Source organism: Amblyraja radiata, chromosome 1 (assembly GCF_010909765.2).
Source record: "Amblyraja radiata isolate CabotCenter1 chromosome 1, sAmbRad1.1.pri, whole genome shotgun sequence".
NCBI classification, from domain to species: domain Eukaryota; kingdom Metazoa; phylum Chordata; class Chondrichthyes; order Rajiformes; family Rajidae; genus Amblyraja; species Amblyraja radiata.
This window is the reverse complement of record NC_045956.1, coordinates 175329994-175402082: the sequence shown is the minus strand read 5'-3', so window position 1 is coordinate 175402082 and position 72089 is coordinate 175329994. Positions and strand designations below refer to the sequence as shown.

At 47.4% G+C, this 72089-nt stretch overlaps 1 protein-coding gene across 1 annotated transcript; it reads right to left on the bottom strand.

Annotated features, from left to right (window-relative positions):
• Window positions 1-27151: 27151 nt before the first annotated feature.
• Window positions 27152-70352, bottom strand: LOC116982198 (UDP-glucuronosyltransferase 3A1-like). The gene is made up of 8 exons (XM_033035499.1): window positions 70100-70352; window positions 69847-70062; window positions 54960-55058; window positions 43471-43585; window positions 35577-36108; window positions 32710-32935; window positions 30084-30303; window positions 27152-27685 (listed from the first exon to the last, which is right to left on the bottom strand). Exons 2-8 carry the CDS (start codon window positions 69926-69928, stop codon window positions 27388-27390), a joined length of 1572 nt encoding a protein of 523 aa, XP_032891390.1. The 5' UTR covers window positions 69929-70062; window positions 70100-70352; the 3' UTR covers window positions 27152-27387.
• Between the last annotated feature and the right edge of the window lie 1737 nt (window positions 70353-72089).

Below are 72089 nucleotides of genomic sequence, written 5' to 3'. Positions count from 1 at the left end.
CTTCCTGGAAGATGCGCCAACCCTGCACTCGAGCTCCTCTACCTCCCAGGAGCAGCTGCAAAATCATGCACACATGTTTGAGGCAGCTCCTGGGTCGGGTTACATAAGTCCTCCCATTCGGATAAAGGTATGGAACCACATCGATGATGTCTCCTGTCACGGATACAAGTTGGTAATATTAAACTGGTTTGAATATTTACACTGGTTTGGGATAACATAAGATTAGTTTATACTGCACACAGGTATGGTTGGAGTTGCCTTTCAAGACAAGGCTCACAAGAATGGGATGTGGACTGATCATTGTCAACAGCCTCAACCCACATGTGCAGTATAGACTTTTCTGAATAACTTCCATGTGATCATTTCCGCTCACAGGGTTGAAGATATTTGAAATTTAACTGGATGAGGCAACGATTCACTCAGTAGCGTTACAAAATGGGCTAACTCCAGTTCCCAGATTATTTACCAAATCACTACTATCAGTGCTTCGGCTGCACAGAGCTAACAAATAAGTAGCATGGCCAATCTGGATGATATTGAACATACTGTATTTTACTAAATTAGCCTTATCAGCCACATAGCTATATTTGAGGAATTGGTTCTCACCCGTCCAGTTAAATTTAAATTAAGTTGATACCAACTGAAACTATTGATTGTTGGGACACAATCATCCATTTATTGGTCTGGGATCAGCTCTGAGACAAAAAATTAGACCTCTGCTATTTTTAGCTGAAACAATCAAAGTCACAATGATGGACAGCTTTGCTCCACTAAAACCTCTTATCCGTAAATCTTCAGTCATTTCCAAACTGATGCTATTGCCCAAAGATGGGTAATTTACTAATACCATCTCTAGTTACGGAGGCAGATGGGATTAGCATGAGTTATCAAGTGTTCAGTCATGGTATCAACTGCCAATGGACACCAGGTGCATTCTGTGCATTAAAGAGTGTGTGGATATGCATAAACTGCATGCACAAGTCCAAGGTGATACACTTGGTGGTGGTATATGTTAATCACAAAGGTGCAATCAAATCAAAGTGATAGTTTTACCAAACCGCATTTAGCACTGGTGTATTATTATGCAAAATCAATGACAACACAGAATTAATGTGTGATCACAAAGTATTTAATGACATTGTGGATCGATGGAACACTAACTATTGAGATGCTTGCATCCAGGCTCAATCAACAGTGAACGAGGCATATAGTGGCGAAGGGTGCATTCTCGCTACACTAGGGAGGAATGTTCTTTTATGTCTTCCTCCATTTGGCCTCAATAGACGGGTCTTGCAAAATTCAGCAAGATTCCCGCTTCCGGGTTTTCATAGTGCCTGCCTGGGTTATATACATATGGGGCCCGCTGAGGCGAAGAATGAGCATTAAACCTTACATAGTTATTTCCGGATAAAAAAGATGCTGGTTCAGTTGTATATATGTGTGTGTGTGTGCGTTTGTGTGTATATATATCTATCCATCTATCTATATTACTAAAAGTCTGTTCTTGACCGGTTTTGGCCATCTGTGCTGCGATTTCCGAGAGAACGCCGCCACCTATGGCCATCATTTTTGGCCACCTTGCTCAGAGCCCCCCTCCGCCGCATGTGTCCCGAGGATTTTGCCCGTCGATTAAAATTGACAGAGATATTAATGTTTTTACAAAATTCCCCATTCTCTCTGCTGCCCCCGCTGGCGGCAGGGGAGAGGGACTATAAAACCAGGAAGTGGTGTGCCTCAATCAGTGTCTGCAAGCTGGAGGAAGGCAGCGGGTCACGTTTCTCTGAGCTGTGAATAACACTGAACACATGTATACTCAAATGTAAGTGCCCTTTAGTGGTTCTAAAATGCTTGCAGAATGTGTATATTGGTTCTAAACTTGCAAAAAAGTGTCTATTGGTTCCAATGCTTGCAAAAAAATGTCTATTGGTTCTAAAGCTTGCAACAAAATGTCTATTGGTTCTAAAGCTTGCAACAAAATGTCTATTGGTTCTAAAGCTTGCAAAAAATGTTTATTGGTTCTAAAGCTTGCAAAAAAATGTCCATTGGTTCTAAAGCTTGCAAAAAAAAAGTCTATTGGTTCTAAAGCTTGCAATAAAAATGTCTATTGGTTCTAAAGCTTGCAAAAAAAATGTCTATTGGTTCTAAAGCTTACAATAAAAATGTCTATTGGTTCTAAAGCTTGCAAAAAAAATGTCTATTGGTTCTAAAGCTTGCAAAAAAATGACTATTGGTTCTAAAGCTTGCAAAAAAATGTCTATTGGTTCTAAAGCTTGCAAAAAATGTCTATTGGTTCTAAAGCTTGCAAAAAGTGTCTCTATTGGTTCTAAAATGGTTCATACTAGCGCTCAAGAAAGCGCCCCCCCCCCCCTTGGTTGGCTTGGCTTGGGTGTGTCTTGCTATTAAAAGGCACTACTTACTGCAAATGGTGGCATGAAGTTGAAAGGCACTACTTACTGCAAATGGTGGTTTGGGAGCTTTGGCTTTAAGTTGAAAGGCACTACTTACTGCAAATGGTGGCCTGGTTGCTTTGGCTTGAAGTTGAAAGGCACTACTTACTGCAAATGGTGGCTTGGTTGCTTTGGCTTGAAGTTGAAAGGCGCTATTACTGCAAATGGTGGCTTGGGTGCGGCTTGAAGTTGAAAGACATCACTTACTGCAAATGGTGGCATGAAGTTGAAAGGCACTACTTACTGCAAATGGTGGATTGGTTGCTTTGGCTTGAAGTTGAAAGGCACTATTACTGCAAATGGTGGATTGGTTGCTTTGGCTTGAAGTTGAAAGGCACTATTACTGCAAATAGGGGGCGTGGGTGTGGCTTGAAGTTGAAAGGCACTACTTCCTGCAAATAGGGGGTGTGGGTGTGGCTTGAAGTTGAAAGGCACTACTTACTGCAAATGGGGTGCGTGGGTGCATTGGCTTGAAGTTGAAAGGCACTATTACTGCAAATGGTGGCATGAAGTTGAAAGGCACTACTTACTGCAAATGGAGGCTTGGGAGCTTTGGCTTGAAGTTGAAAGCACTACTTACTGCAAATGGTGGCTTGGTTGCTTTGGCTTGAAGTTGAAAGGCACTACTTACTGCAAATGGTGGCTTGGGTGTGGCTTGGGTGTGGCTTGAAGTTGAAAGACACCACTTACTGCAAATGGTGGCTTGGGAGCTTTGAAGTTGAAAGGCACTACTTACTGCAAATGATGGCTTGGGTGTGGCTTGAAGTTGAAAGACACCACTCACTGCAAATGGTGGCATGAGGTTGAAAGGCACTACTTACTGCAAATGGTGGCTTGGGAGCTTTGACTTGAAGTTGAAAGGCACTATTACAGCAAATGGTGGCTTGGTTGCTTTGGCTTGAAGTTGAAAGGTGCTACTTACTGCAAATGGTGGCTTGGGAGCTTTGACTTGAAGTTGAAAGGCACTACTTCCTGCAAATGGTGGCTTGGTTGCTTTGGCTTGAAGTTGAAAGGCACTATTACTGCAAATGGTGGCTTGGTTGCTTTGGCTTGAAGTTGGAAGGCACTACTTACTGCAAATGGTGGCTTGGGTGTGGCTTGAAGTTGAAAGACACCACACTGCAAATGGTGGCTTGGAAGCTTTGAAGTTGAAAGACACTACTTACTGCAAATGATGGCTTGGGTGTAGCTTGGGTGTGGCTTGAAGTTGAAAGACACCACTTACTGCAAATGGTGGCATGAAGTTGAAAGGCACTACTTACTGCAAATGGTGGCTTGGTTGCTTTGGCTTGAAGTTGAAAGGCACTATTACAGCAAATGGTGGCTTGGTTGCTTTGGCTTGAAGTTGAAAGGTGCTACTTACTGCAAATGGTGGCTTGGGAGCTTTGACTTGAAGTTGAAAGGCACTACTTCCTGCAAATGGTGGTTTGGTTGCTTTGGCTTGAAGTTGAAAGACACCACTGCAAATGGTGGCTTGGGAGCTTTGAAGTTGAAAGACACTACTTATTGCAAACGATGGCTTGGGTGTGGCTTGGGTGTGGCTTGAAGTTGAAAGACACCACTTACTGCAAATGGTGGCATGCAGTTGAAAGTCACTACTTACTGCAAATGTAGGCTTGGGAGCTTTGACTTGAAGTTGAAAGGCACTACTTACTGCAAATGGAGGCTTGGGAGCTTTGGCTTGAAGTTAAAAGGCACTACTGCAAATGCACTTACTTCCTGTTTGAACTGTATATTGATTTTAGATAAAACGCTACCACTTACGGCTGTGATTTTTGGACATCTTACTCAGTCCCCCCTCTGCTGAGCAGGTGCAGAGAATTCTTCCCATCAATGAAAAATAAAAGTGTTATTAGTTTTTTTTTAAATGTTGAGAATCTCTCCTGTCAATCACTCCATGCATGAAAGCCACACCTTTTCCGGTGGGGGGGGAGGGGTTATAAAACCCTTTTCCGGTGGGGGGGGAGGGGTTATAAAACCCGGAAATGTGGGTGTGGCTCAGTCTCTGCAAGATGGAGGAGCGAGAGGTCACGACTCGCTGTCTTTAGTGGCTTTGCACCCTACTTCAAATGGTATGAAACTGCACTTGAATTTGGTGGCCATGCACCCTGCTAGAAGTGGTAAGAAACTGCACTTGAATTTGGTGGCCTTATACCCTGCTTGAAATAGAATTTCAAGGATTAGCCGTGAGTCAACTACCAGCCCACCAGCCGTGAGTGAGTGAGTTGCCAGCACAACAGGCTTGATTGACTGAGACGCCAGCCCAAGAATCCATTTGGCGCACAATTTGCATACTAGCCCTCTGGAAACCAGTCCCTTCAGCCCACAACACCCATACTAGCGCTCCAGAATGCGCCCCCCCCCCCCCCCCCCCCCCCCCCCAACTGGCCACCAATATTAGAATTGGTGGAGAGGTGGAATATGTTGGATGACCAGCCCTCCTGTGTGATGCTGGGACCCAACGGGTCCCACTTAGTCTAGTATATATATATAAGTGTTCTAACACCCGTATTAATCAAGAGTCTATCTATCTCGGGAGAGTGTTGTAGAGCAGAGGGATATACGAGTGCAGGTGCATGGTTCATTTAAAGTGTTTTATTATCATCTGTAATGTATTATATTGTGTATAATTATTATATTTACCAATTGATTTAAATGTACTATCAAAGAGAGGGACTGAGGGGGGCTCTCTCGGGTGGGAGGAGATACAGATTTTCATTGTTCTGTTTGAGACAGATGATAATAAAACACTTATAAAACTCTTATCAGACTTTGTTGTCCGCAGCAGAACGATATGAGTTGTTCCTACAGATACCACAAGAGGGCAGAATAACACAAGTAGATATTGTCTACTGTTGTGGCAAAGTTAAAAACTCTCCCCTTTTAGGTTATTCCTACTAATCTCAATGAACTCCAGCACTGAAGCATGGCAGCTGCTCTAAGCAAGTGCTAAAGATTCACACGAGCTTTCTCCCACCCATCTTCATGGAATGGAAACCTTTCTGGAATATTAACCCAGAATCTCTGCCGTAGCACTCCTTGGCTGTGTGTTTCCCTGTAAATGTGTAGAAATTGAGTCACAGATGCTGGTATATCCCGATGATGCAGGAGTAACTCAGCGGGCCAGGAAGCATCTCTGGAGGGAAATGGGTGACGTTTTGGGCCGGATCCCTTCTTCAGGTGGGGGAGGGAGGGTCATATGGTCATAAATAATAGGAGCAGAATTAGGGCATTCGGCCCATGAAGTCTACTCCGCCATTCAATCATGGCTGATATATCTCTCCCTCTCAATCCCATTCTCCTGCCTTCTCCCCATAACCCCTAACACCCGTATTAATCAAGAGTCTATCTATCTCGCGAGAGTGTTGTAGAGCAGAGGGATATACGAGTGCAGGTGCATGGTTCATTTAAAGTGGCATCACGGGTAGATAGGGTGGACAAAAGGCTTTTGGCACATTGGCCCTCATCAGTCAGAATATTGAGTGTAGAAGTTGTGAGGTCATGTTGCAGTTGTATAATACATTGGTGAGGCCGCATTTAGAATATTGTGTTCGTATCTGGGCACCGTGTTATAGGAAATATGTTGTCAAGCTGGAAAGGGTGCAGAGTAGATTTATGAGGATGTTGCCAGGAATCGAAGGCATGAGCTCTAGGGAGAGGATGAACAGGGTAGGGCACTAAGACATTGGACCCGGAGTCACTAGACGCACAGAGTCTCTTGCCCAGAGTAGCGGAATCGAGAACCAGACGCATAGGTTTAAGGTGAGTGGGCAAAACTTTTACAGGAACCTGAGGGGTAACATTTTCATACAGTGTATGAAAGAAGCTGCCGGAGGAGGTAGTTCAGGCAGGTACGATTGCAACACCTAAGAAACATTGAGATAGGAACATTGATGGAAAGTTTTAGAGGGATTTTGGTCAAATACAGGAAGGTGGGACCAATGTAGATGGAACTTGGCGGTCTTTGTGGGCAAGTTGGGCGGAAAGGGCCTGTTTCCATGCTGTATGACTCTGACTCTATGATGGTGCAGAGAAGGCCCACAATGAATCGGCTAGGTTGAGGGGGTGGATGGATACTTGGCAGATGTACAACATCTGACTACAATGCCATGGTGAGATCTTGGTGAGTGATGCGCACAGTTTTGATCTCTCTATCTGAGGAAAGATGCTCTTACTTTGGAGAGAGGTCAACAAAAATTACCCACACCGATTTCACAGAAGGCAGAACTTTTAGACTTTACTTTAGACTTTAGAGTTACATTCGACCCAGCGAATCCGCGCCGACCAGCGATCCCCATACACTAGTACTATCCTGCACGCCAGGGACAATTTACGATCTTTAGCGAAGCCAATTAATCTACAGACCTGTACGTCTTTGAAGGGTGAGAGGAAACCGGAGCACCCGGAGGAAACCCACGCAATCACAGGGAGAACGTGAAAACTCCGTACAGACAGGACCCTTGGTCAGGATCGAACCTCGTGCCATCCCCCATGAAAGGAGATCCCAGAGTAATCTATAGACCCCAACAGGATGTTTGTTGATAGACACAAAATGCTGACGATCTGAGGGGTCAGGCAGCATCTCTGGAGATATGGTATAGGCGACGTTTCTAGTCGAAACACTTCTTTAGACCCAAAACACCACCTATTCCTTTTCTCCGGAGATGCTGTCTGGCCCGCTGAGTTACTCTAGAGCTTTATATCTATCTTTGGTGTAAACCAGCATCTGCAGTTCCTTCCCAGATAAGGATATTTGTTGGTTCGTTACCTAGAAAAGGAGAATTCAATGTTGATATCATTGGGTGTAAGCTACCCAAGCGGAATATGAACTTTTGTATGTAGCCTTATCCTGACAATGGTGGAGGCCCTGGACAGAAAAGTCAGTGTGGGTATGGGAAGGAGAGTTTAAATGATTAGTGATTGGGAGATCCAGCAGGTCTTGGCGGACCAAGCACGTGCTCGGCAAAAACCGCCGCCTCATCTATGTTTGGTCTTGCCAATGTAAAGGAGGCCACAATGGGGAGCACAGATTAGAGTAGCATGCTACTTGATGATTGGGATGTGTGCATTGATAGGATGGCCAGTGTTTACTGCCCATCCTTAATAGGCATTGAGAAGACATGGCACAGTAGCGCAGTAGAGCAGAGTTCGAGCCAGAGACCCGGGTTTGATCTTCAGACCATGAAGCGATTCGGAATCCACACTTGCCTGGGACCAAGTTCAAGTTCAAGTTCAAGTGAGTTTATTGTCATGTGTCCCTGTATAGGACAATGAAATTCTTGCTTTGCTTAAGCACACAGAAAATAGTAGGCATTTACTACAAAACAGATAAATATGTCCATATACCATGATATAAATATATACACACATGAATAAATAAACTGGTAGTGCAAATAACAGAAAGTGGTTGCTAATAATCAGAGTTTTGTCCGAGCCAGGTTTAATAGCCTGATGGCTGAGGGGAAGTAGCTATTCCTGAACCTGGTTGTTGCAGTCTTCAGGCTCCTGTACCTTCTACCTGAAGGTAGCAGGGAGATGAGTGTGTGGCCAGGATGGTGTGGGTCTTTGATGATACTGCCAGCCTTTTTGAGGCAGCGACTGCGATAAATCCCCTCGATGGAAGGAAGGTAAGAGCCGATGATGGACTGGGCAGTGTTTACTACTTTTTGTAGTGTTTTCCTCTCCAGGGCGCTCAAATTGCTGAACCAAGCCACGATGCAACCGGTCACCATGGCTGACGTTTGCTGTTTCTAATCTAGAGTGGAGTTTGGGTGGCAAGGTAGCGCACCTGGTAAAGCACCACAGCGCCAGAGACCCAGGTCCGATCCTGATATCAGGTGCTATCTGTGCAGAGTTAGAGACGTAGAAACAAAGAAAATAGGTGCAGGAATAGGACAGCAGGGAGGTTCTACTGCAGTTGTACAGGGTCTTGGTGAGACCACACCTGGAGTATTGCGTACAGTTTTGGTCTCCTAATCTGAGGAAGGACATTCTTGCCATAGAGGGAGTACAGAGAAGGTTCACCAGACTGATTCCTGGGATGTCAGGACTTTCATATGAAGAAAGACTGGATAGACTCGGCTTGTACTCGCTAGAATTTAGAAGATTGAGGGGCGATCTTATAGAAACTTACAAAATTCTTAATGGGTTGGACAGGCTAGATGCAGGAAGATTGTTCCCGATGTTGGGGAAGTCCAGAACAAGGGGTCACAGTTTAAGGATAAGGGGGAAATCTTTTAGGACCGAGATGAGGAAAACATTTTTCACACAGAGAGTGGTGAATCTCTGGAATTCTCTGCCACAGAAGGTAGTTGAGGTCAGTTCATTGGCTATATTTAAGAGGGAGTTAGATGTGGCCCTTGTGGCTAAAGGGATCAGGGGGTATGGAGAGAAGGCAGGTACAGGATACTGAGTTGGATGATCAGCCATGATCATATTGAATGGCGGTGCAGGCTCGAAGGGCCGAATGACCTACTCCTGCACCTATTTTCTATGTTTCTATGACATTCGGCCCTTTGAGCCAGCACCACCATTCAATATCATCATGGCTGATCATCCAAACTTAGTACCCCGTTCCTGCTTCTCTCAATATCCCTTGATTCCGTCAGCCCTAAGAGATTGTATGATCTACCTGTGACCACGTGAGTTTTCTCCAGATGCGCCAGTTTCCTCCCACATTCTAAAGACTTGTAGATTCTGTAAATTGTCCCTCGTGTGTAGGATAGAGCTAGTTTAGAAATGTTTTTAATTTAAAGATACCACGCGCAAACAGGCCCTTCAGCCCACCAGTTCGCGATGAACTGTGATCCCCATACACTAACATTACCCGACAGACAAGGGACAATTTACAATTTTACTGAAGCCAATTAGCCAACAAACCTGTACGTCTTTGGAGTGTGGGAGGAAAGCAGAGCTCCGCGAGAAAACCCATGCAGGTCAAGTGTAGAATGTACAAACACCCTACAGACAGCACCTGTCGGCAGGATCGAACCCTGGCAGCAACTCTACCACTGCGCCATCATGCCTGCACCATGTGTACGGGTGATTGCTGGATGGCATGAACTCACTGGGCCGAAGGGCCTATTTCCACCCTGTATCTCTAAACAAAAGTAAACTATAAAGAAGGGTTTCGACCCGAAATGTCACCCATTCCTTCTCTCCAGCGATGCTGCCTGCCCCACTGCGTTACTCCAGCATTTTGTGTCTATCTTCGGTTTAAACCAGCATCTGCAGTTCCTTCTACACTAAAAAAGATGGTGCTGATCCTCTCTCCCAAACAGCTACAGTTAGATTACAACTGCGTAACTTGCTAATATTTATTTTAAAATGACTAGATACTGTAAGGTTAAATATTGTTGTTGCTAGATACCCATTTAATTAAAGCAATTCAGTGCTAATTATATTGGCATTACTTCAATAATATTCTTAACTAAGGGCTACATCAACCCCTCACGTATGCAGATGACAATGGAGTTCACTTCACATTCTTCAGCTTTGTTTCACAGGCAACCACTTTGCATCAACTAATGTACCACATGAGTGAGATCAAACAGACAGTGAGGAGTAAATACGCATAAAATGATAGACGCAAAATGCTGGAGTAACTCAGGCAGCATCTCTGGAGGGATGGAATCGGTGACGTTTGAGTCTGAAGAAGGGTCCCAGCATTATGTGTCTATCTTCAGTTTAAACTAGTGTCTGTCACCGTGTCAACCTATTTGGTATTGGTTTATAACTATATATTTCTATAACTCTATTCATGCTTTCTATCCACTGGATAAGACGACACGGTGGAGCAGCGGTAGACTTGCTGCCGTACAGCGCCACTGACCCGGGTTTGATCCTGACTGTTTCTACGCTGTGTCTCTAAACTAAACTAAGCTAAATTTTTACGTGTAAAGAACTGTGTTTGGCTGCTCATTTTATAATGGGATCTTGCTATGTAAAATTGTCGGGACATTGAGAAGGCTGCTTCCAAAGGGCACCCAAGGTTAGACAGATACATGAATAGGACAAGTTTAGATGGATATGGGCCAAACGTGGGCAGGTGGGACTAGTGTAGCTGGGACATGCTGGTCGGCGTGTGCAAGTTGGGCCGAAGAGCCTGTTTCCATGTTGTATGACTCTCGGACTCGAAATTTGCTTCCATGCTAACTATTATATCTCCAGGTGAGTGTGAAACATTTTGAGACGTGAAGTACGGTGTTATAAGAAGCCATGCCTCGTACAAGAACAATAAAACGCCATTGTGTCAACGTGTTCTTCTTCATGTGTATAAATAGCCTGCCAGCTGGCTTCTACATTACTGCTTTCAGTCTGAAAATAATAAATCCATTCACAATTTACCAAGTACCCAATTTGTGAACTTTATTGAAATTAAAAGCTTAAATGATCTATCAGAGGAATAACTACATTTGCTTACCCAAGCAAAGCAATGGTATTCATATCGGTCAACTAAAGGTCATTTCTCTGACAATAGGCATTCGCAATAGCTTTAGAAAAAAAAATGTCTGTCAAATATGAGTCATTTTTGTTTCTCGTGGTCATAGTCATAGAGCCAGAGTCATATAGCTTTGAACCAAGTCCTTTTTACCAATTTACCGATCACCGACCATCATGTCCCATCTGCACTAGTCCCACTTGCCTGCGTTTGGCCCATATTCCTCTAAACATATCCTATCTATGTATTTAAGAAGTGTTTAAGAAGGAACTGCAGATGCTGGAAAATCAAAGGTACACAAAAATGCTGGAGAAACTCAGCAGCATCTATGGAATGAAGGAGATAGGCAACGTTTCGGGCCGAAACCCTTCTTCAGACTGATAGGGGGTGAGGGGAGGCGGGAAGAAGAAAGGAAAAAGGAGGAGGAGGAGCCCAAGGGCTGAGGTAGGAACAGGAGGAGACAGCAAGGGTTAACAGAATTGTGAGAATTCAATGTTCATGCCACCAGGATGCAGACTCCCCAAGCGGAATATGAGGTGTTGTAAAACCTCCGCTCTGTCCGCACTAACCAACCTGACCTCCCGGTGGCTCAGCACTTCAACTCCCCCTCCCATTCCGTATCCGACCTCTCTGTCCATGGCCTCATCCACGGCCAGAGTGAACAGATGTGAATTTAGTTTTGGGGGTACAAGTCTTCAGTGTGAACATTGGTGTGTCCCATACCTGTTGATTCTACAATAATACAATAGAAGTAGGAGCAGGCCACCTGAGAACTGATAGAAGAAGGGTCTCGACCCGAAACATCACCCATTCCTTCTCTCCAAAGTTGCTGCCTGACCCGCTGAGTTACTCCAGCATTTTGTGTCTATATCTGAGAACTGATAGAACTGTATAAATCTCTGAGAGTCATAGATAGGATATACATTCGGAACCTTTCTTCCAGGGTGGAAATGTCAAGGATAGAGAGTTTGTGATGGTGATGATGATACATTATTGCCCCAACCCCCTCCCCCACCCCCCATGCCGGGTCTCTATTTGTTCTGTCAAAAATAAATAGCAAATAACTTGTTTTAGAAACATAGAAAATAGGTGCAGGAGGAGGCCATTCGGCCCATCGAGCTAGCACCGCCATTCATTGTGATCATGGCTGATCGTCCCCAATTAATAACCCGTGCCTGCCTTCTCCTCATATCCCTTGATTCCACTAGCCCCTAGAGCTTTATCTAACTCTTGTACAGGTCTTCTTATCGAGTCTACATACAAGATTAGAAGTTGTTCAGCCAGAGCTGGACACACTTCTTGGCATCTGCACACAATGGTGTCTGTCTTGTCGCTTCTTGTGCGTGGTGGTGGAAAGATTGGTGGAAACAGGGCCACAACGTGAACGCTCTTTCCTTTACCCCATTAGTACGGGTGTCAGGGGTTATGGGGATAAGGCAGGAGAATGTGATTAGGAGGGAAAGATAGATCAGCCATGATTGAATGGCAGATGTAGACTTCAAAGGTTCAAAGGTTGTATTTATTGTCACATACACCTAGGTGTAGTGAAATTCTTTTTGCCAATGCAGCACATAAAAAAGAATACAAACATAGCAATAATAAATAGCTTCAACATAAAACATAAAAACATCCCCCCACAATGGTTCCCATTATGGGGGAAGGCACAAAGTCCAGTCCCCATCCCCAATGTTCACCCATAGTCGGGCCTATTGAGGCCTCCACAGTTGCCTCTACGGAGGCCCGATGTTCCAGGCCGTCCTCGCCGGGTGATGATGTTCCGGCGTCGGGAGAGTCCTCTCAGCGGCTTGGGAACCCTGGAACGGCCGCCTCCCTACTCGAGACCGTGGCTTCCGGAGCCGACAAGGCCGCGCCGAATGGAGCTCAACTGGCGATCTCGTCGCGAGATCCCAGGCTCCCGATGGAAAGTTTCAGTGCCGCCGCCCGCAGCTCCGACCGAATGGCCTAATTCTATTCCTACTCCTGATGAAAAGTTTCAAAAAGACAGCAAGAGATAGAGACAGGTAGAGAGCCCAAAAAATGCTTAAAGTCCCCTTCATGTGTTATAATAATTCTCTGCTTTAAAGAAGTTACTAAGACTCGAAACTGAGCATGTGTGACTGACACTGCAGTCTATTTTAGTCAGATTCTGTTCTCTGTTGTCAAAGGACAGATGGCAATCGTAAAATAAAATAATGTAGAAAGGGTAACAGGACATTTGCTTATCTGTAATGGGGTGAAATTGGGCTGTGTTTACTCTGCTGTGTCTTTCGGGGGGGTGCATGATGTATTTTTGTTATGAGATCATTCAGAAGAAGGAAAAGTGCTAAAGTGCCTCCTACAGTAAACGACACATCAAAGGGAAATTCCGCATATAAGGAGGAGCAGATGAATCTTTTTTCTTTAAGCGATCTTCTAGAATTCTCCCAGTGATCACTGCATTTGACGCTCTTAAATAGTCCCTCGAGGGTTGGAGCCTTGATGTCTTAAATAGCTCTTAAATAGTCCTGATTGTCCAGCCCGATCTTTGTGTTTTCTTCAACATTTCTTGGTGGTGGCCCCCCCCCACCAACACCGGTCCCCCCTTAGTTCTTGACCCCCTCTCCCAAACCTGGTCCCCCTTAGTTCTCCCCCCCCCCCCCCCCCCCAAACGCAGCCCCCCCCCCCCTAGTTCCTCGTATGTGAATATACTTGGCCAATAAACGCAATTAATTAATTAATTCATTCATTCATTCTTGGTCCCCTCCCCCACATCGAGCCCCCTTAGTTCTCAGTGGGCCCAACCACCAGGACTCTGACAACAAGGCTCCAGCCTCGTGGGGTTTTGATCCCCAGCCTGACCCCGGCCCAACCCACAGGCACTCCGACCGCTGGGGCTTCGACCCCGCTCCTCGCCAGTTCCTCCGTAGGCCGCGGCGCCCTGCCGCGTGCGGCGCCTGTCGTAGCAACGTGAGAGACAAAACATTTAAAAGAGACAATAGACAATAGGTGCAGGAGTAGGCCATTCGGCCTCTGAGGCACAGAATTCCACAGACTCACCACTCTCTGTGTGAACTCAGGTAGCGTTTATTCACGCAGAAGGAGATGCATGCCTGGTTTAGGATGCAGATACGATAGTGCCATTTAAAAGGCTTTTAATAATAATATCTTGTATTGTCATTGCACATAAGTGCAACGAGATGTGCACTTATGCACTTATATGCACTTATGCATATCCATGTGCACTTAGAGAGGCACATGGATATGCAGAGAATGGAGGGATGTGAATCATGCGCTGGTGGAGGCGATTAGAATCATACAGCACAGAAACAGGCCCTTCGGCCCATCATATTCATGCGTACCAAGATGCCCCATCTAAGCCATTCCCATTTGCCTGCATTTGCCCTTGTTCCTCTCAACCCTTTCTATCCATCTTCATTTCCAAGTGTCTATTAAATGCTGTCAACCAGGTTAGGTTAACCTGGCATCATGTTCGGCAGACATTGTGGGCTGAAGGGCCTGTTCCTGTGTTGTACTATTCCACATTCACCATGGAGTGGGAGTAAGGTTTAAGATCAGCTTCTGCGATCGTGTGATGATGGGCATGGACTCCATCTACACATCATGGTGTGACGGTAAGATTGGCAGCATAATCAAGGACCAGTCTCACCCCAGTCACTCCCTCCTCCCCCTTCTCCCATCGGGCAGGAAGTACAGAAGTTTGAAAACGCACAGCTCCAGATTCAGAGACAGTTTCTTCCCAGCTATTATCAGGCAACTAAATGGTCCTCTCTTCAGCCAGAGCGCAGTCCTGATCTCCCATCTACCTCGTGGAGATATTTGAACTTGAACCGGACTTTATTGGATTTCAATGTGATTGTAGTGAATGCTGTTCCCTTTATCTTTATCTGTGCACCGTGGACAACTTGATTGTATTTGTGTGCAGTCTTTTCTTTGACTGGATAGCTCACAAACAAAAGCTTTTCAGATGCTTTCACTGTGCACTGAGAATTGCAGAGAATAGAGCTGATCACAGCACCACCACTGCATTATGTTAATGTTCCTATTTACAGGAGCAGAAATAGGCCGTTCAGCCCATCAAGTCTACCCCGCCATTCAATCATGGCTGATCTAGCTTTTCCTCTCAACCCCATTCTCCTGCCTTCTCCCTATAACCCCTGACACCCGTACTCATCAAGAATCTATCTCTGCCTTAAAAATATCCATTGACTTGGCCTCCACAGCCATCTGTTGCAATGAATTCCACAGATTCACCACCCTCTGACTAAAGACATTTCGCCTCACCTTCTTTCTAAATGTGCGCCCTTTTATCCTGAGGCAATGACCTGTGGTCCCAGACTCTCCCACTAGTAGTAACATCCCCTCCACATCAACTCTATCCAAGCAAAGGGTATTTTTAAGGCACAGATGGACAGATTTAAGGATAAAGGGTAAATCTTTTGGGACTGAGATGAGAAGAACATTTTTTACACAGAGAGTGGTGAATCTCTGGCATTCTCTGCCACAGAAGGTAGTTGAGGCCAGTTCATTGGCTATATTTAAGAGGTAGTTAGATGTGGCCCTTGTGGCTAAAGGGATCAGGGGGTATGGAGAGAAGGCTGGTACAGGATACTGAGTTGGATGATCAGCCATGATCATATTGAATGGCGGTGCAGGCTCGAAGGGCCGAATGACCTACTCCTGCACCTATTTTCTATGTTTCTATGATTGAATGGTGGAGTAGACTTGATGGGTCTAATTCTGCTCCTATGACGTATGGACGTGTATGACTTATGTAATTGAAACGTGGAGACAGGGTAATCAAAGCTAAGAACTAAATGTTCCTGGTGCATAAATATACGTAGGAAGGACAGGCAAAACAGAAATGGAGATAGAATAAAGTTATGATTCAGGAATGGGATCGGTACAACGGCGTAAATGATCTTTGCTCAGCAGATCACTGCACAATTAGATTGACCCTTTGAGTGGAACTAAGAAACGCCAAAGAGTAGGAAACATCTGTAGGACTTTATAAGTTACCAAAGTTACAGTGGCACAGCTGGTAGTGCTGCTGCCTCACAGCATGAGACCCAGGTTCGATCCTGACTTCGGGTGCTGTCTGTGTGGAATTTCCACGTTCTCCCGGTGACCAGTTCAGTTCCATTTATTGTCGCGTGTACAGTGAAAAGCTTTTGTTGCGTGCCAACCAGTCAGCGGAAAGACAATACATGATTACAATCGAGCCAGATACATGATAAGGGAATAACATTTAGTGCAAGATATGTGGGTTTCTTCCAGACGCTCCTGTTTATTCCAACATTCTAAAGACGTGCGGGTTTGTAGGTCAATTGGCCTCTGTAAAGTTGCCTGAGTGTGTAGGGAGTGGATGAGAGAAGGTGATAACATAGAACGAGTGTGACATGGGTGATCCATGGTCGGCATGGACTCAATTACCATAGGGCCTGTTTCTGTGCATTATCTCTATTTTTAAACTAAATAGCAATGGCAATATTGAACATGGCTTAAATCAAGCCAATGGAGATGTGTGTAACAATTCTAATATTATAATCCTAGGGATTGTAATTCAGGTCTCGACTGGACAGTGCAAATTAGTGGTGATAAGGTGGAGAACAAATTCACATATTTAAGATCAATGCATTGAGGCTATTTTGGATTTTGTGCATGGTGCAATTAAAGAGAATTAATTGATAATCTTGCAAAGGGGCGCTTAGGGAAGCATAACTGTGATAAGGTAGTTTTACTCTGACTTTCAAAGTAATGTAGATTGATCCTAGTCGAGGTAATTAACTTTATCAACGGAAACGATGACGGCATGAAGAGACAGCTAGATGTGGTTGATTGAGAAAATAGATTGAAAGATATTACAGCGTTTAGTTTGGAGATATGGTGCGGAATCGAGTCAGCAATGACCAGCGATCCCCGCACATTAACACTACGCTACACACACTGGGGACAATTTTACATTTATACCAAGCCAATGAGCCTACAAACCTCTGCATCTTTGGAGTATGGGAGGAAACCAAGGATCTTGGAAAAAATCCATGCGGTCACAGGGAGAATGTACAAACTCCGTACAGGCAGCACCCGTAGTCGGGATCGAACCCAGGTCTCTGGCGCCGTAAGGCAGCAACTCTACCGCTGCGCCATCGTGCTGCCCCACTCCACGCCCAATGGTTTCTTTACATTTTCTATGAGTACAACATCAAAATATTCAACAGATTTGTCAAACAAGATATTCCTGTAATGAATCCATGACACTATATTTAATAAGAAACCAATTAGTGTGTCTCAAGATAGTAGAAATGGAGATTATATTCAAAAGTTAAAAGTTAGGTAGTTTACAAAATAGTCACAGTGGCGAAGCAATTCATTTAGACTGTCAAATCAAAACCACCTTTATGCTACTCAGCTTGCTTGTCATGTTTGCCAGCCCACTCGCTGTATTTTAAACCCTACAATTCAACAAGCTTCCACTACTACTCCCATTCTCTGCCACAGAAGGCAGTGGAGGCCAATTCACTGGATGTTTTCAAAGAGTTAGATTTAGCTCTTAGGGCTAACGGAATCAAGGGATATGGGGAAAGAGCAGGAACGAGGTAGTGATTTAGATGATCAGCCATGATCATATTGAATGGCAGTGCTGGCTCAAAGGGCTGAATGGCCTACTCCTGTACCCATTTTCTATGTTTCTATGTCTAGGCTTCCACTGCTACCCCTTGCTAGTTTGGTTTGGGAACAGCTCCATCCAAGAACGCAAGTAATTGCAGAGTATTGTGGACACAGCCCAGATCATCACACAAACCAACCTCTCTTCCATTGGCTCCATCCTCGGCAAGGCCAGCAGCATAATCAAGGACAACCTTGGCCACTCCCTCTTTTCCCCTCTCCCATTGGGCAAAAGGTATACAAGTGTGAAGATGTACACCACCAGATTCAGGAACTGTTTCTTCCCAGCTGTTATCAGGCAACTGAATCATCCTACCACAACCAGAGACCAGTGTTGAACTCCCATCTACCTCTTTGGTGACCCTTGGACTATCCTTGATCGGATTTTGTTGATTTACCTTGCACTAAATGTTATTCCCTTATCATGTGTCTATACACATTAAATGGCTTGATTGTAATCATGTATTGTCATTCTGCTGACTGAATAGCACACAACAAAAGCTTTCCACTGTGCACACGTAACAATAAACTAAACTGAGTACTGAGTGGTATAGTATTGAGTAATATATACTGCCAAAGGCAGTGGTTTTCTTCTTCCTTGGTTCTTGGCATTGTAAATGAGACCATTTTCTCACTATCTGCTGAGTTCAGTTTATGGATACAGCGTGGAAACAGGTCCTTTGGCCCACTAAATCCATGCCGTTCAGTGATTCCTGTGCACTAATCACTGGGGCCAATTTACAATTATACCAAGCCAATTAACATACAAACCTGTATGTCTTTGGAGTGTGGGAGGAAACTGGAAATCTTTGCTATTGAGGCAGTGCAGAGTAGGTTCACGAGGTTAATCCCCAGGATGGTGGGACTGTCATATGAGGAAAGATTGGAAAGACTGGGCTTGTATTCACTGGAATTTAGAAGGATGGGGGGGCATCTTATAGAAACGTATAAAATGATGAAAGGACTGGACAAGCTAGATGCAGGAAAAATGTTTCCAATGTTGGGGGAGACCAGAACCATGGGCCACAGTCCAAGAATAAAGGAGAGGCATTTAAAAATGAGATGAGAAAAACAATTTCACCCAGAGAGTTGAGAATTTGTGGAATTCTCTGCCACAGGAGGCAGTGGAGGCCAATTCACTGGATGAATTTAAAAGAGAGTTAGATAGAGCTCTAGGGGCTAGCGGAATCAAGGGGTACGGGGAGAAGGCAGGCACGGGTTGTTGATTGTGGATGATCAGCCATGATCACATTGAATGGCGGTGCAGGCTCGAAGGGCCAAATGGCCTCCTCCTGCACCTATTTTCTATGTATCTCGGAGAAAACCCACGCAGGTCACGGGGAGAACGTGCAGACTCCTATCTGCTTTGCCAAGATCCTTCATAGTTTGAAACTCAGTCATCAGATCTTCTTGTAACCTCCACTACTTTGAGGCAATCCTAGCTTCTTCTCCAGTTGCTTCACATTACTGCGTTCCTTCATCCATGTCCATTCTTCTGTAAAATCTCTATAGTATCCACCTCACTTTGAAAGATTAGTACCCAGAAACGGATGCAATCCATTTGTCATGGAGTTGCACAACACGAGAACAGGCCTGTCTGCCTACCATATCGAGAAATCGTGAGAACAGGTCATAAGTTCTAAGAGTAGAATTAGTCTATTCGGTCCATCAAGACTACTCTGCCATTCAATCATGGCTAATCTATCTCTCCCTCCTAACCCCATTCTCTGCCTTCTCCACAGAACCCCTGACACCCTTACTAATCAAGAATCTGTCAATCTCCGCCTTTCAAAAGATGGGGCAACACAGTGGGGCAGCGGTAGAGTTGCTGCCTTACAGCGCCAGAGACCAGGGTTCGATCCTGATTATGGATGCTGTTAATAGAAGTTTGCACCTTTTCCATGTGACCGCATGGGTTTTCTCAAGAGATTGTTGGTTTCCCTCCACACTCCAAAGACGTACAGGTTTGTAGGTTAATTGGCTTGATATGAATATAAAATTGTCCCTAGTGTGTGAAGGATAATGTTAATGTGCATTGATCGCTGGTCAGTGTGGATTTGGTGGATCGAAGGGCCAGTTTCTGCGCTGGATCTCTAAATCTCATCTCCTTCCTAAAAGAATGTCCTTTTATTCTGAGGCTATGGTCTCTGGTCCTGGACGTTCCGACTAGTGGAAACATCCTCTCCCCATTCACTAGTCAGGCCTCTCGCTGTTCAGTAAGTTTCAATGAGGTCCTCCCTCATCCTTCTAAACTCATTGTTTAAGAAGGAACTGCAGATGCTGGAAAATCGAAGGTAGACAAAAATGCTGGAGAAACTCAGTGGGTGCAGCAGCGTCTATGGAGCGAAGGAAATGGGCAACGTTTTGGGCCGAAACCAAGAAGGGTTTCGGCCCGAAACTTTGCCTATTTCCTCCCTCTATAGATGCTGCTGCACCCGCTGAGTTTATCCAGCATTTTTGTCTACCTTCTAAACTAATTGATGGTCGGCATGGACTCAGTGGGCCTAAAGGCCTGTTTCCATGCTGTATCCCTAAAATGATGTCACCACCTCTTCTTCTTGCGTTTGAGGCAGCAGAGGTTATGTAACGCCCTCCAGGCGCTGTAGCCGGTTCAATGTGCTGTTGTCGAGGGCCATGAGGTCTACCCCTCCACCAGGGGGGGGCGGAGGACAGCGCAGTCGAAAATGACGAGCTACTGCTCTGTTTGTTGGTCTGCTCCACACACGCAGGCTGCTGATGAACGCAGCCCCCAGCGGTGCATGGTGGCGTTGAACCGGCCGACCCCTGTACGGAGCCGGTTCAGGGCGACCCACTCTTTACGGGGCAGGTCCGAGCCGGGTGGGGCTGTGGTGTTCGGTGCAACAGTGAATTGCGGAGGTCGCAAAGTCTGTTCCCACTCAAACTCCTGCTTCACGGACACAGCCTATCCAAACTCTGATAACTCAAGCCCTCCAGTCCAGGTAACATCCTTGTGAACATTTTCTGCATTCTATTTACTTAATTGTATCTTTCCAGTAGTTTGGCGATCAGAACTGCATTCAATCAATCACCTGTTCACACTTGTTCTATGTTTTTTCCCAGTCTTTCATCCACTCTTACACACTAGGGGCAAATTAAAGAGGACAATTAACCTACAACCCCACACGTCTTTGGGATGTGGGAGGAAATCAGAGCACCCAGAGGAGACCCAAGTGAGGCCTAACCAAAGTTTTGTCCAACTGTAACATGACAGCCCAACGTTTGCACTCAAGGCCTTAGTCAATGAAGGTAAGCATGCCATATGCCTGCTTCACAACCCTGCACTCCACGTTCAAGGAACTATGTACCTGCAACCCTTAGTATCTCTGTTCAAAAAACCTCCCCAGGGCCCTGCCTTCCACTGTGTTTATCCAGCCCTAGATTGACTTCAAAATGGATCATTTTGTGCTTGTCTGAGTTAAATTCCATCTTCCATTCTTTTGCTTTCTTTCTCATTTGAACTAGATCCTGTTGCAACCTTAGACAACCTTCCTCACTGTCAGTTAAGCCTGGCAACTGATGTAGAATCTTCTCTCTCGGAGGGAGGTAAATGAACCCAAAGCACCATTTTGAAAGAGTAATAGATTTATTCACAGCATCTTGGTTGTTAGTCATCCTCCAGTCAAGATGTGCAGCACACTTGCCTTCATGATTTGAGGCATCGACTATAAAAGTTCAATAAAAGTCATGTTCTAACTGTTCAACAATTTGCTTCGGTCACATTTGGTCCATTGTGTGCGATGCACTAAAGGAAGGATACGGAGGCTTTGAAGAGGATGTAAAGAGGTTCATCACGTTGAGTGAGGCCGAAAGCTGAAGGTGCGGGGTGAGCAGAGTGCGAGCTGCCTCTGCAGCGACCACCCCTCCCAACACCACACCGCCCCTTCCTCGCCCCCACAGACCCTCCCCCCATCCCCCTTCCCCCACACAGCCCCCTCTCCCACACCCCCTCCCCAACCCCGTCCCCCACACCCCCGTCCAGCACTCACCTCCCGTCTCCCACACACCCCTCCCCACAACCCTCCTTACCCCACAACCCCCCTTCCCCCACACGCCCCACCCACACACCCCCTCCCCCACACCTCATCCACACCACCTCCTCCCCCACCCTCCCACACTCCCCTCGCCCATACCCCCCCCCCACACACCTCCATCCACCACACACCTCCCATCTCCCACACCCCCCTTCCCCACACCCCCTTCTCCCACACCCAGCTCACCCACACACCCCCACACCCCCTCCTCCCCCACACCCCATCTACACCACCCCCCTCCTCCATACCCCCCCCCCCGACACCCACAAATGCTAACGTTTTTGTATTTTCAAACCAAAGGAAACTTTTGCATTTTCAAACCAAAGGCAACTTTTGCATTTTTAAAAGACATTTTCAAACCACATTAAAGGCACTCACAGGTCAGTAAAACCACTCACAGTTTAGTAGACATGTGTTCAGTTATTCACAGCTCAGACTGAGAGTCGTGACCTGTCGCTCCCCCCACCTTGCAGAGAACTGAGGCACCTCCACACTTCCGGGTTTTTCATACCTCCCCATCCCAACGGAAGGGGCGTGGCCTTCAAGGCATGATTGACAGGAGAGAGAATCTCAACATTTATTAAACATTAATAAGTCTTTTATTTTTCATCGATGGGAAAAATCCTCTTGTCCTGCGCAACGAAGGAGGACTCTGAGTAAGATGGCCAAAAATCACAGCCGTAAGTGGTGGCGTTTTTTCTAAACTCAATATGCAGCGAAAACAGGAAGTGGTCAAGATCAAAGTTTTAATTATATCCATATTACTAAAGGTCTGATCTTGACCGCTTTTAGCTCGCAACGTGTGATTTCCAAGAGAGCACCGCCACCTACGGCCGTCATTTTTGGCCACCTCGCTCAGAGCCCCCCTCCGCCTTCCGGGACCAGATGATTTTTCCCATCGATGAAAAATCAGAGAGATATGAATGTTTAAAAAAAAATGCCCATTCTCTCTGCCTCCCCCACTGGCGGCGGGGGGGGGGGGGGGAGACTATAAAACCCTGAAGTGTAGTCCCTCACTCAGTCTCTGCCAGACCCAGGAAGCGAGAGGGTCACGGCTCTCTGAGCGGCGAATAACACTGAACGCACGTCTACTCCACAGTGAGTCCCCTCGATGCGGCTGTAAGGTGGCTGCTGCCTAATTGTTTGCCCCTCCTTTTTAACAAGTTTGTGTTCACAAAATGAATTTTGGTTGTCGGGTGGCTGCTGCCCAATTGTTAGCCTCGCCTTTCTAACAAGTTTGTGTCACAAAATGAATTTTGGTTGTCGGGTGGCTGCTACCCAATTGTTTGCCTCGCCTTTTTAAAGAGTTTGTGTTCACAAAATGAATTTTGGTTGTCGGGTGGCTGCTGCACAATTGTTTGCCTCGCCTTATTAACGAGTTTGTGTTCACAAAATTAATTTTGGTTGTCGGGTGGCTGCAGCCAAATTGTTTGCCTTGGCTTGGCCTTTAAAATCGTTGCAACAGTTGGCTGCCAGCCCAAGAATCATTCGGCCCACCATATCTATACTAGCCCTCTGGAAACCAGTACCTTCAGCGCACAACACCCATACTAGCGCAACAGAAAGCCCCCGCCCACTGGCGTGCAATATTGGAATTGGTGGAGAGGTGGAATATTGCGTTGGTGACCAGCCCTCCCGTGTGATGCTGGGATCCAACGGGTCCCATTTACTCTAGTATAACTCTCTCTCAATATCTCTCTCTCTCTCCCTCTCTATCTCCCTCTATATCTATCTATCTATATTACTAAAAGTCTGTTCTTGACCGGTTTTGGCGATCTGTGCTGCGATTTCCGAGAGAACGCCGCCATTTACAGCCGTCATTTTTGGCCACCTCGCTCAGAGCCCCCCTCCGCCGCATGTGTGCCGAGGATTTTCCCCGTCGATTAAAAATTACAGAGATATTAATGTTTTTACAAAATTCCCCATTCTCTCTGCTGCCCCCGCTGGCGACAGGGGCGAGGGACTATAAAACCAGGAAGTGGTGTGCCACACAGTATCTTCAAGATGGAGGAAGGCAGAGGGTCATGTTTCTCTGAGCTGTGAATAACACTGAACACATGTCTACTCAAATGTAAGTGCCCTTAGTGGTTCTAAAATGCTTGCAGAATGTGTCTATTGGTTCTAAAGCTTGCAAAAAGTGTCTCTATTGGTTCTAAAGCTTGCAAAAAATGTCTATTGGTTCTAAAGCTTGCAAAAAAATGTCTATTGGTTCTAAAGCTTGCAAAAAGTGTCTATTGGTTCTAAAGCTTGCAAAAAAAATGTCTATTGGTTCTAAAGCTTGCAAAAATATGTCTATTGGTTCTAAAGCTTGCAAAAATATGTCTATTGGTTCTAAAGCTTGCAAAAATATGTCTATTGGTTCTAAAGCTGGCAAAAATATGTCTTGGTTCTAAAGCTGGGAAAAAATATGTCTATTGGTTCTAAAGCTGGGAAAAATATGTCTATTGGTTCTAAAGCTGGGAAAAATATGTCTATTGGTCTAAAGCTGGCAAAAAATATGTCTATTGGTTCTAAAGCTGGCAAAACAATGTCTTGGTTCTAAAGCTTGCAAAAAGTGTCTCTATTGGTTCTAAAGCTTGCAAAAAGTGTCTATTGCTTCTAAAGCTTGCAAAAAGTGTCTATTGCTTCTAAAGCTTGCAAAAAGTGTCTATTGCTTCTAAAGCTTGCAAAACAATGTCTATTGGTTCTAAAGCTTGCAAAAAAATGTCTATTGGTTCTAAAGCTTGCAAAAAAATGTCTATTGGTTCTAAAGCTTGCAAAAAAATGTCTATTGGTTCTAAAGCTTGCAAAAAAATGTCTATTGGTTCTAAAATGATTCATACTAGCGCTCCAGAAAGCGCCCCCCCCCCCCCCCGGTTGGCTTGGCTTGGGTGTGCCTTGAAATTGAAAGGCACTACTTACTGCAAATGGTGGCATGAGGTTGAAAGGCACTACTTACTGCAAATGGTGGCTTGGTTGCTTTGGCTTGAAGTTGAAAGGCACTACTTACTGCATATGGTGGCTTGGGAGCATTGGCTTGAAGTTGAAAGGCACTATTACTGCAAATGGTGGCTTGGGAGCTTTGACTTGAAGTTGAAAGGCACTACTTACTGCAAATGGTGGCATGAAGTTGAAAGGCACTACTTACTGCAAATGGTGGATTGGTTGCTTTGACTTGAAGTTGAAAGGCACTACTTCCTGCAAATGATGGCTTGGGTGTGGCTTGAAGTGGAAAGGCACTACTTACTGCAAATGGGGGGCATGGGTGCATTGGCTTGAAGTTAAAAGGCACTACTTACTGCAAATGGTGGCTTGGGATCTTTGAAGTTGAAAGGCACTACTTCCTGCAAATGATGGCTTGGGTGTGGCTTGAATTTGAAATACACCACTTACTGCAAATGGTGGCTTGAAGTTGAAAGGCACTAATTACTGCAAATGGTGGCTTGGGAGCTTTGACTTGGTTGAAAGGCACTACTTTAAATGCACTTACATCCTGTTTGCACTGTATATTGATTTTAAATAAAATGCTACCACTTACGGCTGTGATTTTTGGCCATCTTACTCAGTCCCCCTCCGTTGAGCAGGTGCAGAGAATTCTTCCCATCAATGAAAATTAAAAGTGTTATTAGTTTTTTTTTAAATGTTGAGAATCCCTCTCCTGTCAATCACTCCATGAAAGCCACACCTTTTCCGGTGGGGGGAGGAGGGGTTATATAACCCGGAAATGTGGGTGTGGCTAAGTCTCTGCAAGATGGAGGAGGGAGAGGTCACGACTCGTTGTCTTTAGTGGCTTTGCACCCTACTTCAAATGGTATGAAACTGCACTTGAATTTGGTGGCCTTGCACCCTGCTAGAAGTGGTAAGAAACTGCACTTGAATTTGGTGGCCTTATACCCTGCTTGAAATAGAATTTCAAGGATTAGCCGTGAGTCAACTACCAGCCCACCAGCCATGAGTGAGTGAGTTGCCAGCACAACAGGCTTGATTGACTGAGACGCCAGCCCAAGAATCCATTTGGCGCACAATTTGCATACTAGCCCTCTGGAAACCAGTCCCTTCAGCCCACAACACCCATACTAGCACTCCAGAAAGCCGCCCCCCCCCCCCCCCCCCAACTGGCCACCAATATTAGAATTGGTGGAGAGGTGGAATATTGCATTGGATGACCAGCCCTCCTGTGTGATGCTGGGACCCAACGGGTCCCACTTAGTCTAGTATATATATATATATATATATATATATATATATATATATGAAATGGAATTTCAAGGAATAGCCGTGAGTCAACTGTATATATATTGGTGACCAGTGAGGGATGGGGGGGGGGCTTTCTGGAGCACTGGTATGGGTATATATATTGGTGGCCAGTGAGGGATGGGGGGGGGGGGCTTTCTGGAGCACTGGTATGGGTATATATATTGGTGGCCAGTGAGGGATGGGGGGGGGGGGGCTTTCTGGAGCACTGGTATGGGTGTTGTGGGCTGAAGGGACTGGTTTCCAGAGGGCTTGTATGGACATTGTGGGCCGAATGGATTCTTGGGCTGGAGGCTCAGTCACTCAAGCCTGTTGTGCGGGCAGATCACTCACTCACGGCTGGTGGGCTGGCAGTTGACTCACGGCTATTCCTTGAAATTCCATTTCATGAAGCAAGGCCACCAAATTCAAGTGCAGTTTCATACCATTTCAAGCAGGGTGCAAGGCCACTAAAGACAGGGAGCCGTGACCTCTCCCTGCTCCATCATACAGAGACTGAGCCATGCTGTCACTACTGGGTTTTATAGTCCCTCCCACCAGAAGGGACGTGGCCTTCATGGCGTGATTGACAGGAGAGAGAATCTCAACATTTTTTAAACACTAATAACTGTTTTATTTTTCATCGATGGGAAAAGTCCTCGGCCCCTGATGAGCGTAGGGGGACTCTGAGTAAGATGGCCAAAAATCGCAGTCGTACGTGGTATTGATTTTTCTAAAATCAATATAAAGCGCAAACCGGAAGTGGTAAGATTAGACTTTTAATTATATAGTAGGCAAGGCAACGTTAATTAGGCAAGGCAGCGTTAATTAGGCAAGGCAGCGTTAATTAGGCAAGGCAGCGTTAATTAGGCAAGGCAGCGTTAATTAGGCAAGGCAACGTTAATTAGGCAAGGCAACTTTAATTAGGCAAGGCAACTTTAATTAGGCAACACAGCTTTAGCATTTCCAAACCAAAGGCAGCACAGCTTTAGCATTTCCAAACCAAAGGCAACACAGCTTTAGCATTTCCAAACCAAAGGCAACACAGCTTTAGCATTTCCAAACCAAAGGCAACATAGCTTTAGCATTTCCAAACCAAAGGCAACACAGCTTTAGCATTTCCAAACTATATTTTCAAACCACAATAAGGGCACTGACAGGTCAGTAAAACCACTCACAGTTTAGTAGACATGTGTTCAGTGTTATTCACAGCTCAGACTGAGAGACATGACCCTCTCGCTCCCCCATCTTGCAGAGACTGACTGAGGCACTCAACACTTCCGGGTTTTATAGTCCCTCCAGAAGGGGCGTGGCCTTCAGGGGAGAGAATCTCAACATTTTTAAAACACTAATAATCTTTTATTTTTCATCGATGGGAAAAATCCTCATCCTGTGCAGCTGAGGGGGACTCGGAGTAAGATGGCCAAAAATCGCAGCGTTTTTTCTAAAATCAATATACAGAACAGGAAGTGGTCAAGATCAGACTTTTAGTAAAATATATAAAAATAAAACATATTAGAGATATATGTATGTGTGCCTATAACACGTATATACTTCGGCCTGGAACATTCTCCTATGTGGTCTTCTGTTTTTCTTCAGTTGTGGGGGGCTGAAATTGTTCTAAGAGTTTGGATAACAGGCTCCTGGAGATCTTGTAGACACAGAATAACACCAGAACCACAACTGCCAACACAAAGCCACAGACGTCCAGTAGATACAGCTCATAGGTGGGCATTTGGTAAGAATGAGGTTTTAAGTGGTCCCCACTTCCGACCTTCAGTATTGAGTCGATCCATCTGTTGGTGAGTTCGGCCGCAGAGAATGGTTGGTACCTTAGCTGCTTACTTGTCCTGAGGGCATTCTGCTTGAAGCTGAAAAGATAGAGCAACATTCACATAGTGCCTCTCGTTCAGTCTGCCTTGGCCTACGCAATCTCCCGGTTGCTAAACACTTCATCTCCCCTTCCCATTACCAGACATCTCCCCTTCCCATTCTCAGTCATCTCCCCTTCCCATTCCCAGACCCACTCTGTCCTGGGCCTCCTCCATTGTCAGACAGAGGCCAAATGTAAATTGGAGGAACTTGAACAGCACCTCATATTTAATTTGGGCATCTCAGTGATATGAATATTGATTTCACTAACTTCAGATAACCCTTGCATCCCCTCGCTCTCTCCGTCCCTGCCCCACTCTAGTCATTGCACTAGTTTTACTGTTCCACCGTCTGTAACACAACCAACAATGGACCATTGTGGGCTCCACATTTCCTTGATTATTGTTGCTTTTTGCTTATTTTCCATTCATTTGTCCTAAGTATTATCTATATCTCTCGTTCCCCTTTCCCCCGACTCTCTGCCTGAAGAAGGGTCTCAATTTGAAATGTCACCTATTCCTTTTCTCCAGAGATGTCCATCGGCTTAATTTCTCAAAGATAGTGAATTGAAGAAGAACATTATTTTCTATCAAGACTTCAGCAGATGATTTAGTTCCATTGTTGGCCAAAACTAATGCTAATACTGAGGCTTTATAAGGTACTGGTCAGACCTTCTTAGGCCCCCTTCGGTCATGGCTGACCATGGGTGTCTCCAGGGTGCTGTTCCTTATATGGAGGACGCCTGTGCATGACTTTGTTTAACGTGGGGAGACTGGTGCACAGACAGCCATCACACGGTCCTTGACAGATCTGGATCAGGATCCAGTGACATGGAGTCAAAGACGACCGGAGACCCTTTTCTGCTGCAGCTTTCATCCGCCTTCCAAGCCGTTGTGACGCTCCACTAAGGTCAGCCATCGTCCTCCGCCTGTTCCACCAGTGAAATCTTGGTTGGATTGCTCTTTGTCAGAGACCTCCCCCTTGACCATACCGCAATGGGTGGCCCTACCAGGAGCATAGCTCCAGACGGCATTGCTCGCAGGATCTCAGGTCCACACAAGCTTCTCCACCACGACAAGGTGACAATCCATGGAGAAGCCTGGAGTAATACTATATATTACTGGTCAGACTACATTTGGAGTATTGTGAGCAGTTTTGGGCCCCATATCTGAGGAAGAATGTGCTGGAGTTGGGGATGGTCCAGGAAATTTATGAGAATGATCCCGGTGATGTTAAGGTTAACTTATAATGAGTGTTTGACAGCACTGCGCCTACACTACCGAATAGTGAAAGGCCTGGATAGAGTGGATGTGGAGAGGAGGTTTCCACTAGTGGGAGGGTCTAGGACCAGAGGGCGTAGCCTCGGAATGAAAGGACGTACCTTGAGAAACAAGATGAAGAGGAGTTTCTTTAGTCAGAGGGTGGTGAATCTGTGGAAATCATTGCCACAGAGGCAGTGGAGGCTGTGTAATTGTGTATTTTTAAGGCGGAGATTGACAGATTCTTGATTAGTAAAGGTGTCGATGGTTATGGGGAGAAGGCAGGAGAATAGGGTTGAGAGGGAAAGAAAAATCAGCAATGTCATAGAGTAATTCGTTGTCAATTATCTTCATTGCTAAGCTATGAAAGCACTGAATGCTTAGCTGATTAAATCTGATTAGGGTGGCACAGTGGTGCAGTGGCAGAGTTGCTGCCTTACAGCCTTAATTTGATCAATTTCCCTCCTGGGATGAATAAAGTTCTATCGTATCGTATCGTTACAGCACCAGAGACCCGGGTTCGATCCTGACTATGAGTGCTGTCTGTGTGGAGTTTGTACGTTCTCCCCGTGGCCTGCGTGGTTTTTATCCAGGTGCTCCGGTTTCCTCCCACACACCAAAGACGTACAGGTTTGTAGGCTAATTGGCTTCGGTAAAGATTGTAAATTGTGCTTAGTGTGTGTAGGATAGTGCTAGTGTACGGGGATCGTTGGTTGGCATGGAATCAGTGGGCCAAAGGGCATGTTTCCGCGCTGGATTGGACAGGCTAGATGCAGGAAACATTTTCTTGATGGTGAGGAAGTCCAGAACCAGGGATCACATTTTAAGAATAAGGGGTAGGCCATTTAGAACTGAGATGAGGAAAAACTTTTCACCCAGAGAGTTGTGAATCCGTGGAATTCTCTGCCACAGAAGGCAGTGGAGGCCAATTCACTGGATGTTTTCAAGAAAGTTAGATTTAGCTCCTAGGGCTAACGGAATCAAAGGATATGGGGAAAAAGCAGAAACGGGGTACTGATTTTACACGATCAGCCATGATCATATTGAATGGCGGTGCTGTATTGAAGGGCTGAATGGCCTACTCCTGCACCTATTTTTCTATGTTTCTGAATCTCTAAACTAAGGGGAAAGATGTTACCTGGGAATGGTTATGAGTTGTGTCAGCTTGGCGACCAGAGCCTCTTCTTCCAGCTCGCCCACGGTGATATAAAGGGCCATTCCCTTGCTCTGCAGGCGGATGACGTTGTCCGTCTGGTCATAAAAGAGCGGCAACCCCAGCACTGGGACCCCGTGGTACACCGCTTGGTGCAAACTGTTGATCCCACCGTGAGAAAGGAACGCTCGGATCTGTGGCTGGCCTGCAGGCAAAGCACAGTGTCACACAGGAGACGTTGTTAAATCGACAATCATACCATCACAAGTGATCAGAGCTAAATTAGGCCATTCAGCCTATCAAGTCTACTCTGCCATTCAATCAACGCTGACTTATCTCTCCCTCCTAACCCCATTCCCCATAACCCCTGACACCCGCACTAATCAAGAATCTATCTAGCTCTTCCTTAACAATATCCATTAACTTTGCCTCCACAGCGTTCTTTGGCAATAAATTTCAGACTCACCACCATCTGGTTAAATAAATTCCTCCTCATCTCCTTCCTAAATGAACGTCCTTTAATTCTGAGGCTATGACCTCCAGTCCTAGACTCTCCCACTAGTGCAAATATCCTCTCCACATCCACTCTATCCAAGCCCTTCACTATTCTGTATGTTTCAATGCGGTTCCCCCTCATCCTTTGCTATTACTATTGAGGGAGTGCAACATAGGTTTACAAGGTTAATTCCCGGGATGGCAGAACTGTCATATGCTGAGAGAATGGAGCGGCTGGGATTGTATACTCCGGAGTTTAGAAGGATAAGAGGATATATTATTGAAACATTTAAGATTAGTAAGGGTTTGGACACGCTAGAGGCAGGATACATGCTCCCGATGTTGGGGAGTCCAGAACCAGGGGCCACAGTTTAAGAATAAGGGGTAAGCCATTTAGAACGGAGATGAGGAAACACTTTTTCACACAGGGAGTTGTGAGTCTGTGGAATTCTCTGTCTCAGAGGGTGGTGGAGGCAGGTTCTCTGGATACTTTCAAGAGAGAGCTAGATAGGGCTCTTAAAGATAACGGAGTCAGGGGATATGGGGAGAAGGCAGGAACGGGGTACTGATTGGGGATGATCAGCCATGATCACATTGAATGGTGGTGCTGGCTCGAAGGGGCCAAATGGCCTACTCCTGCACCTATTGTCTATTGTCATCCTTCTAAACTCCAGTGAGTACAGGCCCAGTGCTGTCAAACGCTCATCATATGTTATAACAATCTTAAACCCTAAACATCAATTAACCAAAACACCAATTTTCAAACCTGAATTTTGATTATTTGTCATAGCATCCCTGTTTTCCTGAATGTTAAGATTGTTTTGTTGCTACCAACACATAAATTGTGACAATTTGGGCAAGACAGGACACAAAATGTTTGAGAGGGCAGCGCGGTGGAGCTACTGCTTTACAGCGCCAGAGACCCGGGTTCAATCCTGACTACGAGTGCTTGTCTGTATTGAGTTTGCATGTTCTCCCCGTGACCTGCGTAGGTTTTCTCCGAGATCTTTGGTTGCCTCCCACACTCCAAAGTCGTACAGGTTTGTAGGTTAATTGGCTTGGTGTAAATGTAGAAATTGTCCCTCGTGTGTGTAGGATAGTGTTAGTGTGCGGCAGGCACGTGCCGTGAGTAATTACTCAGGGTAGGCAGTCAATTGGCTATTTAAAAATCTTAAACCGCACATGCGCAGATTGTTCTCCTCTCCGTAAGCTGTCAGTTGACTTTTATAAAGTCTTCAAAAGCCTTATCTCTTAATAAAGTACCGTATTTCCCGGCAATGAAGACGCACCTGCGTCAAAGACGCACTCCCATTTTGAATTGCTAAATTTTGAAAGAAGGCTAGCGGGACATAGAATTTCTCAGGCTCAAAACAATTATAATAAAGAAAGTAACAATTCAATTTGCCCAAGGATTCCAGATGTCTTTCATACTGAATTACTGAATGGGTGGGGGGTGGAAGGTGACGGCAGGTGGAGAGATGGTGGGGAAAACGGGAGTACACCCGGACAAGTTGAATCAGTTGTGATCTTATTGAACTACTATTTGAAGGGACCAATTGGGAGGAGTTTCTTTCACAGCGTGTGGGGAGTCTGGCCAGGGGAAAGTTGCGGGGAGGGCAGGAGCGTTGAGAAGGAGGGGGTTGGGGATCATGCCAGTAACTCACTCACCGTTGCGGCGGCGCTTCGGGCGCGGAGCCGCCGCATTGTGGCCATGGAGAGAAGTAGCTCGGTAGGCTGCGAGCGGCCATCAGGACTGGACAGCAGAACCGGCCGCCACCTCAGCGCCTTCTGCCGGCCCACTCACCTCTGGCAGTGCTCCCCCTCTGAACATCTCTGACCTGCCACTCGCCGGCCTAGCTCATGTCAGCCGCTTCCCGAAAATCCTTAAATTACGATTGCCACCGGGGGTATGACATGGCTTCACTTGGTGCGCTGGGTGACACTGCACGGTATTCACTGCCCGATCCATGTCTTTCAGTGGAGACCGGACGATGAGGGGACCAGTGCCTACCGTGACGGCACGTGCCTGGTGTGCGGGGATCGCTGGTCGGTTCAGATTCGGTGGTCTGTTTCCGCGCTGTATCTCTAAGATAAACTAAACTAAACCACATCTTACCCAGTAAATCATTCTGTGGAAGCCAGTTGTATATTTTCACATTATCTGGCAGGCTGATGTCAGAAGGCCAGGAGACATTGTTAAATCGCCAAATGACCTTCTGTGGTAGCCGAGAGAAAGCTCTGATCATCTTCTCAATCAACTGCCGATCGGAAATTGACTCCACCATCGTCCCCAAAGCAACCACGATGAAGCCGTGGTCCCCTGCTAGAAATTCTTCCATTTCCTACGCAAGAAAATAAAACGCCATAAAATCAGAATTCACATACTCAGTAACTACATCTTTTCACAGTGAGATTCTGCCCGACCTGCTGATTTCATAAGCGATAGGAACAGATCTATCTATCTTGGTGTCTGATCTATCTGTACCTCTTAACGCCATTCTCCTGCCTTCTCCACATAGAAACATAGAAAAATAGGTGCAGGAGTAGACCATTCGGCCCTTCGAGCCAGCACCGCCATTCAATATGATCATGGCTGATCATCCACAATCAGTATCCCACTCCAGCTTTATCCCCCATATCCCCAGATTCCTTTAGCCCTAAGAGCTAAATCTAACTCTCTCTTGAAACCCCTGACACCCATACTGATCAAAAATCTGTCAATCCATGCCTTAAAAATATCTATTGACTTAGCCTCCACAGCCTTCTGTGGCAAATAATTCCACCCTCTGACTAAAGGAATACTATTCATGCTAGTGTTCAAGAAGGAACTGCAGATGTTGGAAAATCGAAGGTAGACAAAATTGCTGGAGAAATTCAGCGGGTGCAGCAGCATCTATGGAGCAAAGGAAATAGGCAACGTTTCGGGCCGAAACCTGTCTGAAGGGTCTGAAGAAGGGTTTCGGCCCGAAACGTTGCCCATTTCCTTCGCTCCATAGATGCTGCCGTACCCGCTGAGCTTCACCAGCAATTTTGTCTACTATTCATGCTGGTACCTTCCCTTTGATACCGTGGGCTCTCATCTTCTTTAGCAGCCTCACACACGGCACCTTGTTGCAAGACAATAGACAATAGGTGCAGGAGTAGGCCATTCGGCCCTTCGAGCCAGCACCGCCATCCAATGTGATCACGGCTGATCATCCCCAATCAGTACCCAGTTCCTGCCTTCTCCCCATATCCCCTGACTCCGCTATCCTTAAGAGCCCTTTCCAGCTCTCTCTTGAAAGCATTCAGAGAACCTGCCTCCACCGCCCTCTGAGGCAGAGAATTCTACAGACTCACCACTCTCTGTGAGAATAAGTGTTTCCTCATCTCCGTTCTAAATGGCTTACTCCTTATTCTTAAACTGTGGCCCCTGATTACTGGCTGTCTGAAATATCTAGGTAAACAAAATCCACTGACTCTCCTTTGTCTGTCCTGCTATTTACTGCCTCAGACTTGGCCTCCACCACTGCCAGTGGTAATGAATTCCACAGATTCACCACTTTCTGGCCACACTCCGTCTCCCTGCATGGACCACATGTGTGAACCACACTGCATCAACCACCTATGTATCTCATGTACCCATACACTGTAAATGGCTCGGTGGTAATCTTGTATTTAGTTCAATTTAATTTAGAGACACAGCGCAGAAACAGGCCCTTCGGCCCACAGAGTCCGCACCGACTAACACTATCCTACACACACTAGGGACAATTTACACCTATACCAAGCAAATTAACCTACAATCTTGAACATCTTTGGAGTGTGGGAGGAAATTGAAGATCTCGAAGAAAAACCCACGCGGTCACGGGGGGAACGTACAAACCTCGTGCAGACAGCGCCCCTAGTCGGGATCGAACCCGGCTCTCTGGCGTTGCAAGGCAGCAACTCTACCCTGCGCCACTGTGCCGCCCCCTTTCCGCTCATTGTCTTTCCGCTGACTGGTTAGCATGCAACAAAAGCTTTTCACTGTACCTCGGTACACATGCCAATATCCTTCTAAAGGATATTATAATCATCGTACCACAGCTAAAAGAGCTGTCCTGAACTACTATCTACCTCATTGATGACCCTCGGACTACCCTTGATCGGGATTCACTGGCTTTACTTTGCACTAAACGTTATTCCCTTATCATGTATCAGTACACTGTATATAGCTCGATTGCAAGGATAATCCCCAATTAAGTACTGAATGTATAGAAAACATAGAAAAAAAGGTGCAGGAATAGGCCATTCGGCCCTTCGAGCAGCACCGCCATTCAATATGATCATGGCTGATCATCTAAAATCAGTACCCCGTTCCTGCTTTTTACCCATATCCCTTGATTCCTTTAGCCTTAAGAGCTAAATCTAACCCCCTCTTGAAAACATCCAGTAAATTGGCCTCCGCTGCCTTCTGTGGCAGAAAATCCCAGATTCACAACCCTCTGGGTGAAAACGTTTTTCCTCATCTCAGTCCTAAATGGCCAACCCCCTATTCTTAACATAATGTAGAAACACCCCACTGATGGAAATGAGATGGTGCCCAGCCCTTGTGGCTATTTGCGTGCTAGAACACAGAAGCAAATCTACAATCACATATTACAATGCTCCACACGCTTTAATCTCTACTCCTGCAGCAACATCTCTACACTGTAGGTACACAAAAATGCTGGGGAAACTCAGCAGGTGCAGCAGCATCTATGGAGTGAAGGAGATAGGCAACGTTTCGGGCCGAAACCCTTCTTCAGCTCCATAGATGCTGCTGCACCCGCTGAGTTTCTCCAGCATTTTTGTGTACCTTCGATTTTCCAGCATCTGCAGTTCCTTCTTAAACACATCTCTACTGTAAATGGCTCGATTGTAATCATGTAACATGTATTTGTTTTCCGCCGACTGGTCGGCATGCAACGAAAGCTTTCCACTGTACACGTGACAATAAACTTAACTGGCCCGAACACCTACCTGGGGCAACGGCTCGGCGGGTTTGGAAAGGTAACTGCCCACAAAGACCACATTGGGCAGCAACGGCCGCGGGTATTCCAGGGAGAAGCCGGTGTTGTAGATCCAGAGCTCAGCCTTACGATGCAGCTCCTCCAGGTTCACGTCCTGACCAGGGAAGTGCTTCTGGATAACATGGTCGAAGCAACTGAAGCACCTCTGATCGGCAAAGTAACCCAGCAGTAGTACCCAGGCGTTGTACAGACGCTCAAGGAAGGTCATGCTATCCGACAGGTGGGACATGAAGGCAGGCACGTAACTGGGGTTCGACGGCACGTGGAGGTTGCGCACGTTATAGGATGAGGTGCCGTAGATGGCAACAAAGGGGACCTCGAGCTTCTCGGCTAGCAGGAAGGTGCAGAAGTGAAAGGCCTCTATAACCAGCAGATCAAACTTCTCCTTCCTCAGCCTGGCCAGTACGTCCAAGTCTGACAGCAGCTTGTCGCATTCGTAAGCGTGCAAACGCAAGATTGAGAGGAATTGCTCGATCGAATACCTGTTACCGAAAAAAAGACAACATTATTGGGGGTCGCTGCCAGACAGCGCCAGACACCCAAATCCGATCCCGACTACGTTCTGGAGTTTGTACGTTCTCCCCGTGACCTGCGTGGGTTTTCTCAGGGAGCTCCCAGTTTCCTCCCACATTTCAAAGACGTACAGGTTTGCAGGTTAATTGGCTTCGGTAAAAATTGTAAATTGTCCCTAGTGTGTGTAGGATAGTGTTACTATATAGGGGACCGCTGGTCGGCGCAGATTCAGTGGGTCGAAGGGCCTGTTTCCAAACCATATCTCTAAACCTAGTTGACTAACCTATTGCAGGGATCATCCGTAACAGGTCTATGCCTCGCAGGGTGTGTGAACCAGACATTCAGTCATCGATGTGAGATTTGAACGGCAGGACACAGAAACATAGAAAATAGGTGCAGGAGTAGGCCATTCGGCCCTTCAAGCTAGCACTGCAATTCAATGTGATCACATCCAAAATCAGTACCCCATTCCTGCTCTTTCCCTATATCCTTTGATTCCATTAGCCCCAAGAGCTAAATCTAACTCTCTTGAAAACATCCAGCGAATTGGCCTCCACTGCCTTCTGTGGCAGAGAATTCCGCAGATTCACAACTCTCTGGGTTTAAAGGTTTTTCCTCATCTCAGTCCTAAAAGGCCTACCCCTTATTGTTAAACTGTGACCCCTGGTTCTGCACTCCCCCAACATGGGGAACATTTTTCCTGCATCTAGCCTGTCCAATCCTTTAAGGATTTTATGTGTTGGTGAGTTTGAGCTGGTTGATCATCTTATACAGTTCACAGTTTAATTTGCGTAAAAATCAATTTCTGAAGCTTTATTTTTCTCCTCCCCAGTCTGACACAGGGTTTTTGACCTGAAAGGTGAACTTTAGTTCAGTTTATTATGAGGTGTACCGAGGTACAGTGAAAAGCTTTTGTTGAACTGTTTCTCTTCCCACAGATGCAGCCTGACTGGCTGAGTGTTTCAAGTCTTCTCTGCTTTTACATGGGTGTGAGGAACTGCAGATATTGGGTTACATAAAAAAAGTGTTAGAGTAACTCAGCGGGTCAGGAAGCAATCCTGAAGAACATGGATAGGTTCAAAGGTTCAAAAGTTTCTTTATTGGTCACATACACCTAGGTGTAGTGAAATGCTTGTTGCCAATGCAGCACATAAAAAAAGAATACAAGCATGACAATAATAAAGAACTTTAACATGAAAACCATCCCCCCACAATGGTTTCCATTATGAAGGAAGGCACTAAGTCCAGTCCCATCCCCATGTCCACCCATAGTCGGGCCTATTGAGGCCTCCGCAGTCGCTGCTACGGATGCCCGATGTTCCAGGCCGTTCTCGCCGGGCGATGGTGCTCCCGTGTCGGGAGAATCCTCTCAGCGGCTCGGGAACCCTGGAACGGCCGCCTCCTTACTCGAGACCGCAGCTTCCGAAGCCGACAGGCCGCGCTGGATGGAGCTCCACCACTGGCAATCTCGGCGAGAGATCCCAGGCTCCCGATGAAAAGTTCAGCGCCGCCGCCCGCAGCTGGCCGCTCCACAGACCCGCAGCTCCGCGATGTTTCAATGGCAGTCTTCAGCTCACCGGAGCTCCAGCGCGGTGACCCAGGCAAGGCATCGCCCGCTCCACTCCGCGATAGCGCTCAAGCGCTGTGCCACCGCCGAAGCAAAGGTTCTGGGCGGTCCCCGACAGGAAACGCCACTCCAGGCCCGCTGGTAGGCCGCGAGGACGGGTCGATGGTGCAGCCCGGAGAAAAGCCGCCTCTCCGCCTCTCCGACCAGGTAGGGACCCTGAAATGTAGTTTCTTTAGTCAGAGGGTGGTTCTTCTTCTTCTTGCATAAGGCGTGCATAGCCTAAAGTTCCAAGACAACTTGTTCTGTTTGATCTTCTGTTTGTGCACGCCAGGTTGATTGCATTCGTTGAAACAAGGTGGACCACGTGAAGGTTGCAATCTCCCACCCCAGAGGGTGGTGAATCCGTGGAATTCATAGAAACATAGAAAATAGGTGCAGGAGGAGGCCATTCGGCCCTTCGAGCCAGCACCGCCATTCATTGTAATCATGGCTGATCGTCCACAATCAATAACCCATGCCTGCCTTCTCCCCATATCCCTTGATTCCACTAGCTCCTAGAGCTCTATCTAACTCTCTATTAAATCCATCCAGTGATTTGGCCTCCACTGCCCTCTGTGGCTGGGAATTCCACAAATTCACAACTCTCTGGGTGAAGACGTTTTTTTCACCTCATGTCTTAAATGGCCTCATCCTTTATTCTATGACTGTGGCCCCTGGTTCTGGACTCACCCAACATTTTTCCTGAATCTATCTTGTCCAGTCCTTTTATAATTTTATATGTTTCTATAAGACGCCCCCTCATCCTTCTAAACTCCAGTGAATACAAGCCCAGTCTTTTCAATGTTAGCCTAGTCTTTTCAATTCAATGCCGCAGAAGGCTGTGGAGGTGAAATCAATGGATATTTTTAAGACAGAGATAGATAAATTCTTGATTAGTATCTGGATTAGATAGATCAAGGGTTATGGGGGAAAAAGGCAGGAGAATAGGGTTTGGAGGGAGAGATAGATCAGCCACGATTGAATGGTGGAGTAGAGTTGATGGGCCGAATGGCCTAATTCTGCTCCTGCTTATGAACTTTCCCTCCCCTCATTTCATTCTTTGTCCATAATCATAGTCTAATTCATTTTACTTGTCTTCCACATTATTTTCCAATTGTTACAATTTTGTTGGTCAAGAAGCTGGTCTGTTTAACCTGTCAGTCACTTAAGTCCCAAATACCCCACTACGCCTTGTTAAGATAAACTTCCACCAGGTTGCTGCGGGGTGGGGGGGGGAGGCATAGAGGCACATCTGGTAGAGCTGCTGCCTCAGCGCCAGAGACCCGGGTTTGATGGTTCGATCCTGACCTCAGGGAGCTGTCTGTTTGCACGTTTCCTCCCATATTCCAAAGACGTGCAGTTTTGAAGATTAAATGGCCTCTGTAAATTGCCCCCAGTGTGTAGGGAGTGGATGCAAAAGTGGGATAATATGGAAATATTGTGAACAGGTGATCGATGGCCAGTGTGGACTCAGTGTGGACACCAACAGGGGGCGCTGACCTGTGCGCGGCTGCCCAGCCAGCAGCTGTCTGTCTTTTCATCTTTATTTTTTTTTTTTAGTTAGTTAAAGTGTTTTTGTTTCTGGAGTTCTAGATTTTTTTATGTGGGGGGTGGGGGGGGGGGGGAGGGGGAAACTACCTTTCAGGGTCCCTACCTGGTCGGAGAGGCAGATTTTCTCCGGGCTGCAGTTTCGACCCGTCCTCGCGGCCTACCAGCGGGCCTGGAGCGGTGTTTCCTGACGGGGACCGCCCAGAACCACGGCTTCGGCGGCGGCACAGCGCTGGAGCGCTATCGCGGAGAGCGGGCGATGCCTTGTCCAGGTCGCCGCGCTGGAGCTCCGGTGAGCTGAAGACCGCCGGGAACAACATCGCGGAGCTGCGGGTCTGAGGAGCGGCCAGCTGCGGGCGGCGGCGCCGAACTGTACACCGGGAGCCTGGGATCTCGCGACGAGATCGCCAGTTGTGGAGCTCCAACCGGCGCGGCCTTGTTGGCTTTGGAAGCCGCGGCCTCCAGTACGGAAGCGGCCGTTCCAGGTGTCCCAAGCCGCTGTGAGGATTCTCCCGATGCCGGAGCACCATCACCCGGCGAGAACGGCCAGGAACATCGGGCCTCCGTAGAGGCAACTGTGGAGGCATCAATTGGCTCGACTATGGGTGAACTGGGGTTGGGGACTGGACTTTGTGCCTTCCCTCATGGTGGGAGCCATTGTGGGGCGATGTTCTTTATGTTTAAAACTCTTATTAATGTTATGTCTGTATTCCTTCTTTATGTGCTGCATTGGCAAGAAGCATTTCACTTCACTACACCTAGGTGTATGTGACCAATAAATAACCTTTGAACCTTTGAACCTTTGGGCTGAAGGGTCTGTTTCTCTGCTGTATCTTTCAATCATTTAAATAAACACACGCTGGATTCAAAGTTAATTTCCGTGCGATATCTGTCAATGTATAATCTTATTCCGATGCAAATGACGTATCAAGCCCGTTCTTTCAAATTTAGGATATCAGCTTTGCCCTTAATTTCTTTTCCTTTCTGAGATAATTTTGTGCAGATTTTGATATACATTGCAACTTACATTTCATGCTGTGTAAGAAGGCACTGCAGATGTTGGATTGAACCGAAGATAGATATAAAAACCTGGAGTAACTCAGCAGGACAGGCAGCATCTCTGGAGAGAAGGAATGGATGACATTTCGGGTCGAGACCCCTCTTCAGACCTGAAACGTCACCCATTCCTTCTCTCCAGAGATGCTGCCTGTCCTACAGAGTTGCTCAAGCATTTTGTCAGTCTTTACTTTTCATGCTGTCTTTTGGGGTGGGAGATTGCAACCTTCACGTGGTCCACCCCGTTTCGATGAATGCAATCAACCTGGCGTGCACAATCAGATAAAATCAAATAGAACAAGTTGTCCTACAACTTAGGCTATGCACGCCATACGCAAGAAGAAGATGCAGTCTATTCAAGTCTCTCACTGTGCTTTTACCCTGCCCTCGTTAGCGGGAACACACACTGGTATCTGAATACTTGGATATTTTGTGAATATTCTGCTGAGTTCCATCCTTCTGTGATGGCACTTTCTCTCGTACAATATAGATGGCTTTTAAAGCCATTTAAAGCCTTAAGGGCCTGTCCCACTTGGGCGTCATTTGCACGTCACACAGATGGCTTGCGAAAATTTTGTACATCCCAAAATCCTGGCGCGCCGCACACGCAACCTCGCGTCACTACCTCAGTCACCACGCACCAAGCGCGCAAAATGCACACCATGTGCACACCAATTATTAAATTATTACGCGATAAATTATGTCGCGTAAATTGTGCACAAATGACGCCTAAGTGGGACAGGCCCTATACCTGCAGTAAAAGAACACCAGGAATGCTGCGCTTACAAAGGGTGTGGTTGTATTGAACAAGTGATTTTCTTTTCCTGAAATGTCAGAGGAAGAATCAAGAGGAAGAAATATTCTAAGGGGAGTAAGAGGCAACCGTGACTGACAAGGGAAGTTAGGGATAGAATAAAACTAAATGAAAAGGTGTATAACGTAGCAAAGAGTAGTGGGAAGCCAGAGGATTGGGAAACTTTCATAGGACAACAGAAGGTAACAGAAAGTAACAAAAAGGGCAATACGGGGTGAAAAGATGACGTACGAGGGGAAGCTGGCCAAGAATATAAAGAAGGATAGTAAAAGCTTCTTTAGGTATGTTAAGAGAAAATGATTAGTAAAGACAAATGTAGGTCCCTTGAAGGCAGAAACTGGTGAAATTATTATAGGGAACAAGGAAATGGCAGAAGACTTGAACAGGTACTTCGGATCTGTCTTCACTGTGGAAGACACAAACAATCTCCCAGGTGTCCTTGAGGACAGAGGATCTAGGGAGGCAGAGAAACTGAAAGAAATTTGCATTAGGCGAGAAATAGTATTGGGCAGACTGATGGGACTTTTTGAAGATGTGACAAGTAAGATGGATGAAGGAGAGCCAGTAGATGTAGTGTATCTGGACTTTCAGAAAGCCTTTGATAAGGTCCCACACAGGAGATTAGTGGGCAAAATTTGAGGACATGGTATTGGATGTAGGGTATTGACATGGATAGAGAATTGGTTGGCAGACAGGAAATAATGAGTGAGAATAAACAGGTCCCTGTCAGAATGGCAGGCAGAGCTAGTGCCGCAACTATTTACAATATATATTAATGATTTAGATGGAATTAAAAGTAACACTAGCAAATTTGCAGAAGATACAAGATGAAGTTGGGTGGCAGTGTGAACTGCGAAGAGGATGCTAGGAGGTTGCAGGGTGACTTGGACAGGTTGAGTGAGTGGGCAGATGCATGGCAGATGCAGTATAATGTAGATTAATGTACATTACAGCAGGCAGTGAAGAAAGCTAATGGAATGTTGGCCTTCATAACGAGAGGATTTGAGTATAGTAGTAAAGAGGTTTTTCTGCAGGTGTATAGGGCTCTGGTGAGACCACATCTGGAGTATTGTGTACAGTTTTTACCTCCTAATTTGAGGAAGGATATCCTTGTAATTGAGTAGGTTCACCAGGTTAATCGCCGGGATGGTGGGACTGTCATATGAGGAAAGACTGGGCCTGTATTCACTGGAATTTAGAAGGATGAGAGGATATCTTATAGAAACGTATAAAATTATAAAAGGACTGGACAAGCTAGATGCAGGAAAAATGGTCCCAATGTTGGGGGAGTCCAGAACCAGGGGCCACAATCTAAGAATAAAGGGGAGGCCATTTAAAACTGAGATGAGAAAAAACTTTTTCACCCAGAGTTGTTAATTTGTGGAATTCCCTGCCACAGAGGGCAGTGGAGGCCAAATCACTGGATTGATTTAAGAGAGAGTTAGATAGAGCTCTAGGGGCTAGTGGTGTCAAGGGATATGGGGAGAAGGCAGGTACGGGTTACTGATTGTGGATGATCACCCATGATCACAATGAATGGTGGTGCTGGCTCGAAGGGTCAATTGGCCTCCTCCTGCACCCGTTTTCTATGTTTCTATGTTTCATGTTATCCTTTAGATTAGAGATTGGAGATGCAGCGTGGAAAACAGGCCCTTCGGCCCACCGAGTCCACACTGACAAGCAATCCCCGTACACTAGCAATATCCTACACACACACACTAGGACAATGTACAATTTTACTAAGCCTATTAACCTACAACCCTGAAGATAGACACAAAATGCTGGAGTAATTCAGCGGGTCAGACAGCATCTCTGGAGAAATGCTGAAGTCTGAAGAAGGGTCTCGATCTGAAGCGTCACCTATTCCTTTTCTCCAGAGTTGCTGTCTGACCCACTGAGTTACTCCAGCTTTTTGTGCCCATCTTCAGTTTCAACCAGCATCTGCAGTTCCTTCCTACACATTTAACCTGCAAGTCTTTGGAATGTGGGAGGAAGCCGGAACACCCAGAAGAAACCCACGCAGGTCACGGGGAGAACGTAAAAACTCCGTACAGACAAGCGCCCGTAGTCAGGATCGAACCCGGGTACCTGGCGCTGTAGGGGTAGCAACTCTACCGCTGCGCCACCGTGCCGACCTGTGTTAACCTGTACCTGTGTACTGTAGATGGCTTCATTGTAATCATGTACTGTCTTTTGCTGACTGGGTAGAACGCAACAAAAAGCTTTTCACTGAATCTCAGTGACAATAATTAACGAAACTAAATTAAAATCTGAAACAAAAAAGTGCATTGACAATTGTATGCGTACTTTCCACTGAGAGCACTATGTGCTAAGGCTTGCTTTACACCCCGGTGTGATTCTGGGTAGCTTCCTCCAATAGCCCAAGGAATGTAAGTATAATCATCCCGCACGGCCTTGGGTCCTAAAAGACAAAGTATTTTGATTCATTGATTGAAACATACAGGCTCTTCAGCCCACTGTGGCAATGCTGAACATTGATCCACCATTCACACTAGTTCTATGTTATCCAACTTTCACATTCATTTTCTGCACATTAGACAATAGACAATAGGAGCAGGAGTAGGCCATTCGGCCCTTCGAGCCAGCATTGCCATTCAATGTGGTCATGGCTAATCATCCACAATCAGTACCCCGTTCCTGCCTTCTCCACATATTCCCTGACTCCGCTAACTTTAAGAGCCCCTTCTAGCTCTCTCTTGAAAGTACCCAGAGAACCGGCCTCCACCACCCTCTGAGGCAGAGAATTCCACAGACTCACAACTCTGTGTGGAAAAAGTGTTTCCTCGTTTGCGTTCTAAATGGCCTACCCCTTATTCTTAAACTGTGGCCCCTGGTTCTGGACTCCCCCAACATCGGGAACATGTTTCCTGCCTCTAGCGTGTCCAAACCCTTAATAATATTATTTGTTTATTAGGGGCAAATTACAGGGGTCAATCAACTACAAACTATCTGACAAACCAGATTTGCTTCAGTCTTCCTTTTCTTATGAGTGTAATGCATTAGGCTTAGTTTAGTTTAGTTTAGTTTAGAGATACAGCTTGGAAACGAGGCCTTCGGCCCACCAAGACCACGCCAACCAATTATCCCCGTACACTGCCCTACACACTAGGGACAATTTACAGAAGCCAATTAACCTGCAATCCTTGGAATGTGGGAGGAAACCGAAGATCTCAGAGAAAACACGTGCGGTCACAGGGAGAACATACAAACTCAGTACACACAGCACCCGTAGTCAGGATCGAACCCGGGTCTCTGGGGCTGTAAAGCAGCAACCCTTAGTTCAGATGTATTACCTGTCATGTGTACTGAGGTACAATTAAAAGCTTTACTTTACTCACTGTCTAATCAGATCACATAATACTATTAAAAAAATACAATCACGTCAAACTCGGGTACAATGGATAGAGCAAAGGGACTGAATGTAGAATGATTAAGAAAGAACTGCAGATGCTGGGAAATCAAAGTTAGACAAAAATGCTGGAGAAACTCAGCGGGTGAGGCAGCATCTATGGAGCGAAGGAAATAGGCAACGTTTCGGGTCGAAATCCTTCTTCAGACAGTAGTGAGGGTGGGAGGTGGGGCGGGAGGAAGAAAGGAAGAGGTGAAGCCAGAGGACTGAGGGAGAGCTGAGAAGGGGAGGAGAAAGCAGGGACTACCTGAAATTAGAGGTCAATGTTCATACCGCTGGGGTGTAAACTGCCCAAGCGAAATATGAGGTGCTGCTCCTCCAATTTACGGTGGGCCTCTGGCCATGGAGGAGGCCCAGGACAGAAAGGTCGGATTCGGAATGTGAGGGGGAGTTGAAGTGCTGAGCCACCGGGAGATCAGGTTGGTTATTGCGAACCGAGCGGAGGTGTTCGGCAAAGCGATCGCCAAGCCTACGGTTGGTCTCACCGATGTAGAGCAACTGACATCTAGTGCAGCGGATGCAATAGATGAGGTTGGAGGAGGTGCAGGTGAACCTCTGTCACACCTGGAAAGACTGCTTGGGTCCTTGAATGGAGTCAAGGGGGAAGGTAAAGTAACAAGTGCACCATGTCTTGTGGTTGCAAGGGAAAGTGCCAGGAGAGGGGGTGGTTCAGGTGGGAAGGGACAAATTGACCAGGGAGTTACGGAGGGAGCAGTCTTTGCGGAAAGCAGACAGGGGAGGAGATGGGAAGATGTGGCGAGTGGTGCGTTCAAGTTGGAGGTGGCGAAAATGTCGAAGGATTTGTTGTATGTGACGGCTAGTAGGGTGGGGGGTGAGGACAAGGGGGACTCTGCCCTTGTTACGAATGGGGGGGATGGGGAGTGAGAGCAGAGTCACGGGGTATAGAAGAGACCCTGGTGAGAGCTTCATCTATGGTAGAAGAGGGGAACCCCCGTTCCCTGAAAAATGAGGACATCTCCGATGCCCTGATGTGGAACACTTCATCCTGGGAGCAGATGGAGGAATTGGGAGTAGGGGATGGAGTCCTTACAGAAAGCAGGGTGGGAAGAAGTGTAGTCCAGATAGCCATGGCAGTCAGTGGGTTTATAGTGGATGTCGGTCAGAAGTCTATCACCTGCGATGGAGATAGTAAGGTCAAGAAATGGTAGGGAAATGTCGGAAATGGTCCAGGTGTATTTGAGTGCCGGATGGAAGTTAGTGGTGAAATGGATGAAGTCAGTGAGTTGTGTGTGTGTGCAGGAGGTAGCACCAAAGCAGTCGTCGATGTAGCGGAGGTAGAGGTCGGGGATGGGGCCCTGGTATGTCTCGAACAAGGATTGTTCGATGTACCCTACAAAGAGGCAGGCGTAGCTAGGGCCCATGCGCGTGCCCATAGCTACGCCTTATATGTGGAGGAAATGGGAGGAGCCAAACGAAAAGTTGTTAAGGATAAGGACCAGCTCCGCTAGGTGGAGGAGAGCATCAGTAGACGGGAATTGGTTAGTTCTCCGGTCGAGGAAGAAATGGAGGGCTTTGTGACCCTCGTTGTGGGGGATGGAGATGTCGTGTGACTGGACATCCATGGTGAAGATGAGGGAATGGGGGCCTGGAAAATGGAAGTCCTGGAGTCAATAGACAATAGACAATAAGTACAGGAGTAGGCCATTCAACCCTTCGAGCCAGCACCCCAAATCAATGTGATCATGGCTGACCATATCCCCCGACTCCGCTATCTTTAAGAGCCCAATCTAGCTCTCTCTTGAAAGCATCCAGAGAACCTGCCTCCACCGCCCTCTGAGGCAGAGGACTGGAGGGATTTAACCAGGAAGGATAGGATGGAGTCGAGGTATGTGGAAATAAGTTCGGTAGGACACGAGCAGGCAGAAACAATGGGTCTGCCAGGATAGTCAGGTTTGTGAATTTTGGGGAGAAAGTAAGAGAAGACTGAATATAGAAGATAGTTTTCAGCATTGTAATACACAAGTTCCATAGACAAAGTCCAATGTCCAAAATGGGGTAGAGGTGAATCAGATAGTACCCTCATCGAAGTCAACAGAGGTGTAGTCAACGACTTTGTTGAGTGGTGTGGGCTGAATCACCTGCAGCTCAACACCGACAAGACTAAGGAGTTGGTGGTGGACTTTAGGAAGAGAGGAACACCCCTGTCTCCATTGGGACTTGACCCAAAGCATCACCCATTCCTTCCCAGCATCTGTAGTTCCTTCTTGAACACCCATTCCTTCTCTCCTGTCCCGCTGAGTTATTCCAGTTTTTCGTGTCCATCTTCAGTGTAAACGAACATCTGGTTCCTTCTTACACAAATACCTTGGAGCAGGGGTGGGGAACCTGCGGCCTTCAAGGCCATTAAGTGCGGCCTTTTGAATCAATCCAAATTTTGTAGAACAAATCCTTTTATTTTTATTAATATGTTTTTGTTCGTCTTTTATTATTTTAATTTTATTCTTAAAATTAACGTATTTAAAATACCTAAGAGTAAAAGAAGATTCAACAAAATAATCCTCCCCGCATGAAAAATGCTTGCTTGCTTTTCAACCACTTATTCCTGCGAATCTACATTCTCCTACCTAACCCAAATCAAGACGCCCTTTAAGATGGCGGCGCTGGCTTAACAGCTGCGGCTCACCTGCAGTCCGTCTGTTTTTTTTCTTTCGTTTTGTTCCTTGTCATGTTTTAGTTCATTTTGTTTTATTAAGTTGTGTATGTGTGTGGGTGGGGTGGGAGAAACATGCTTTGGTCTCTTCCTTCAGGGGATGCGACTTTTTCTTCGGTCGTATTCCCCGTCCCCGTCTCCGTCTGCGCCGAGGCCTAATGGCGGAGCTGGCGGCATCGGAGCTGTAGCAGCGGCAGCAGCGGCGGAGACCCGACTCGGCCCCGAAGCTGTAGCGGTGGCGGCAGCAGCAGCGGAGACCCGACTCGGCCCTGGAGCTGTGGCGGCGGCAGCAGCAGCAGCGGTAGCGGAGACCCGACTCGGCCCCGAAGCTGTAGCGGAGGTAGCGGCAGCAGCAGCAGCGGAGACCCGACTCGGCCCCGAAGCTGTGGCGGTGGCGGCAGCAGCAGCAGCGGAGACCCGACTCGGCCCCGAAGCTGTAGCGGAGGTAGCGGCAGCAGCAGCGGCAGCGGAGACCCGACTCGGCCCCGAAGGTGTGGCGGCGGCGGCAGCAGCAGCGGCAGCGGAGACCCGACTCGGCCCCGAAGCTGTGGCGGAGGTAGCGGCAGCAGCAGTGGCAGCAGAGACCCGATTCGGTCCTGGAGCTGTGGCGGAGGTAGCGGCAGCAGCAGCGGCAGCAGAGACCCGACCCGGTCCTGGAGCTGTGGCGGAGGCGGCGGCAGCGGAGACCCGACTCGGCCCCGAAGCTGTGGCGGAGGCAGCGACTACCCGCGGAGTTTGAACCGTCGCCTCGGCGCAGAGGGAGAACAAAGAGGGAAGAGACAGAGACTTTAAGATTTTGCCTTCCACCACAGTGAGGAGGTGTTTGGTGAACTCACTGTGGTGGATGTTAAATTTGTGTTGATTGTGTGTTTTTGTCATTTTCTAAATTATATGTATGACTGCAGGGAAACAACATTTCGTTCAGACCGAAAGGTCTGAATGACAATAAACGAATCTAATCTAATCTAATCTTAAGGTCACAAATGACGAACACCCATCTAGAAGATCAGCTGAAACTGCGTGCCTCCATGTTGCAACCATATAATATCAAATGCTTTCCCACAAAAAGCAGTCACACCAAAGTCATTGAAAGGTTAGTTAACTTTAGAATTAACAACATTTTTCATTTTCTTGAAGTTAATATATAGTACAGGTAGTTAGATTTTTATAAAATAATGTAAATTTTGAAGTGTATCTAATTGAGGATTCTTGGATGCGGCCTCATTAGATTACAACTAACTTATTGCGGCATTCCAACATAAAAAGTTTCCCCACCCCTGCCTTGGAGAGTCCCTGGACAGTAAACTGGACTTGTCCAGGAACACTGAGGCCCTGTACAAGAAGGGACAGAGCAGGGGGGGGTGGGGGAGGAGTCAGTTAACAGCTCAGTCAGTCTGCTGCACAACAGAAGGGGGAGGAGTTGTACAGTTTGATAGCCACATTGAAGAAGGATCTCCTGTGGCGTTCTGTGCTGCATCTTGGTGGAACCAGTCTGTTGCTGAAGGTGCTCCTCAGGTTGACCAGTGTGTCATGGAGGGGGTGAGCTGTATTGTCCTGGACGCTCTGCAGTATGAGGAGCATCCTCCCCTCCAAGACCACCTCCAGGGTGGCGGCTCTCCGCCTCAGGACCTTGCAGAGATACCTGTACTCAGGGCATCCTCCCAGGTGGCACGTGCTGGCAACGCACTTTTTCCAACGGAGCTGCTGCCTTCAAGGAGGTACGCGGATCCCGATGGTGGGGGTCAACCGTGCAGTCATGATGGGGATGCCTGGCTTCTACAGGGACTTGTTGAGAGTCTGGAACCTGGTTGCCATTGACCAGGCCCCACCTCCACCGGCGGAGGGTGACGGCCCGGGCTTGAGAGCAGCCGGTCCCTGTCCCGCCCCATCGGGTGACCGGGGGGCTCAAACGTGTGGAGTACTGGTGGTAAAGCAAGCCCCCGCTCAGCCGGAAGTACTCATCGGACCAAGGCGCCGTAATCCATCCCGGGAGCCGGCCCCACACAATTTGAGCCGTCTTTCCTCGACGCCCTTCGTCTCCCTCCGAGACGCAGGGAGGCGTGTCCTGTACAGGCTCCTCCTCCACACCCTGCACTTCCTCGCCCTGGTCCACCGTCCGGACACCAAGTGGTGGTCGGTGTTCCCTTCCGGTCGCGAGGGGGGCCCCCGGTGGGGGTCCCTCTACGCAGGGATTCTCCCCCTCTACATTGGGGACCTGGGGTGGAGGGTATTGCACCGAGGTGTTCCCTGCAACCTGTTTCTCTCGCGGTTCACAGACTCGCCAGCCGCCTGCCACTTTTGTGGGCTGGAAGAGTCTGTGTACCACGTGTACATGGAGTGCGTGAGGCTGCAGCCACTGTTTCAATACCTAAAGGGGCTGCTCCTTGCCTTCTGGCTGCATTTTTCACCCACCATCCTCATCTTTGGACACCCTGTGCGTAGGGGAGAGGGTAGGGCTGAAGATGTGCTGGTTGGGTTGCTCCTGGGCCTGGCCAAGCTGGCCATCCGCGAGTCACGGCGCCAGACGGTGGAGGGCTCTACCCGAGCCGGCTGCCTGCCCCTTTTCCGGGGATACGTCCGTGCCCGGGTGCGGATGGAAAGGGAATACGCCCTGTCTACGGGCACCCTGAGGGAGTTCTGGGACCGCTGGGCACCGAGGGGGGTTGAATGTATCCTTGACAAGGATTGCAATATAATTGTTTAGCTCGTCTTGTATTATGGTGGTGTTTTGTTTTATTGTATTGTTAATACTATTTTAATATGTGAATAAATATTTTTGATTTAAAAAAAAAAAAAGACCACCTCCAGTGAATCCAACTCCACCACCAGGACGGAGCCAGCCTTCCTGATGAGTTTGTTGATCCTATTGGTGTCCGCAGCCTTCGCCCTGCTGCCCCAGCACACGGCAGTGAAGAAGATGGCTCTGGCTACCACCGATTGGTAGAACATCTGCAGCATCTTACTGCAGATGTTGAAGGAGAGGAGCCTTCTCAAAAAGTATCCAAATCTTTGCAAATCCCCAATCCTTTCCTTTCGTCACTTTAATTTCATGTTTCATGTATCTTGTGTTTTTATGACTGTCGGCAGATCAAGTTCCCTCCTGGGATAAATAAAGTTTTATAGTATCGTATCGTGTCGAAGGACCATTCAGAAACCCTGATAACAGAGGTGAGGAAACTTTCCCCCCCCCGAGTCCAGCTTGATAATAATACTTGGCGTAAAACTTGGTGTAATAATCGACGGGGGGAGTGGACCGCTGGAGGCCCTGCAGCAGCCTGGGGCTTGACTGGACCGGGCACCGCTCCAAGAGGCCGAGCACCTGGATCGTACTCAGCCTGCAGCGGTGGAGCAGCAACGGATGAGATCAAGGCTACGCTTGGCCAGGCCGACCCTGCAACACCACCAGGACAACGGACCTTCATGGTCAGGTCAACATCCCTGCACTTACAAACTGGGACTGGAGAATTGTGTCACACTGGTGACTCTGTACTACTGCTACACACTTATATTGTATCTGAGATGTTTTTCTAATATGTGCCTATGTTATAGTGATACTGGGGTCAAAGAAAGAGAGTTCACGTCGCGGCCCTGTTTCCACCAATCTTTCCACAACCACGCACAAGAAGCACAAGACAGACACCATTGAATGCAGATGCAGATGCAGAGAAGTGTGTTCAGCTCTGGCTGAACAACTTCTAATCTTGTGTGTGGACTCAATAAGAAGATAGTGATACTTGTACTGAACTGTATACAGAAATGAATTTCACTGTGCCTCAGTACATGTGACATAAAAAGTAAGTAAGTAAGTAAGTAAACTTTATTTATATAGCACATTTTAAGTCAATTTGCATTGACCCCAAAGTGCTTCACATAATTTAAATAATAAGTTCCATTGCAAACCATAGAAAAAGGTTTAAAATAAAATGAATAAAAATGGACACAACATATTACAGAGTTCAACACAAACATCCCCCCACAGCAGAATCAAAACATTTCCACTGTGGGGGAAAGGCACCAGAAAGTTAAGTCCACTTCCTCTGTGAAACACCCGAGGTCAGGGCCCATCTGTGGCCGTGCAGCTAGTCCGATGATTTTCAGGGCCCTCTTGCCATAAAGGTGAAACATCGGCGTCGGGTGAAACATTCCTCAGCGGCTTGGAAAGGTCTGGAGCGGCTGTCCCCTCCCCGGAGACCGGAGACCGCGGCACTCGTAGTCCTCTGGCCGCGCCGGCTGGAGCTCCGACCCCAGCGAACTCGATCCCTGGCTCTGCGGTGCTCCAAATCCAGCGCCGCCCGCGGCCGAACGCCCGCAGCCACAGCTCCGCGATGTTGGAAGTCGGCGGCCAAAGCGCTCCGGAGCTTACCGCACGGCGACCCGGCAGGCATCGCCCGCTCCTTGTTGGTATCCCAGCGTTGCGCCACCGCCGCCGAAGCTGTAGTCCCAGCCGGTCCCGGCAGGAAAACGCCGCTCCACTTTCGGTGGTAGGCCGCGAGGACGGGGCGAAGAAACAGCACGGAGGGATGCTGCCTCTCCGACCAGGTAGGGGACTAAGAATAAAGTTTCCCCTTTCCCCACCCCCACCCCCCACATAGAAGACCTCCACTAACATAAAATAAAATAAAGAAAGGTGTAGAGGCGGACTGCGGGCAGGCTGCCATACACAGACGGCGCCCACTCCCGCACATCCGCCATCATAGGTTGTAGTAGGTTATCGCCATTTAACCATTGAAGAACACGGTGGCACAGCGGTAGAGTTGCTGCCTTACAGCACCGGAGACTGGGATTGATCCTGACTACGGGTGCTGTCTGTACGGAGTTTGTACGTTCTACCTGTGAATGCGTGGGGTTTTCACAGAGATTTTCGGTTTCCTCCCACACTCCAAAGACGTCAAGGTTAGTAGATTATTTGGCTTGGGTTTGTATCCTTGATATAAGTGTAAATTCTCCCTAGAGTGTGTAGGCTTGTCTTAATGTGTGGGGATCGCTGGTCAGTGCGGACTTGGTGGGCCGATGGGCCTGTTTCCACACTGTATCTCTAAACTAAACTAAACATTAGCTTTCCCTTCACTTCAACTTGCAACTCCCACCAACTTCTACAGATGCGCCGTTGAAAGCATTTTATCGGGATGCATCACATAGAAACATAGAAAATAGGTATAGGAGGAGGCCATTCGGCCCTTCGAGCCAGCACCGCCATTCATTGCGATCATGGCTGATCGTCCCCTATCAATAACCTGTGCCTGCCTTCTCCCCATATCCCTTGACTCTACTAGCCCCTAGAGCTCTATCTAACTCTCTCTTAAATCCATCCAGTGATTTGGCCTCCACTGCCCTCTGTGGCAGGGAATTCCATAAATTCACAACCTTCTGGGTGAAAAAGTTTTTTCTCACCTCGGTCTTAAATTACCTCTCCTTTATTCGAAGGCTGTGGCCCCTGGTTCTGGACTCGCCCAACATTGGGAACATTTTTCCTGCATCCAGCTTGCCCAGTCCTTTTATAATTTTATATGTTTCTATAAGATATCCCCTCATCCTTCTGAACTCCAGTGAATACAAGCCTAGTCTTTTCAATCTTTCCTCATATGACAGTCCCGCCATCCCAGGGATCAATCTCGTGAACCTACGCTGCACTGCCTCAATCACAAGGATGTCCTTCCTCAAATTAGGAGACCAAAACTGTACAACACTCCAGATGTGGTCTCACCAGAGCCCTATATGACTGCAGAAGAACCTCTTTACTCCTATACTGAAATCCTCTTGTAATGAAGGCCAACATTCCATTAGCTTCCTTCAATTCCTGTTGTACCTGAAAGCCAACTTTCAGTGACCAGTGTACTAGGATGCCCAGGCCTCGCTGCACCTCCCCCTTACCTAACCTAACCCAATTGAGATAATAATCTGCCCCCTTGTTTTTGCCGCCAAAGTGGATAACCTCACATTTATCAATATTATGCAGCATCTTTCACTCTTTTTTTTATTTTTAGTCCGTTTTAGTGTTTTGTTTTTGGAGCTCTAGTCTTTTTTATGTGGGGGGGTGGGGGGAAACTACTTTTCAGGGCCCCTACCTGGTCGGAGAGGCAGCTTTTCTCCGGGCTGCATTTTCAACCCGTCCTCGCGGCCTACCAGCGGGCCTGGAGCGGCGTTTCCTGAGGGGACCGCCCAGTACCTCGGCTTTGGCGGCGGCGGCACAGCGCTGGAGCGCTATTGCGGAGCGGGCGATGCCTTGCCCGGGTCGCCGCGCTGGAGCTCCGGTGAGCTGAAGACCGCCGAGAAAAACATAGCGGAGCTGTGGGTCTGTGGAGCGGCCAGCCACGGGCGGCGGCGCTGACTTTAACAACGGGAGCCTGGGATCTCTCGCTGAGATCACCAGTGGCAAAGCTCCATCCGGAGCGGCCCTGTTGGCTTCGGAAGCCGCGGTCTCCAGTACGGTAGCGGCCGTTCCAGGGTTCCCAAGCCGCTGAGAGGACTCTCCCGACGCCGGAGCACCATCACCCGGCAAGAATTGAATTGAATTGAATCCTTTATTTGTCATTCAGACCTTTCGGTCTGAACGAAATGTTGTTGCCTGCAGCCATAGATGTAATAATAACAACACACAATAAACACAAATTAACATCCACCACAGTGAATTCACCAAGCACCTCCTCACTGTGATGGAGGCAAAAGTCTTAGAGTTACTGTCTCTTCCCTCCTCTTCTCCCTCTGCGCCGAGACGATACACCACCGGGCGATGGTAAGTCAGTCCCGCGGTTCAAGCTCCGCGGCCCGGGGGTGGTCGAAGCTGCCGCCCTCCTGTCCAGCGGACGCAGCTGTTGCAACGGGTGCTCCGGAAAACAGGCACCAGCCTGTGACCTGCGAGCTCCCGACATTGTCCTCCACTGGCCCGCGGCCGAGCCCCGGATCCAGGTCGCCGCCGCCAGAACGCCGCCTCAGCCACCGGAGCACCGTCCTGGAACGGCCTGGAACATCGGGCCTCCGTAAAGGCAACTGTGGAGGCCTCAATAGGCCCGACTATGGGTGAACTGGGGTTGGGGACTGGACATTGTGCCTTCCCTCATGGTGGAAACCATTGTGGGGGGATGTTTTCATGTTTAAATCTCTTTATTACTGTTATGTCTGTATTCTTTCTTTATGTGCTGCATTGGCAAGAAGCATTTCACTGCACCTAGGTGTATGTGACCAATAAAATAACCTTTGAACCTTTGATCTGCCATGCATCTGCCCACTCACTCAACCTGTCCAGGTCACACTGCAATCTCCTAACATCCTCTTCACAGTTCACACTGCCACCCAGCTTTGTGTCATCCGCAAACTTGCTAGTGTTGCTCCTAATTCCCTCTTCCAAATCATTAATATATATGGTAAACAGTTGCGGCCCCATCACAGCACAAAATGCCTGAACACGGTACATGTATAGAAGTTTGAGAGCGTTGTCAGGGACATGCCGGACTTCCTAAGCCTTCTAAGGAAGTCGAGCATCGAACTTGAAAAATATCATCATTCCTTCATTGTTCTTGCAGGAGGACCGCAGTGGCTTTTGAATACGGCTCAACACTGCCCCCCCCCCCCCCCCTCCTGGACAATTGGAGAAGGGCAATAAATGCAGGCCTTGCCCGCTTCACCTACATTCTGAAAATGGAAAGATATGGCAAAAGATCACTGCACTCATGCATGTGTACAAGGCACAGAACTCACCGTCTAGAGCATAGACTACCTGATGGAAGTTCGACACGTTATGGCCCCCTCTTGCAAGGATCTTTGAGATTTCGTCCATCATAAGAGTATGACTTCCACCTGTGGACACATTCACAATCACAGGGTGCAAGGATTTAGACATTAGTCTTCATAAATATAACGCGGAACAGGCCCTTCAGCCCACCGAGTCCGCGCCGACCCCCGCACAATAACATTATCCTACACAGTAGGTATGTTACAAAACTTACCTTCAGCGGCGCTGCAATTCTGCCACTGGCCGTGTGCGCGATTTTGGCGCGTTTGAGGGGGGGGGGGGGGGGGGGGCAGGGTTAAAACAGTGTTTTTTCCCGACCTGGTCCTGAATTATATTTGTTGGAGTGCAAGATGTTGCAAAAGAATCGTTCCTACGGCCGTTCTGTGTGTTTTTAAAAAAATTTCACTCAACAAGTTAAACGCTGGAATGATTTTAAAATCAGCTTCTGCAGCCGTCAATGCCGACAACAGGGACGGATTTTATGGAGGACCAGGTAAAAGAAAGTAGTTTATTTTTATGTATAAAAGTGTTTCTTAAGATGTATTTTAAGTTGCTAAACGGTGATTTTTTCCCTCGAAGAACCGGCAGTGTATTTGCTGCCGATATGGGGGACTAAATTCACCGCACCCTGAACGTTCCAAATGGTCCCGTTCCAGAAAATCCCACTCGCAAGCTGATTTAAATGGCCATTAATTTACAGGTATTAAACATTAAATTCCTTCCTTGGCCTATAAACCCATGACAATGAGAATTAAAAATTATGTTATATTATGAATTATTGTGTGAATGTTATTTGGACACTAAGGCTATTTAAAAATGTTAATCTATTCTTAAGAAATGGATAGATGTTTAGATCTAGTAATTGAATTTTGTAATTAGCTACAATTAGGTAACTAACTAATTATATGCTTTCATTTCAAGTCATCTAAGTAAGATTGTTTCATATTTGTTTCAGAATGCTTCAATCTCCAATAGCTGATAATTTATTTCAGTTCTCTTAAATTTTAAGAAAGTTATCGGCTTTTAAATGTTCTCGATCACAGCTTTTGTGTTAAGTCAATGGAAAAGCAATAGGGAACAAGATGCCAATTTCCGAGTATGAAAATGGCCATAACTCTTTTAATACTGAAGATATGAAAGTGAATTAGGTGTCAAATTAAACTTCTTTTTATGCTTTATCTGATGGGATAAATTAAAGACTTGATTTTTAAAATCTCAAAATGTTGTAACATTGATAGAGGCAATTTTGAATTTACAGAAGCCAATTAACCAACAGGCTTGCACATCTCTGGAATGTGGGTGGAAACCGGAGCACCCGGAGAAAACCCATACGGTCACGGGGAGAACGTGCAAACTCTGTACAGACAAGCACCCATAGCCTTGATCGAACCCAGGCTTCTGGAGCTTGAACCGCGGGACTGACTTACCATCGCCCGGTGGGGTATCACCTCGGCGCAGAGGGAGAAGAGGAGGGAAGAGACAGTAACTCTAAGACTTTTGCCACCATCACAGTGAGGAGGTGCTTGGTGAACTCACTGTGGTGCATGTTAATTTGTGTTTATTGTGTGTTGTTATTGTTACATATATGGCTGCAGGCAACGGCATTTCGTTCAGACCGAAAGGTCTGAATGACAAATAAAGAATTCAATTCAATTCAATTCAATAAAGCAGCAACTCTACCGCTGCGCCACATTCACGTTCATGTTCAAGTGAACCTCGGTGTCCTTCCATTCAAATCACTGACTTGCTGGTGTATGGAGCAATTGGGAAGGCAAATGGTATGTTGCACTTCATTAGAAGGGGATGTGAGTACAGAGTAAAGGTATATCACTGTAATTATTGAGGGCCTTGCAGAGAGTTGGAGTAATGTGTACTGTACTAATTCCCACTAAAGGGCCTGTCCCACTTCGGTGATTTTTTCGGCGACAGCCGTAAAATAGGCCATCACATCACCACATGGTCGCGGGGTGACGCCTGTATTGCCGTGAGTTGTCTCATCAAGTGTCATAACGTTTTTCTTGTCGCCGCTGGGTTTTGAAATGTTCAAAACCTTTCGGCGATAGTGGGCTTGACGTTGCCTGTCTTCTCCTGTCGTGTGTGCTTTCGTAGGTTGTCGCCAGGAGACGATGGCTGTCGCAGGGTGATGACCTCGATGATTTCCATTGGCGACAACCTACGTCATCGTACGTCAACCGGCGACATTAAGGGCGTCAAGAGAAGTCTTCATTTGTCGCCGACAGGGTCGTAGCATGTCGAAGCTTGTCGCGGGTGGAGCTAGGTTGACTTTGGCTGTCGCCTGTGTGGTCGTGGGTTGTGGTAGGTGTGGTCTTAGGTGAATGGCACGAGTCGCGAGGAATCGTGTCGCTGGTTGACGTAGCTTGTCGTAGCTTGACGTCGAATAGGTGGTAGCTTGTCCCTCTACGACTATGACTGTCGCCGGCAGTCGCCTAAAAAAAAAATCACCTAAGTGGGACAGTCTCCTCAGGGTATACTTGGTGCAGAAGGATTGCAATACAGAATGTCCAAAAACTTCCTGAAGTGCTGAGTTTGCCACGTGTGAATAGATTGAGTAGACCAGGCTTCTAGCACCAAGAAAGGCCTGGATCGAATGAATATGGAGAGGATGGTTCCATTACTGGGAGAGTCCAGGACTAGAGGCCACAGCCTCACAATAAAAGGACACACCTCTAGAAAGGAGATGCGAAAAAATATCTTTAGGCAGAGGGTGGTGAATCTGTGGAATTCATTGCCACACAAGACAGTGGAGGGCAGGTCAATGGATATTTTTAAGGACAGAGATTGATAGATTCTTGATTAGTACGGGTGTCAGAGGTTATAAGGTGAAGGCAGGAAAATTGGACTTGGGAGGGAAAGATCGATCAGCCATAATTGAATGACGGAGTAGACTTGATGGGCCGAATGGCCTAATTCTGTTCCGAGAAGTTGTGAATTTGGAAAGCTGAGAGTTAATCTGACTGAAACGCAGAATTCTTTCGTGATTTGACAGGGTGAATGCAGTGACGATTTATTCCTTGGTTGAGGAATCTTGAACCGTTCTCAGAAGGAGGGGTAGACTGCTTGGTACAAAGGAAGGGACAAGAGACCAGAAGAGTGTTTAATTGTCATATGTACCATCAACGGAACAATGACATCCCCATTTGCTGCAGATTATTATCCATTGACATAACACACAGAAAATAATATATCAGAGTCGACAATATAATAAAGTAATTACCACAATGCTTAGTAGCCATAAAGGTGCAAGAAATAAAGTCTGTGGTGCAATCAAAGACACAGTGGAAGATGTAAAGATGCTGATGTTACTGTTGTACAGTGTTCAAGACCCTAATGGTTGCTGGAAAGACTATAGGCATAGGAACAGAGCTAGGCCATTCAGCCCGTCGAGTCCACACCGCCATTCAATCATGGCTGATCGACTTTTCCCTCCCAATCCCATTTTTTTGCCTTCGCCCCGTAACCTTTGACACCCGTACTAATCAAGAAACTATCAATCTCCGCATTAAAAATGCCCAATGTCTTGGCCTCCACCACCGTCTGTGGCAATGAATTCCACAGATTCACCACCCTCTGGCTATAGAAATTCATTCTCGTCTCCATTCTAAAGGAACGTGGTGGTCTCTGGGAGTGAGATGTGGTGAAATGTCTTCACTTAGATGGTGACAAATACTTGTGATCCTATACGCCGGTGGACTGTGGTGCCATGGTCATAGAGTTTACTCTAAGCAGAGGCAATTTGTTCTGCCTATTAAATCAAATAGGGTGGCATGGTGCTACACCAGTAGAGTTGCTGCCTCACATTGCCAGAGACCCGGCCGATTCTGACTACGGATGCTGTCTGTACGGAGCTTGTACGTTCTCCCTGTAACCTACGTGGGTTTCCTCTGAGATCCTCAATTTCCTCCCACACTCCATAGACATGTAGGTTTGTAGGTTAATTGGTTTTGGTATAATTGGAAATTGTCCCTATTGTGTGTAGGATAGTGTTACAGTGTGGGGATTGCTGGTCAGCCCGGACCAGATGGCTCGAAGGGCCTGTTTCTGCGCTGTATCACGAAGCTAAACTAAAAGATTTCTAGATATTAAGGGAATCAAGGGATGTTAGGGCAATGCAGGAAAATGGTGTCAGGGTAGAAGATCTGCCATGATAAATGTTGGATAAACGTTGTTGCAGGCACGAAGGACCAAGTGGCCAACTCCTGCGCCGACTTAGTTATAGATACTGCGTGGAAACAGGCTCTTCAGCTCACCAATGCCTCCACTTCCTCAGAAGGCATAGGAGGCTCGGCAGGTCAAAAAACCTTTTGATGCATTGCCCTTCATCAGTCAGAGCATTGAGTATAGAAGGCAGACACAAAATGCTGGACTACAACTCAGTGGGTCAAGCAGCATCTCTGGATAGAAGGATCTCTGGAGAGAAGCATCTTTCCAAAGATGCTGTCTGACCCACTGACTTACTCCAGCATTTTGTGTCTACCTTCGATCTAAACCAGCATCTGCAGTTCTTTCCTACACATATGGAGTATAGAAGTTGGGAGGTTATGTTGCAGTTGTATAAGACTGCATTTAGAGTATTGTGTTCAGTTAAGGGCACCATGTTATAGGAAAGATGTTGTCAAGTTGAAATGGGCACAGAGATGATTTACAAGAGCTGCCTCAACCACCTCCTCTGGCAGCTTGTTCCATACACCCACCACCCTTTGTGTGAAAGGGTTACCCCTCGGATTACTATTAAATCTTTTCCCCTTCACCTTAAACCTATGTCCTTTGGTCCTCGATTCACCTATTCTAGGCAATAGACTCTGTGCATCTACCCGATCAATTCCTCTCATGATTTTATATGTGTATATTGAATTGAACTGTTCTGTATTTATGCTTACAATACTCTGTTGTGCTGCAGCAAGCAAGAATTTCATTGTCCTATGTGGGACACATGACAATAAACTCTCTTGACTCTTGACTTGAATCAATAAGATCACCCTCTCATCCTCCTGTGCTCCAAGGAATGAAGTCCCAGTCTACTCAACCTCTCCGTACAGCTCACGCCCTCTAGTCCTGGCAATATCCTTGTAAATTTTCTCTGTTCCCTCTCCAGCTTGAGGCTTCTTAACACTTTCTTTTGTACTCACTTGGAATAGGACTAAGCCATTCGGCCCCTTCAGCCAGCTCTACCCTTTAATAAAATCATGGCCCACCTGATTACAATTTCAGCTGCAATAACTTTTCACCTCCTTGCCTATCAAATATGAGCACACCTCTAGACTATGTCCCACACTCTGGACTTTGTATAGCTTGCACTAAGAACAACTGCTTGCAATGTTATGGCCTGGTTACCCAGTATAACTAATAGTTTATTGTTATTTTAATTTGGTTCAGAGATTGGTTTGACTGCCCCGAACGTGGGAGATGAAAGAAGGAAGATTAGACTTTATTCCCTTCCATCACAGTGAGGAATGTGGGGAATCCACTGTGGTGGATGTTTATGTTAACTTTTATGTAGTTGTGTGTCTTGTTGCTTTTTTTAGTATGGCTGTATGGTAAATCGAGTTTCACTGTACCTTAATTGGTACACATGACAATAAAATACCTTTGCGATATGGCATGAAACAGGCCCTTTGGCCCACTGAGTCCGCGCCGGTCAGCGATCACCCTGTACACTAGCACCATCCCACACATGCTCGGGACAATTTACAATCTTTACCCAAGCCAATTAATCTACAAACCTTTATGTCTTTGGAGTGTGGGAGGAAACCATAGCACCCGGGGAAAACCCATGCAGGTCACGGGGAGAACGAACAAGCTCCGTACAGACAAGCACCTGTAGTCGGGATCGAACCCTGGGTCTCTGGCGCTGTAAGGCAGCAACTCTACCGCTGCGCCATCAAGCTGCCCCAGTGTATCTATGTGTTGTTGCGTTAATCAGTCTGTAAAGGCACATCAAGTAACATGTTGTGTTCCTGGTGCATCTGCCAGTGAAACATTCTTGACCCAACACACTGCCTCCAGCACCTCTACAATGCTGGACAGCCAAACAGTCTGTGACATTTTGGGATGCAGGGCCTGTTCAGTTTAGTTTAGCTTTGAGACACAAACCTAGAAACAGGCCCTTCGGCCCACCGGATCTGCGCCGGCCAACAATCACCCGTACACCAGCGCTATCCCGCACACTAGGCACAATTTACAGAAGCCAATTAACCTGCAATCCTGCACGTCTTTGGAGTCCGAGAGGAAACCGGAGCACCCGGAGATAACCCATGCGGTCACAGGGAGAACGTACAAACTCCGTAAAGACAGCACCCGTAGTCAGGGTCACTGGCGCTGTAAGACAGCAGCTCTACCACAGTGCCGCCCTTCCTCCGAGTTCCTCCAGCTTTGCTTGCCTACCTACTCTTCACTGAATGTTTACAGTTTAGCTTTTGTTGCGTGCAGTCAGCGGAAAGACAATACATGATTACAATAGAGCCATTCACAGTGTATAGATACATAATAAGGTATTAACGTTTAGTGCAAGGTAAAGTCAGCAAAGGCTGATCAAGGATAGTCCAAGGGTCACCAATGAGGTAGATAGTCGTTCTGGACCTCATTGGTGAACGAGCTGCCAGAGGTGGTCGTTCGTCATTAGGGAGACCACTCATTCTAGATATTAGAGTCAAAGAGTGATACAGTGTGGAAACTGGCCCTTCGGCCCAACCTGCCCACACTGGCCAACAATGTCCCAGCTACCCTAGTCCCACTTGCCTGCGCTTGGTCCATAACCCTCCAAACCTGTCCTATCCATGTACCTGCCCAACTGTTTCTTAAACGATGGGATAGTTTCAGCCTCAACTACCTCCTCTGGCAGCTTGTTCCATACACCCACCACCCTCTGTGTGAAAAAGTTACCTCTCGGATTCTTACCAGCTCTTATGGATAGCGGAGTTAAGGGATATGGAGAGAAGTAGAAACTTACAAAACTTATAGAAATTTACAAATTCTTAAGGGGTTGGACAGGCTAGATGCAGGAAGATTGTTCCCGATGTTGGGGAAGTCCAGGACAAGGGGTCACAGTTTAAGGATAAAGGAGAAATCCTTTAGGACCGAGATGAGAATAAACATTTTTCACACAGAGAGTGGTGAATCTCTGGAATTCTCTGTCACAGAATGTAGTTGAGGCCAGTTCATTGGCTATATTTAAGAGGGAGTTAGATGTGGCCCTTGTGGCTAAAGGGATCAGGGGGTATGGAGAGAAGGCAGGTACAGGATACTGAGTTGGATGATCAGCCATATTGAATGGCGGTGCAGTCTTGAAGGGCCGAATGGCCTACTCCTGCACCTATTTTCTATGTTTCTATGTAGGCAGGAACGAGGTACTGATTGTGGATGATCAGCCGTTGTGGAATTAAGAATAAAACAAGATCACAAATAATAAAAAGAACTAACCATTCAATTTTATATTATTGGGCTGGAAGCTTAGCTGACAGTGAAAAGGCTGCGTGTTATCAGTGCTAAGAAGCTGTTTGCTGAGAGCATGTATTGCAGTGCTTTATCAGTGCTAAGGAGCTGTTGATGACGCATGCATATTGCTGCTAACTGCTTTCGGTGGTATGGTGTTGCTTACTAAGCACAAACTAACTGTCGGTGCTGGGGAACTGTTCACACACCTCACGTACTGCTGCTATCAGCGGCATACGAGTTGGGGTCTCCGTACTACTAGTGTTGTGTAGGACGCATCCTGCCTGTAACTGAGTAACACCCAGACCGCAGGATGATTCAGTAATATGATAAACAAATTGTACAAGTTGTACAAGTTGCATGTCCTCGATAACAAATGGCGGACTGCAGGAGTGGGGCGCCGTTATTTTTTGTCCAGTTTTAAAACAAAATGTTAGTTTGAGGTCTTCTTTTATGTGGGGGGTGGGGGAGGGGAAGGGGGAAACTTTATTTATTTGTCCCCAACCTGGTCGGAGAGGCGGCTTCCCTCCGAGCTGCTTCTTCGCCCCTTCCTCGCGGCCTACCATCGGACTGGAGCGGCGTTTCCTGTCGGGATCGGCCGGGACTACAGCTTCGGCGGCGGCGGCACAGCGCTGGGACACCATCATGCAGCGGGCGATGCCTTACCGGGTCGCCGTGCGGTAAGCTCCGGAGTGCTGTGACCGCCGACTCCAACATCCGAGAAGCTGCGGAGCGTCCAGCCGCGGGCGGGCGGCGCTGGATTTAGAACACCGCGGAGCCTGGGATCTCTTGCCGAGATCGCCAGAGTCGGAGCTCCGGCCTGTCGACTTTGGGAGCCGCGGTCTCCGGGGAGGGAGCAGCCGCTCAAGACATTCCAAGCCGCCGAGGAGTGTTCACCCGACGCCGGAGTTCCAGCTTTCCAGCAAGAGGGCCTGAAAACATTGGACGCTGCGGAGGGCACAAATAGGCCCCGACCTCGGGTGATTCACAGAGGAAGAGGACTTAACTTTTTGAATCCTTTCCCCACAGTGGAACATTTTGATTCTGTTGTGGGGGGACGTTTGTGTTGAATTCTATAATGTGTTGTGTCCATTTTTCTTATTTTTAATTTTTTCTATGGATGTACGGAAACTTAGTTATTTCTTTTATGCAAAGCACTTTGGTTTCAACCCGAGTTGATTTAAACTTGCTATATAAATAAAACTTATTTACTTACATACATAAATTGTATTTATCAATTCAGGTGATTGGATGATGCCAATGAGCTGCTGTCTAATGACAATGCTGATAGGATAAGTATGTGTCGTACCATATTGTAATATTGTATACGGATGCTTAATGACTATATAATCTTTGCATTTCTGTACTGGAGCTGCTGGGTCTGTGTGGCGAATACCAAGAACTCTGCAGCGCTGTAATAGAATTATTAAGTTGTAACAAGTGTTTGTGTCTAGTTTTATTAAACTAAAGATTGACTTAAAAGAATCCAATTCGTGACCGTGATCACACTGAATGGCGGTGCTGGCTCGAAGGGCTGAATGGCCTACTCCTGCACCTATTGTCTATTGTCTATTAAATGTTTTCCCCTTCACCTTGAACCTATGTACTCTGGTCCTCAATTCCCCTACTCTGGGTAAAAGACTCTGTGCTTCTACTCAATCTATTCCTCTCATAATTTGGTCTAGAATGATTGTCAGCAGAGACTCGCTGGGCCGAAGGGCCTCGTACCGTGGCGTCCACCTGTCCTGTGGAAAGGTCTGGATAGGTCACACATGAAGTGAGTGGCCGTTTGTTCGGCCTACTTTGTGAGGCTTACGTTCAAAGTGGAGGGGAAACATGTCCTTTTCCACACTAACAAAGGCAGAATATAAAGTGCTGGAGGAACTCAGTGGGTCAGGCAGCAACTATGGAGGGAATGGCCAGATGAGGTTTCTGGCAGGGCCCCTTCTTCACACCTTCATGACCCGAAACATTGCTTGTCCATTTCTCCAGTGTGGGGGTTATTAAATTTGGGGATTTATGTTTATTATATATTATCTACTCTTTACTTAGCGGATGGTGGGTACATGAGACGAGCTTCCAGAGTCAGAGAGTGTGGAAAAACGCCCTTCGGCCCAACTTGCCCACACCAGCAACATGTCCCATCTACACTAGTCCCACCTGCCTATGTTTGCTCCATATCCCTCTAAACGGTCCTATCTAAGTACCTGTCTAACTGTTTCTTAAACATTGCGATAGTCCCTGCATCAACTACCTCCTCTGGCAGCTCATCCATATATCCACCACTCTTTGTGTGAAAATGTGATCCCTCAGGTTCCTATTAAATCTTTCCCCCCCTCACCTTAAACCTATGCCTGCTGGTTCTCTATTCACCTACTCTGGGCAAGAGACTCTGCATCTACCCGATCTATTCCTCTCATGATTTTAAACACCTCTATACGAGAGGAGGTACAGTAGTTTTGGCAGGTGCTATAAAAACTTCTACAAGACACTTGGGAAGGTACATGGATAGGAAATGTTGAGAGGGATTTGGCTGAATGTTGGCAAATTACACTAGCTTAGATGAGGCATCTTGGTCAATATGGACATGTTGGGATGAAGGGCCTGTTTCCGAGCCGTATGACTCTATCTAAGTGCAGGAAGGAACTGCATATGCTGGTTAGACAATAGGTGCAGGAGTAGGCCATTTGGCCCTTCGAGCCAGCACCGCCATTCAATGTGATCATGGCTGAACATCCCCAATCAGTACCCCGTTCCTGCCTTCTCCCCATATCCCCTGACTCCGCTATTTTTAAGAGCCCTATCTAGCTCTCTCTTGAAAGCATCCAGAAAATTGACCTCCACTGCCTTCTGAGGCAGAGAATTCCACAGACTCACAACTCTCTGTGTGATAAAGTGTTTCCTCGTCTCCGTTCTAATTGGCCGACCCCTTATTCTTAAACTCTGTGTGTGGCCCCTGGTTCTGGACTCCCCCAACATCGGGAACATGTTTCCTGCCTCTAGCGTGTCCAAACACTTAACAATCTTATATGTTTCAATAAGATCTTCTCTCATCCTTCTAAATTATAGAGTGTACATGCCCAGCTGCTCCATTCGCTCAGCATATGCGAGTCGGGAGAATCCGGTGGCTGTCTGCATGCGGACGACCTGGCCAGGCAGTAGTGGTGAGAGCGGGCGGCAGGACTTGTCGTGAGAGCGGCGCTGTATTTCATGCCTTTGAGCAATCCGTTGCTGGACGGCAGCAGGCTGGAGGACCTTGGGCACTAGGGATTGCTGGGCGATCGGCATCGGTGGGCAAAGAACGCGGGACATCAGACGTTGGGCATGGGATCGCATGGTAGTGTCCCTGGAAATGTTACGAAGGTTTAACAGACCCTGGTAGAAGTCACCGTTGGAGAGACGAGACTGCTCGAGCAAATTCTTGGCACTGCGGACAGCACGTTCGGCCAGGCCATTGCTCTGCGGGTATTCAGGGCTGCTGGTGTAGTGAGTGAAGTTCCACTTCACAGCGAAAGCTTTGAATTCTGCACTGGTGAACTGACGGCCGTTGTCGGTCTGTAAGCGGACCGGGGACCAAAAAGTGGCGAAGAGTCGGCGCAGCTTACTAATGACCATTTCAGAGGTGATAGCAGGGAGAAGGTCCACCTCGAACCAGTTCGAGTAGGAGTCGACCAACACTAGGTATTGCTTTCCACGCCATTTGAATATGTCAGCAGCCAGCGATGACCAGGGCATAGCAGGGGCGGGCTGCTGCAGAAGTGGCTGGCGCTGCTGATGTGGGGCAAGAGTGTTACAATCAGGACAGGAGGCTACTCGGGCCTTAATGTACTTTGCCATGCCGGGCCAATAGTATTGTTCTTGGGCATGTGAGACAGTGGCATCGGCTCCGGGATGCCCCATGTGGGCAGCATTGTAGTACAAGTCGTACAGGGAGGCAGGGACGACCACCTTGTGACCCTTGATGATGATCCCGTCCCGGAGCACTAGTTCATCGTGAACCAGAAAGAAAGGGTAGACACCAGCAGGCAGCGAGGTTCGTTTGCTTGGCCACCCCCGCTGGATGACAGCAGCGAGCTGTTGCAGGTCTAGGTCGTTGGCGGTGTGCTCAACCAGGCACTGCAGCTGCTTAGAGGGAACAAAGTTGGCATTGAGTACCTGCAGATCCTCCTGTTCGTAGGGCTGTCTGTCACAGGAGGACCGGGGGGCCCTGGACAGCGCGTCGGCCACATGCATCTCAGTGCCCCTCTTGTAAACGATCTGAAAGTCGAACCGCTGGAGTTGTAGCATCATTCGCTGTAGCCTGGCTGGAGCGATGTGGATGGGTTTATTGAGGATTGTCACCAAGGGTTGGTGATCCGTCTCGACGGTGAACTTGGTACCGAAAAGGAAGTCCTTGAACTTGGAGCAGGCGAACACAACCACAAGAAGCTCCTTCTCGATTTGTGCATAGCGCTGCTCAGTGTCCGTCATGGTTCGCGAGGCATAAGAAACGGGCTGCAGCGAGCCATCATCATAGAGCTGCAGGCAGGCAGCACCTAGTCCGAAACGGGAAGCAGCACACGTTACCACAATTGGATGCTGCAGGTCGAAAAACTTGAGAGTCGGCGTGGTGATCAGCTTTGTTTTGAGGAAGTCGAAAGCCTGCTGGTGTTGGGGAAACCAGGACCAGGCAATGTTTTTTTCGTCAGTTGCCTCAGGGGTGCGCCCAACTCGCTGAGATCGGGGATAAACTTCCCCAGATAGTTGACCATGCCCAGGAAACGCTGCAGGCTGGCAACATCTGTCGGGGCAGGCAGCTCGGAGATAGCGTTGGTCTTCTGCGGATCAGGTTTCAGCCCATGGGCCGTGAAGATGTGGCCAACATAGGGTACTTCAGCTACACGGAAACTGCACTTTGACGGGTTAAGCTTTAAGTTGATCTGGCGAGCGCGGTCTAGAATCCGTCGGAGATGGTGGTCATGCTCAGCAGCATCTTTCCCATAGACCAGGATATCATCCACATTAATGGCACACGGCAGACCAGCAAACAGTTGCTCCATGGAGCGTTGAAACACTTCGCTAGCGGAGTTTCTGCCGAATGGCATCCACAAAAATTTGAACCTTCCGAAGGGGGTGCCAAAAGTGGTTAAGTCTGAGGAGCGTTTGTCTAGGGGTATTTGCCAGAACGAGCTCCTGGCATCGAGAACAGAGAACACCGTGGCCTGACCGACCTGGGCAGCAACATCTTCTACAGTCCTCATAGGGTAGTGGGGACGTTTTATTGCCAGATTCAAATCTTTGGGGTTTATGCACACCCATATTTCGTTCTTACCCATCTTCATGGTGGCGACCATGGTGGAGACCCACTCGGTGGGATTGCTGACGGCTGCAAGCACCCCCATGTCAACCATGTTCTTCAGCATGGCCTCGACCTTGCCCTTCATGGCAAACGACACCCTGTGTGGAGCACGGACCACTGGTACGACCGATGGGTCAGTTGCGATCTTGTATACAAGGGGCAGCTTCCCCAGCTTATCATCGAAGAGGTCAGGGTACTCGGAGAGTGGATTCAGCATCACCCGCACTTCGTGGACCGTACGGTCGAAAGACACCAGCCCGAGATCCTGACATGCCTGATTGCTCAACAGAGTCACACAGTCACAGTCAAGAATGAAAAACGACAGGTCACGGGATGATTTCTGCAGCACACAGTGGAAGGTGGCCCTCGCCACAGGTGTTAGCTCCTCTCCCACATAAGCACGCAATATGGAGCGATCAGCAGTCAACAGCTCATTATTTATTATCTGTTTGAATAGGGATGTTGACATAACATTCACCTTCGTCCCCCGTGTCGAGTTTAGCACTGAAGGACTTGTTGTTGACAGTAATGAGTACAGAAGGATCGGGGAGGCGAGATCGGCCATGAAGGAGAGTGTAAACACTGGCATCTCCCATGGAACAGCTGGGCTCAGAGTCGAGGGCAGTGTCAACAGAAGACTGGGAATCAAAATCGTTATCAGCTTGCTGAAGGTTGTTTAAAACTTGTCCGGGAGCTGGAGGAACGTTCCCACGGGAGCGACAGGCAGCTGAGAAATGGTTCATCTTCTTACAGAAATTGCAAGCTTTGCCAAATGCTGGGCACTGCGACTGCATAGAGTGGACATAATTGCAGTTGGGGCACTTCTTGACAAGCGGGACCCGAGGGGCACAAATCGGCCGCGGCGTAGGGCGAAAGTTGCCTTGTTTGCGACGGGACATAGCAACACCAGTCAGATTAATAGCCCGATTGTCAGATCCCCTCTGCCCATGTGGCGGGGCAACTACTTCAGCTATGCGGCATGCATGCATTGCCTGAGTCAGGGTGAGGTCTGGTCTTTGCAGCAGATCTGCACGTAGCTTCTGATCTAGCATGCCGGTGACAAGGATATCTCTGGTGAGCTGATCACGCATGGTCTCGAAACGGCACCGCTGAGCAAGGTAGCGCAGGTCAGCGATAAAACATTCAACAGGCTCATCAGGCTGCTGTTTCCGCGTGAAAAATCTAGCCCGCTCCAATATACGGTTGGAGGGCAAGTCACAAATCTCCGCAAACTTGCGTAAGAGACATACCGGGTCATTTGCAGATTCCGCCGGCTCGACGACCTGGTCGTTGTCATCCAGGACCGCTGGATTGTAAGTGAAAGCCTGAGCACGCTTCATAGCATCGGGACCGGCAAGGTTCAGCAGGAGCGAGGCTTTGACCGCATCAGGGTCATTTCGGTGCACGATGTTGATGAAGTGGTTGTAGTCCATCACGAAAGTAGCCCAGCATTCCGCAATGTCAGCGTCAAAGACAAGGGGAGAGGGCTTTTGGCACGAGAATGCCATGGTAAATAGGGAATTAAACACTAGTTGGACTAGGGACAAATAAAACCCGATAAACAGGATGCGAGCGTTTAACTTCTGACACCATGTAAAGGTAGGGAGTTTGACACACTGTAACCTTTACTGAGTCTTTAATTAAGGCACATGTTACACACGTCCCAGTACTGACTGCATCTAGTCTTCAGGCGTACTGGAACAAACAGTGAGGAACAAGGGGAGGATATCACAGTTATACTGAGATGACTGGGCGTGGTTAGTGGTATTGAGGTAGCTACATTATAGGTTGCATGCATAAACCATCTACATTTGTTATGTCTGTATTCATATTCTTTATGTGCTGCATTGGCAAGAAGCATTTCACTTCACCTAGGTGTTTGTGACCAATAAAATAACCTTTGACCTTTTGAACCTTGTGAGCTACTCATGTACTACTATTCCGCTCTTGCATTGATTACTCATTATAATGCAACGATTCGGATTCCGGACACACATTTATACATTGCTGCAGCCCATCTACATTTGGAAAAGTAAAATAGGGAGAGGGAAAAAAAAACTTCTTACCCATCAGGGCCACGGTTAACAGTTTTGCACAGTGTGCAACGGACGCACAAGTTAACAGAAGCAGAAAAGCTGACTTTGCCATTCTATACTTGCAGGAAGTAGTCTTTACAAACTTCAGATGGACACTAAAGACTGGAGTGCTGTCTGTCTTCACACTGAAGACGGTGCCGCGACCCGAAAAGTCACCTGTTCCTTCTCTCCAGAAATGCTGCTGCCCAAAGATCTTATAGCATATATAATCTTTGCTGCTGCCTGTCCCGCTGAGTTACTCCAGCTTTTTTTGGCGTCTAGCTTCTTTTTAAACCAGCATCTGCAGTTCCTTCCTGCACTTGCAAACTTCAGCTCGCCTGCCTTCACCAGAGTCGACCAGTGTCCCTCTCTGGACGGGGCGCTGGGATTAGCTTGTCACCGCAGTGATTACATGGAGGAGAAACCCCAGCGACCGCAATCCAGAGACGGGGGCCACTGGTGTTGACGGGACAGCTCTTCCGCAATCGCTCCGTACAACCCGGCTGCACATTGGCGGAACTCCGCCTCCACCCTCCCACTGGGAGAGGGAGGAAGCCCAAGGCGGAGTTTTATTTTAAACCTTTATCACATTTATCTCCAGCCACAACTCCTCAGCAGTTGCGCCTAAAGTTTACAGCAAGATAGACACAGAATGCTGGAGTAACTCAGCGGGACAGGCAGCAGCATCTCTGGAGAGACCCTTCCAGCAGTTTGTTGTTTTCCTCTTTTATTAGAAACGTTTGAAAAGTTTCACATTCCCGTTGTGACGCCCCTGACCCCCCCCTCGGCCTCCCACCTACCCTCACCCCTCGCCCCCCTCCCGCACTCACTCCACCCCCATCCACTATTAGCGGCTCTCCGGCGGGGTAACCATTCCCTCCTGGCCATTGGGTTCCCATTGTGCAGCTGACGGGCACGGCAAGTGGAAAAGGGATGTATTAAAGCTTAAAATGTGAATAACTCTTATACTATAACGACAATTTAAATGTTAAAGAGGAGATTTATTCAGTCCATTCTTTCTTGTTGCGTCTCTTGTTGCGTTCTGCAGCCGGGGGAGGTGGTCGGCTTCAGGCGGTGGCCAGTGGGAGTGGGGGGGTGGGGGGGGGGGGGCTTTCTGGAGGGCTAGTATGGGAGTTGCGGGCCGAAGGGACTGGTTTCCAGAGGGCTAATATGGATGTGGGCCGAATGGATTCTTGGGCAGCTGGGGTCAGGGTGGCTTCAGGTAGGGGCCGGCGGGAGCGTTCTGTAGCCGGGGTAGCGGGATGGCTTCAGGCAGGGTCCGGTGGGAGGGGGAGGAGTGCTGCCGTGGCCTGCCGCTGGGGGGGGTGTGCGAGGAGAGGGGGTGAGCCTTCTGGACTCGTAGTTCACTCACTCACGGCTTGTGGACTCACTGTTCACTCACTCACGGCTTGTGGACTCACAGTTCACTCACTAACGGCTTGTGGACATAGTTCAGGACTCAACTCTCACTCATGGCTTCCGGGCTGGCTGACTGACTCACGCCCGACCTCCATGGCTTTATTCTCCTCGCCCCCGGAAAGGGCGTTACTTTCATGGTGACTGACAGGAGAGAAGACTAATGTGCTCATCTCATGATTTCTTCAACCTTCATAACTTTTATAATATTCCATTGATCTGAAAAAAACTTGGTGGGCTTGGAGCAGAGGAGAACGGTGAGTAGGGTGGCAAAAAATCATAGCGATATAGGATACCGTTTTTGCGCAAATTTAAAATCAACACAGTGGTCAAGATGAGTGTTTTAGTAATAGTATAGACAGAAGATATAGATAGAAAATACAGGGCAAGATTAGCAAGTTTGTTGATACAAAAGTGGGTGGTTTTGCAGATAGTGCAGATGGTTGTGAAAATTTGCAGCAGGATCAGGATCAAGTGACCAGGTGGGCTGAGGAATGTTTGATGGAATTTAATACAGAGAAGTGTAAGGTATTGCATTTTGGGAGGTCTAACAAGAGCAGGGCCTACACATTATGTGCAGCAGAGGGATCTAGGAGTCCAGGTGCATGGTTCCTTGAAGGTCAAGGTACAGGTAAATAAGGTGGTCGAAAGGCTTTGCTCTTCATCAGTCAGAGTATTGAATATAGAAGGTACACAAAAAAGCTGGAGAAATTCAGCGGGTGCAGCAGCATCTATGGAGCGAAGGAAATATGCAACGTTTCGGGCCGAAACCCTTCTTCAGACTGGTGGGGGGTGGGGGGGCGGGGAGAAGAAAGGGG

Excerpts from the sequence above, each read along its gene's own strand:
- LOC116982198 (XM_033035499.1), bottom strand. The coding sequence starts at position 69,928 with ATGGCAAAGTCAGCTTTTCTGCTTCTGTTAACTTGTGCGTCCGTTGCA. Across the intron at positions 55,059-69,846 it reads GTTAACCGTGGCCCTGATGG|GTGGAAGTCATACTCTTATG; the intron begins GTAAGAAGTTTT and ends ATGTGTCCACAG. Across the intron at positions 27,686-30,083 it reads CAACTCATAACCATTCCCAG|CTTCAAGCAGAATGCCCTCA; the intron begins GTAACATCTTTC and ends CTATCTTTTCAG.